General features: G+C 42.7%; 1 long non-coding RNA gene across 1 annotated transcript; it reads right to left on the bottom strand.

Moving 5' to 3' along the window:
- Window positions 1–37,170: 37,170 nt before the first annotated feature.
- LOC148044225 (uncharacterized) lies at window positions 37,171–54,765 on the bottom strand. The gene is made up of 3 exons (XR_015697664.1): window positions 54,146–54,765; window positions 49,725–49,867; window positions 37,171–37,355 (listed from the first exon to the last, which is right to left on the bottom strand). It is a non-coding gene; the product is annotated as an uncharacterized LOC148044225 (long non-coding RNA).
- Between the last annotated feature and the right edge of the window lie 17,324 nt (window positions 54,766–72,089).

Below are 72,089 nucleotides of genomic sequence, written 5' to 3'. Positions count from 1 at the left end.
ACATACGCAGCGTGTGTCTGGCACGCGTGTGAAGCGAACCGTCAGCAAGGCCAGCAGCAACCGTCCCCTGAGGTGGGTCCTGAAACCTCCTACGGTCCAGCAGAGACTGAGCTGCCAGCCTCTGCAGGAGAAGAATCATAGCGTTGGAAGAGACCTTGGAGGTCTTCTAGTCCAACCTCCTGCCCAAGGCAGGATCCCAGGCGCCATCCCAGAGAAACGGCCCTTCGATCCCATTTGGGCACAGCCACTGGGCCATTGAGCAGGAATCAGGAGTCTAGCAGAACCCCCAAATAGTGGAGCACCTCTGAGCAGGAGAGTCTAAATTTACTGGGAGTGAACGATGGCATTTCTCTGCAATCATCAGGCACACAGGCCCAAAGCTCTCTGTCCTGGAAAGATTCCATCACACCCTTCTCTTCCCCTCTCTCCAGATTCTGACCGCCTCAGGCATCCCAGGCCAGTTTCCCTACCAATCTCCTATTTAATCCCTATCTCGGACTGAGCTGCATAGCTGCTCCTCCGGGGCTTTCTGAATCGGCAAGGCTGCCATGTAATAAACAATAAGGGCATAGCCTTTGTGGGAGACGGGAGGTTCGTGAATGGGAAAAATAAGTAAACCCATCAGATTGTACTATTGGTCAGGACCGAGGCTGAAGCAGGAAACACATGGCGAAACCCTTAAGAAAAATCTGGTTCGGAAATGAAAGAACAAAGTGACAATTATTGTCAAGGGGCTGCCATGAAGAGCTGCATGGCAAAGAGATTAATTATTATTAATGACTGAGTGTCAGAACGAGAGGAAGATAAAGTAAGGTCACTATTTGTCCTTGGCCCCTCCAGTTCATCATTCTAATGAATGGCTACAGTAGGCCAGGAGCTTAGAAGCTGCTCCTTAAATTCCCAGATGATGCGAAAATCAGGCCCTTCTCAGGCCACTCATAGGTTTTAAAGGAATTCAGGGGTTTGAAGAGCCCGAAGATGCCTTTTTTCCCCAAGAGGCAGGTGGACTTTCTTTTTCTTTGAAGACGTTTCGTTTCTCATCCAAGAAGCTTCTTCAGTTCTGAAATGAAGAAGCTTCTTGGATGAGAAGCCAAACGTCTCCAAGGGAAAGCAATGAAAAAGCCCCCTTGGGACCACCAGGACCTGAATGGCTGAGAATCTCCATGGAGGGTTTGAAGAGCATTATGGGGGGGGGGGAAGGGGGAGCATTTCAACAGTTGGACTCACTGAGCAGAAGACAATAAACTGGAACATTTTGAAGCAAAGGAGCGAATTAGAGAGCGAAGCTGACGAGGAATGGAAGAAATAGGTTTTCCATATTTTCAATTTTCTATTGAGAACAAAGCGGGGTTTGTTGCATGAGAATTTATGCCACAATGAATTTGCTGGTCTTGTATCTGCTGTAGGACTCTGCCAACTCTGGTGGATTCTGGCATGTTTAGTCTGATTCAGCCAATCCTGATTTTTAGCCAAGTGTCACAGAGCTTTGCATGCGCCAAGTGTTGTATTTCACCTTTAAACGATACGCACGGTGTCACTTTCCATCATGGAGTGGATTAAATTTGATTGATTTATACTTAGTGGATGGCCCTTATATTATTAAAAAAAAATATAAAAAAATCTGTCATATTAAAACTTACTGTTTCTTGGCTCTTGTTAGAATGGCTCTAAGGGCCTCTTCTGGGATTCAAGGGTAAACAACACAGCAATTCTAGTGCCTGATTTAGCACTAAAAGTTTTGCAAATTCATCTCTAGCGTTCCTATCGCTGTTCCTGGAGTCTAGAGAAAAGAAGAATTAAGGGTGACATGATAACAGATTCCAATATTTGAGAGTCTGCCACAGAGAAGAGAGGGTCAACCTACGTATTCTCCAAAGCACCGGATGGGAGGACAAGAAGTAACGGATGGAAACAGATCAAGGAGAGAAGCAACTCGGAATTAAGGAGAAACTTCCTAACAGTCAGGATAATTAACCAGTGGAACAGAAGTTGCCATTCAGAAATCGTGAGGGCTCCATCACTGGAGGCTTTTAAGTAGAGACCGGAAAGGCACTTGTCTGAAATGGTGTAGTTTCTCCTGCTTGAGCAGATGGGTGGACTAGAAGACCTCTAAGGACCCTTCCAGCACTATTCTATTCTAATTCTAAAGTGCTCATCCAAATCGCTGTGAGTGTTGACCTGCCTACACCACGAACCAGAGGACACAGAGACAGAATGCTGGATTGCTTGCAAGGTTGGTCTACTCAGCATAATGAACTTCGTGGGAGTAGAGCGTTACACTCAGATATTCCAGATTCAGTCATTAATTTTGACCCACACCAGATGTGTTCAAACGAAGGCCAGAAGGTTTGTCGGCTGTCTGTCTTCACCTGAGCACAATTAAAGGTTGAAATAATTTTTCACAGTAATCTGACGTGGTTCTGATTTTGACGTTTGAATGATCCTGACAATATTTTGCTAATAATGCTGGACAGCGTTGACCTGCATGCCGGATTAGAGAGGCCTCGCAGATACCTGGAGTTGCTGATTCTTTCTGATTCTTCGCTGCACTTATTACCCTGCTGGGCGACCTTCGCGTAGTGAAAATTGACATGCATATTTTGCAAAATTCTCCCATTGTTAGCAAGGTCCTGTCTCAGAACTATAGAAGCAGTCTCCAAATTAAGTTTTTAGTTTCAGAAACGAACAGGAGGTGGAAAGTTGTTTTCAACCGGCGAAGGGCTGGAGAAAGGCATTAGTTGACTTTTGAACATAAGTAAAAGGAATCGGGGCTTTGATTCTCAGTCATAATCGCCATCCTGAGGTTTTTATTTCTCCCCTCCCCCCCGCTGGGATCAGCTTAAATGTAACAGATCTCCAAGCTAAGCAGATGCGAGCAAACTAACAGGACACCTCTCGTCTGTCGGTTAGCCGGGGAATTTGAAAACAAAAATACCTGGGGGATAAACCACAAAATGCGTGAAGGGATGTCACAGCGTGATTTATGTGCTCGATCAAATGGAGGCATTTGTGGGCCGAATGAGCCTGGGCCATTTCTTTGTATTGTCCAGATCTTAATTCCTTCGTCTTCTATAGGCTTAATCTGAAGAAGCCTTTTAGCCTATCTGACTAAACATTGTCTTTCTGCCGTTGTCCCTTGAGCTATGGATATTTTGAATACTTGAATGCCAATTCTCTTGTTCTGCTTAATGACCGCAATGAGCTTAAGTAAAATCTCTAAATTATTGAAACATCCATGAATTTAGCAAAGTTCAGGGACTGGCAGCTCTTCGCTATCTTCGTCACATGGAGGTGTCATTGGTGCACACCCTGCATGCTTAGGAAACAGAGGGGAGCTTTTGCAAAGCCTTGCAAGGACACAACTTTTAGAGAGAGATGTCCCATTCATGCTAACTCTAGTAGCCGCCGCCTCTTTCAAATGTCTTGCAGTCTTATCAGAAAGCCCCATTGCCTTCTGTATGGAGACCCCTCATATATTTTTGTCTCTGTTAAACACATTGGTAATTTTTAAAAAATGTAGCATAACCCTTTTGACCAGAAACTGGGAATATAAAAGGGAAAAAAAGTATGTCTGTGCTTAAAAAAAATCACTCTGCTTCCAACTCTACCAAATGTACTTCTTGGCGTCCATCCAGATTTCTAGCTTATTGTTGGAAGTAGCAATGCTTGTAGCAATATATATATATATATATATATATATATATATATATATATATATATATATATATATATATATATATATATATATATATATATATATATATATATATATATATACACACACACACACACATATGTGTGTGTGTGTGTGTGTGTTTTATTTGTGCTGATAAATAAATAAAGGGAGACTAGTATAGATCTATTTCAAGCTATTTAGCTCTCATCAGCTAGCCATACCCTTGCTGGGATTCGAACCTGTGCTGTATTGCATCTTAGGCAAACGTCTTAGCCATCAAGCCACAGGTCTCCTCCTTATCAGCAGATGGATATATAATAAAAGCTATTAATTAACAAGTGCTGTAGTAGCGAAGGCCAATTCTGTGTCTACGTGTGGTCCTTTCTATGTGATTGACAAGAAGGGACTGTATGAAACAGAGGCAAGTTGCCTTCTCTTCAAATCCCTTCAACTTTCAAGGATTTGGAAAAACTCCTTCAAGAATCACAGGAAAGACTCAGAGACGCCAATAAAAAAAGTAGACGGACAGATTCCCACCCTTTGCCCAGCAGGCCTGGGCGACCGAGGTCTCTGCCCTGAGCCTCTATAAAAAGCCCCCGTGGAGGGAGGCAAGATGGGCCAGGCCTGGCTGGGAATGTCTGCCGTCTCTCTTCCTCTTTAGTCTCAACGTGAGCCTTTTCGTTTTTAGCCTTAAGCCGCTTTGTAATTGCACTGCATTTCCCCTGATTTTTTTTTCTTCCCAGCGGGTGAAGCTCTGCTCCTCTTAGTCTCTTAATTAATGCAAGTGGAGCAAACCTTGATTGCAGTTGGAGTGTTTCTATCTTTAAGGTCTCCGGGCTGCACTTATTGGAAGGGGAAGGCCCAGGAATTAAGTTTGGCTTCTGGGGTGGGATTATCTAGACCATGATGTGGAAGGGGGTTGCTTCTTCTGGAAAGTTTTCAGTCCGGCTTATAATTCTGGGCACTTGGATGGTCAACACACACATTTGTCCAGTGTGGTCCCCTCTCTGTGTGCATCTTTCTTGGGAAAACTCCTTGTTTGTTCAGCAGACAATCTGTCAAAATCCCCAAATATTAGAGTCCTGTTTAAAAGCAACAAGAACAAGAGTATTTCTCCAAGGGAACAAATGCCATCTATTAGATGGACTCAAGGAAAAAGAACTCCTGGCTTCTCTGATAACCGATCCATAAAAAGGCTAATAAAATTCAAGGGTTCATCATCATAAAGACAAGTCAGGTGAAGTGATGGTAGCAATATGAGAGTGATTGGACTTAAGTGCGGAATAGTAGAGGAAACCATCTGTTTGTTAGTGAAAGATTCGATGGGATCATTCTGTCTTGTAATCTAACCTTACTTTGGTTAACTTCATGTGCTGTGTATCTCCCTGTGATAAAAGAAGGATGAATCCTGACATTGGGCCTTGGAGTTTGTCATCATTTCCCCAAAGATTAGTATTGCAAGTCACAGCCATCATCTAGCAGCCTAGAAAATGCAACTTTCTGTCATTTTTGAGCAATCACGGAGGGTGGGAATAATGTCAGGGGCTGGTAAAGAGCAAAGATTGCTCAACTTTTGTAAAAAGGAAAAGACACCTAACCACAGACTGGTCAGTTTGCCATCAATACTGAGCAAAAGAACAACAGATTATTAAACACTTGGACTGTAAACATTTGGGGGAGAAAATGTGTCGTTCGGCTGCCGCCAGCTTGAATTTATCAAGAACAAGTCATGCCAAACCAACCTGATCTCCTTTTTGGACAGAGCAGACAATCGGTCTCTGTGTGAGTGTGTGTGCGTATGAGCGTATGGTTTATTTTTAAAGGCTGGAGGATCATGGGACAGGGAACAGGGTAGTGGCAGGGTATTTACACAGACTGGTAGAGCTACACATGCTTAAAAATGACTTGGAGGAAGTACTTTAGACCTCACACCACTGCAAGTACACAACCTCTCTGGTATTCATTAGAGGAGCCCCACTTTCTTCAGATTTCTGGGCAAGTTGAAAAAAAGGACAGCTGTTTCAGGGTTTCAGAACATGAAAGTTAATGTTCGGGAGCCTTAAAAAAGTTGTGTTTGTTTTAATAAAGAGCAGAGGGGCGCTGTGTGCATGTGAGGTCTCGGGGGGTCTTCCAAGGATCTCTTTCTGGATTTGGCAGAGCTATGCTGATTGTCAGGATTTTTCTGGAGTTTCTGATCTGGGGGAAAAAAAACCCATTGGAGTCTTAAGGAATTAAGGACAAAGGTAGGTTAATGAGTCAACTCATGAAAGCAGCCACATCTTTTTTCATGTTCACCCAACTCCTTCAGATCAGAGGTGATATTCATCCAGTTCTGACAGGTTCTGGAGAACTGGTAGTGGAAATTTTGAGAGTGGGGGGGGGGAAATGGGGATTTTGCAGTATCCTTTCCCTGCCACGCCCACAAATCCACTCCCACAGAACCGCTAGTTAAAAAAAAAATTGAATCTCACCACTGTTTCAGAGAGATCCTTATTAAAAGAGATGGTACATTTATGTTCCTACAGTCATTTTTGGAGTTTAGAAAATATCAGTGTGTTGAATCTTGGTGGCCACAAGTGAAATCACGGGGTACGTACCCTGGTTGTTAAACCTTGACATGCCCTTTTGACTCGCATTGGGGGATGTGATCTGTCCCCGGGATGGCCGCTCACGTGAGACAAATCTTTGGGAAAGAGATCAACGAGGCTGATCTGACTTGGCCTGTTACAATTAGTCACAGCTGGCAAGCAGAGACGATGAGCATGCTGTTCTTCAACATTTCTATTAGGTAGGACTCAGATCCGACATTAGTTACGGTTATAAAAGACATTCAGAGGCTCCCTTGGAATCCCATTATCTGCCAGATCCAAGGAAGGTAGGAAAACAAGACGCGATTGTGCCTGAACAACCATGGAAGATATAGAGAGACAAAGAAAGCCCAGCTGAAGTCTCCACAGAAGAGGGTTCAACATTCCTCCTCAACATTTGTTAGTGCACTAAATCAGATTTCTTCCCCAGGAAAGCATGTATAATTACTGTTTGGTCTGCAATTACACAACCGGTTCGTATCATGGGCAGAGTGTAACCTGATCTCTCATAATGAAGCCATCAGGCATCCCTTAAACATGGGCCACGAATCATACTTGCCCCTGGGACTGAGAGTTGCTGAAACACCTCTCAGAAGAAGAAGGTAGTTGTGGGAATGAGGCATTTCGTTTTACTCCACATAGACCATCTACTGTTCGCTTCACCATCTAAGACTTGCAGAAACTTAATAATTCAAGTCCTAACCAAGATCGATTAAGGTGGCCTCTAAGAGTTAAGGTAGTTCTAACCAGGGTGATTTATTTGTAAATTTGGAGTATTCAATCCAATCCAATGATAAATCCAATATTTTGAGATATCAAGGAAGTCCCTCCTAAACTCGCTTGATATATTTGACAGAAGTATTTTTTTTTACTTGATTCTGTAATAATTTTGAAGCTTTCAAAACTCCCATCTATTTGCAGCCTCCTTCTGATGCTTCTGATGCCTCTATCAGGTCTTCCCTGTTTCCTCCAAGGGTTCTTCAGAGGGGGACTGACCTGGTGTCACCCAGATAGCTTTGTGCCCTAGACAGGACTAGAACTCACCATCTCCTGGTTTCTAGGACAGAGCCTTTTAACCGCTACGTCTAGCTGCCTCTTGGCACGAGATACTCAAAACAAATTTGTCAGGGTGACCATGGATGAAGGTGGGAAATACAGAAGAAGAAACCCAGCCAGTTAGCAGTTTGTGGGCAGGAAACAGGTAGGGAACCCAAAGGAGGAAGCGTCTCCATCACCATCCAGCCATAGAGAGAGCATATAATCCCTTGAAAATAAATCCAGAGCCTATGTGTTTGTGCAGCCTTGAGTGTGCTGTGTTCAAATCTGAAACCTCTAGCTGGAGCCATACGAAAACTCAAGTTAATTTTGAGCCCCCATCAGAGGAAGTAATTGAAACATTTGTGAAGTCTATGTCCACAAAGTACTGCAGAAACACAACAAGGAGTTGCAAGAATCGCTCAAAATCAGCTTCTCAGCTATGTTTATGCCTGTAAGGATCTGTCTTTTGTCTCAGATGCGCACGTGCAGTCTGAGTCTTTGTGGCATGAAGGGAATGCAATTTTAGGAAATGTGAGCTTATTGGGAACTTCTTGTGGTCAGAGGCTGGAGAATAGGCTGAACTATTTGTTCCTCCTGATACTGGCAAAGGAAATAAATAATAGTGATGCCATGGAGCCTTGAAAGCAAGAAACAAATAATTTACACAGAGATTCAATCATGCTGGCAAGCTTCAATAAAAAAAAATCTGTCATAGAATGATTTCTTGAAATAGTGTCTGCAGGATGGTACAAAAGTGTCAATGAATTAATTTTGTTTAATAAATTCACCAAAGAAAGAAATAAAATTCATATCGGGGGAAGAACGTGATGTAGTAGACCACTACATATAACTTGGCCATCGGATCTCAAAGGAAGGTGATACAACAAAGGGAATTGAATGGCATATTAAGCGTGGTTGGGAGATAGTTGACAAGCGGTGTAATTTTTAAGAATAACCTCCCTCCCGCTATGCCCTATGCAGGGAAACGCTTCCGATCCGAGGGTGCTACCTGCTCTAAGAGATGCTGGTGAAACACGGACCCCAACCTCACAATCGATTCAAAAGCTACGAGGCTCCCAAAGAGCCACGGAAAGGGACAAGAGAGGAAGATTTGCACGTGGATCCGAGAACAAATAGGAATATACGATGCCATCAAGAATTGAGATGGGAATGGGCTGGTTGCGTAACAAGAAGGGCTGAGGGCAGGTGGACCAAGGCAGTCACAGAATGGATCCCACTCGATCAAAAGCGTCCACGGAAGAGATCTGAAACAAGATGGATCGACCACATCAGCAAGCCTTAGCCAAAGAAAGATCAGGACCGTCTTGGCTGGAGACAGGCGGACGTGGGCAGACGAGGGAAAGAACGATGAAATGACTTCTCAGAAATTGTCATTTTATTGCTCTTCTCCTTGTTCTGGGTGTAAATAATCAGGCTTTTCCTCTGTTCTCCTCTGGCACACAAAGCCTGCCTTTTTCCTACTCTTTCCCAACATTTCATAGGAGAGAGGCCAGGCCGTCTCCAATGCCGCTGCTTCCACCTTATATTGCAATCTATTTTTCATGAGCCCAATAAAACCGAGTTTGGCTTGCAGAATTAAAGGGACAGCGACATTTATTCTCCCAGAGAGCCATCGGTTTCTGCGTTCCTTCCCCGGGAGACGAGTCTACAAAGGGAGATTAATCTGAGGGCCGTGAATGAAACGAGCATTTTAACACTCTGGAGACTCAGAGGGAAGGCAGGGGGTCTCCAGAAACTTCACAGCGAAGCAGGTTTCCTGCAGCCCTTCGGAAGGGGCCCTCAGCTTGGAAAAGGCTAAAATGGCCTCGGATAAAACGCCTTTCATTATTTTATACAGGGCATTATTCACAAAGAACGAACTAATTGGACTTTGCCACTCCATCTGTGGGTGCCTGTTTCAGCAGAGGTTTTTCAGAAAAAAAACACTCCCGTGAGGGACGGAGAGGAGAAATAAATGTTTGCTTTGATCCAGAAGAAACATAAATGGCCGTTCTTGGCCCTCAACAAGTCCTCGCTCCACAGCCCTTTTATCCCTTGTCCCTCTTTATTCTTTCTTTCTTTCAATTACTTATCCTTCCAATTTGTTATTTATATGGAACCTGTGAACCACCTTAAGGACTTCAGATTTGATGCAGTGCCTCCTGCCCATTCCAGAGATGTATCGGGATGGGTAAGGCTTCGGAGACAGGATCTCATGTGGTGTGCAAAAGCACACCAGTGTATGAACAAAAGCCCTTCTCCCCGAGGCCGCCCTCCGCTTCCAGCTGCTTAGAACAACAGCTATGCCTTCGGTGCGCATGGATCAAATAGCGCACTCTGCAAATGAATGCGTTTTCCAGGCAAAGAGTGCAGTCAGTGGTGACCACATGAGCTGTGTGATCGAACCGATATCCAAACATTTATTTGCTGAGAGAAACAAAACCCCTAACAAAGGACTGACATCAGCGCAGTGGGAGAAAAACCGCACGTCAATGAAGGGGAAATCAAGAGGGCTCGGATGAAGTCAGGGGTTGTCCTTGTTTCCTGAACATCCCGGTTCAGAAGACCCGTCTTTCTGCAGAGCAGCTCACGACATCACCGGCATATGGTTGTGTGCTTGTGTGCATGGATTTGTTCCAAGAACAGATTGTAATCTTATTCGGCACTATCAGCAACAGGAAAAGGAAATTACCCCAGCAGGCTGCTAGGGATCCCTTTCTAAGGACAAAAGGCAAATAATTGATATTTCAGAAACAGTTGAGAAAAGCTGCCTAACACGTGCCGGCTTTGAATTTCACGTGGAAGTTTATGCCTGGAACAAGCCGGGTCTCACACAGCAGACATAGATGGGGAGGCATTCCTCGCTTTCTTAGCACCAATAGACAATCGAAATAAAAATGGAAAGTTGTGTAGCTCTGTATAAGACATCGTGGCATTCAGTGACTTTGTACAGTGACTGTACAAGACATCGTGGCATGCAGTTCATATACATCATATAAAAGCCAATAAACATTGAAATCTTGAGCTACAGAATAAGTTGCCCATCTTGTTTAATATATAAATTACCCACCCTATTCGATCTGATGTTGATAAAGATGGAAAACCCCATCAATTCCAATGATCACAATCCAGGTAGACTAGTGGACACTATCTGTGATTTGCAGACATAACAAGTAAAGATAGCCAGTCCACAATTCTGGGGAAGTTGAAGTCCACCCATCTTAAGATGGCCAGGATGGAGAAATACTGCTGTGGAACATAACAATGGTGGAAGGTGTTGGTTCCACCACTTGTGGGGGCTTAGACAAAAGGGAGTCTCTGAAGAAGAAGCATTGATGAAGTCCTTTCTCGTACCTGTGGTCCAGACCTTGAATGCTTTGCCATTGAGAACATCTGACCATCTCAGAGCAAATGAAGAAGAGCCAAAATAGCCAGAGTTAGTAATTACAATGCCCCAAATCCTGATGCTCCTTAATAAGTCTTGCCTTCATAATGCAGAAGCCAAAGACTTAGGGTCACTCCAGGTGGTCAGAGAGCAAAGCTGGACAAAGCTACCCTTCACTCCTGAATTCCAGCAGGGCAGAGAGGCACAAGGGTAGACAAAGGTTAGCATGAAACTCTCCTGGAAAGCAATTTTGCCCAATTTATTTCTCTTGGGAAAGTTTCAGGCTCAACTTTTTCTGAGCCCAGCTAAGTGGGTGACTTTATTGAATTACGGCACTGCCAGAATGGCCTGGTTTTCCTCATTCCCTGTTCCTTACCCCCCCAAAGGCAACTTCCCTAGGACTGCACAGCAATTACTCTGCTATAATATGATTACCTGTTAGCCCAAGAAGAGTTGGATGGTTTAATTTAAGTGGGAAACGCCGCATAAGGCTACTTATCCGCATCACCTTTTGTTAACACAGCGTAGAGATGAAGGACTTGGCTTTGTCAGGAGACATAACCAAGGGGGAGGCTGGCAGGAGTGAAGAGTCCTTTTCAGAAAGCTTCTTCAATGGAAAAGAGGCTCATTCAGTTGAAAAGCACCGAGCGGCTCTTCTCAACCTGAGCCAAAATGGTGGGAATCGCTGGGACTTTACTATGTTTTAAAACCAGCCTGCCATCTTCAAAGATCTGATTTGAAGGAGAAGAACATGAGATGCTGTGACTCTCTGCGTTTGTGATTATTGCCTGAACTAGAGCATACAAAACCTTTGCCAGACCTATCCTTGAATACGGCACACCTGCCTGGAACCCCCACAGCATTTCGGACATCAAAACCTTAGAGAGGGTCCAGAGGTATTTCACAAGAAGAGGACTCAACTCCTCTGCTCCTAATAAAATCCCTTCTACCACCAGGCTTGAAATTTTAGGCCTGGGTAACCTTGAACTACGCTGTCTACATTCCGACCTGAGCTTAGTGCACAAGATTATCTGCCACAATGTCCTCCCTGTTAATGACTATTTTGACTTCAACCGTAATAACACAAAGGCTATCCATAGATACACTGAATGTGATCTGTTCTAATCTTGATTGCAGGAAAAGAAATCTCAGCAATAGAGTATTAAGAGCCAAGGTGGCGCAGTGGTTAAATGCAGCACTGCAGGCTACTGCTAGATCAGCAGGTCAGCGGTTCAAATCTCACCGTCTCAGGGTTGACTCAGCCTTCCATCCTTCCGAGGTGGGTAAAATGAGGACCCAGATTGTTGGGGGCAATATGCTGACTCTCTGTAAACCGCTTAGAGAGGCCTGAAAGGCCTATGAAGCGGTATATAAGTCTACTGCTATTGCTATTGCTATTGCTATTGCTATTAAATGTGGGGAACATCCTATTCGATCCTGTTGTTCCTCTAACCCCCCCTACCTTTTACCTTAAGCAGCCTACCGTGGACCTTACGGGTTTCCTAAGAGGTCCGTAAAGGGGGCGTGCATAAGCGCACCAGTGTGCCTACCGTCTCTGTCCTACTGTCCCCATTTATATGTCCTCTTTTTATGTGTTCATGGCTAAGTTTTGCTTATTTATATCCATTGGTTTGTGCCATTTTTCATGTGTTTTCCTACTTGTTTCCCTGTACTTCTTGACAAATAAATAAAGAAACATTGATTGATGTGAGATTGATGAGCTATGAGATTGATGTTACCCCTAAGTATACTTTGAGGGAGTTTCTGTATTCTATCTCTTTTAAAATGAGAGGACTGCAGATGGAGCTGGTGCTGGTCAAATCACTGGTTTGATTGTGTGGTTGATTGTGTTGGGATCAGAGTGCCGGATTAGCCCAACTTCGTCCTGTTAGGTTCCTGTGGAGGAATAGGAAGAAAAGGGAAGTCGGGGAGCACTAAGTCTCCCTCGTCTTTAAAGGAAGCCAGATGAGTTTTTGAGTTCACAAAATTACTGACATCTTCACTTATGTCAAGAATACCCAGGTAAGGCCCTTCGCTTGTGGCCACATGACTCCAGACATATGTTATTCCCATCCATAACATTCTCCGCAACAGCCTGTCAAATTGTAAGAGCAACGGCAGGCTATTAAACATGAATGCAACATCTGTTAATCATTTATTAACCTTTGAAAAACCATGGAACCTCCGTATCAAGTGTGTCCATATTTATAAATCAATGCTTGGATTTTCCTGATTAGACAGATAATAACCATTGGAAAAAAATGAAAAAATAAAAGTGATTTATTCACCACAAAAAGAAGAGTGAAACTAAGCCAAGGAAAATGCTATGTCCAGTGGTTACCCTGGAAGTCCTTCCCCAAGGAATCGATATGTCTGAGGATGGCGAGTGAGACCTCGCCGAATTGATGTCGCCAAGACAATCCCAATCTTACATGGGAAAAGACCCAAATATACACACAAGTTGATTTCATGCATGACTCATAAAGCACAATTGCAACAATGAAAATCATTTAAATTTGCCTGGGAGTAAGCTTTATTAAATCAAATTTAAATTGTGATTTAAAACTTAATAAACTTATTTAGCACTGTATTATTAATAAAAATGAAATGTTGTTAGATCTCATAGCAACGTTTGTTATACTGTAATTCCTTTTACATTGATAGGTAAGATCACCCCAAGACATTTATATCTAATGGTATAAAGCCTGTTTGGTGTGGTGGTTAAGGCATCAGGCTAGAAACCAGGAGACTGGGAATTCTAGTCCTGTCTTAGGCACGAAGCCAGCTAGGTGACCTTGGGCCAGTCCCTTTTTCTCAGCCCTAAGAAGGAAGCAATAGCAAATCACTTTTGAAAAATCTTGCCAAGAAAATTACAGAGACATATCTAGGCAGTCGCTAAGAATTGGATATGATTGAAGAGGGAAAAAAAGTCCAATGAAGGTCAGAACTTCTATCAAGAGGCAACTGGACAGATCTGTACACTGGGGAAACAAAACAACCACTTCACAAACACATGGCACAACATAGGAGAACAAACCCATCAGGACTAGATTCAGCCGTCCATCTGCATTTACAAGACAAAAGCCACGCTGTTGAAGACAGCAAAGCCCACGTTTTGGACCGAGAGGACCACTGGTTTGAAAGAGGGGTCAAAGAGGCCATCTAGGTCCAAACTGAGCAGCCCTCCCTCAACAGGGGGGGGGATATGACATCATCTATCTCCAGTTTCAGCAGATCCAGAAGATTCCAAGTCCATTTGCACTACTCAGGTGATCCTGACGAGACACATAAACCTCCAGGTGGTCTCAATGACTCTAAAAAGAATGCAAATGGATGGATGGATGGATGGATGGATGGATGGATGGATGGATGGATGGATGGATGGATGGATGGATAAATACAGAATAACATAGCAGGAAGGGAGCTTCGAAATCTTCTAGTCCAACTCTCTGCTCAAGCAGGAAGCCCGATGCTGTTTCAAACAAATGGTTGTTGAACCTCTTCTTAAAACCCCCCCAAAGCCTCTGGAGGCATTGGGTGCCTTTGTTCAGGGGTCAGGACTATTGGCCCTGTTCACATTCATCGCTCTTTCTGCAGTGAACTTCTGCATGTTCTGCATATTAAATGCCTTGAAATCAGAATGTTGAACAAAGAAGCAGAAGTAAAGCAACACTTGGAAATTCTAGACAACATACACAGAAGATTATTCCTTGTTTCAATTTCATATAGATGAGTCATAAATCAGGATAAGGTGCTTAGACAAAAATCTCATTACAAATGCAGTATATTTATGTAACACATGTGGAAATGTAAGCATACAACTATTTTATCAGAAAGAACCTGGGGGGAAAGAAGACTTGGTTTCCAGACACAAAAGAGTGTGAAATGGTTCTGTGATCATTGCTGACACATTTCTTTAACTCAGAAGGTTTTCATAATTTCCCAGGAAAAGTATCATGAGTTTCACCGGATGAATGAAATGCAAGACAATGATGCACTTCATGATTGGAACCAGGCTTGAAAACTTGGGCTAAGATTTGCAAGAGCAGGACAAGGGGACACTATCTCTGCTACAGAAGCAAGGGCCGTTATCTCCTGTCAACAGATCCTAGATGTCAGGTTGTGGTCAGTTCATGGTTAGAAACTCCCCCTCTGGAAAGGAAACTCCAGAAATCCTCATCACACAGCCCAACATCTGCGGTACATAAAAATAGATGGTAAGAAGAGCAACTTGACCTTTCATTGCGTCCCCTGGGACGCAACCGGGCTTCTACCCCACCAGGATGCCAACACCTGAGGCTATGAGGTTGTCCACTCCCCAAGAATGAGGCCCCAGGGACACCCACCATCCACAGAGGACAGTCAGAGGTAAAAGCACGGTGGGCAATCCAGATGTTTTATATCGCAATTCCCCAATTTTTGTCAACTGTTGAAGACAGAAAAGTATTGATGTCCAAATTGTTTGAAGGCTAGCAAGCAACCCGACTCTTGGCTCAAAAGCAAAATTAAAACTTTTGCTCTCCATGCATTTTAAAATATTTGTATAAGAGTGCTATATTTTCAAGATCTATATGTTTCTGCATAAAGTGCCCACAATTATTTTATTTTATTTTATTGCACTTATATGCCGCCCTATTCCCAGGGGACTCAGGGCGGCTAACAAATCAAGGGGAGGGAATACAGACGAGAGGAAAAAAAAACAAATAAGCAACTACAATAAGAATTTTAAAACAATCAACAGCCACACAATTCGAGCAGGGATGGGAACTCGTCAGCCCCAGGCCTGTCAGAACAGCCAGGTTTTAAGGGCTTTGTGGAAAGCCTGGAGGCTGGTGAGGGTCCGAATCTCCATGGGGAGCTCGTTCCAGAGGGCCGGAGCAGCCACAGAGAAGGCCCTCCTCTGGGTGGTAGATAATCGGCATTGGCCAGCGGATGGAATTCGGAGGAGGCCTAATCTGTGGGATCTAATCGGTCTGTTGGAGGTAATTGGCAGCAGGCGGTCTCTCAAGTACCCAGGTCCAATACCATGAAGGGCTTTATAAGTGATGACTAGCGCCTTGAAGCGTATCCGGAGACCAATAGGCAGCCAGTGCAGCTCGCGGAGGATAGGTGTTATGTGGGTGAACCGAGGCGCACCAACGATCGCTCGCGCAGCTGCATTCTGGACCAGCTGAAGTCTCCGAATGTTCTTCAGGGGCTGCCCCATGTAGAGCGCATTGCAGTAGTCCAGTCTTGAGGTCACAAGGGCATATTGATCCCTGTGTTTATTTAATATACTGAAAGTGACGGTGCCTTTTCAAAAGTATTTCATAAATACAAGCTCTATGTATCTCGTTCATCTAGGAGGGGAGAAACCATTAAGTATTTGTTTTTAAATTATGGAAATTGAGATTCCTTTAACACACTTACACAGTTCGATCTTGTAGATCAGGGTGGCTCACACACACACAATGATTACGGAAATGTTTTCCTCCCCTTCCCTCTCCTTAAATGTTAATGAGGATGTTTTACGACCATAAAATGCATCTGCTGAATCTACAGAACAAATGTGGAAGAAATTAGAAAGAGAATGTACAGCAATGTACACACTGCGGGGAAACGGGTGGTTAAACTGAAGAATGTTGTCAGAAACTAGTGTAAAAATTTACAGAGTCTGGTTTGTAAGATTCCTTCGAAAATAGTTTGATCATATAGCTTTTCATTTATTTTGTAAACTGTTTCCTATTTAAATAGTTCAGGTGTGTCTGCTCTTGAAGTGGATCTTAAAAGCAAAAATTCATTGAGGTGGATTGCATAGGAGTAGAAAATCACAAGGTTTTCCCCAGAGAAAAGATAACGTTTGTTATTTTAAATATGACCCCAATAAACTTTAATTGGTACTGTATATTGAATTGGTTTTGGGTTAAGTAAACTTTAGCTGGACTGAAATTCTGTACTAATTTAATTTGCCTTCTAAACTTACCTGTTTGAGACCCCATGATGTAAGCGTCTGTCGGTTTTGTATGGGTGTGTATCACTTCGTATCAGTTCTCTCATCTAAAATGTATATACGGGCTTTGAAATAGTTGCAGCATCTGTAGTCCTGAAAGCCACAGATACACTTATTTGGAAAACTGAAATTCCCCCCTCAGCCCCCCCCCCCAGCCCCCCATATGGTTAACATACTGGCTGCTGCTATTTCCATTTGACTTCCCTGGGACAGCAAAAGAGAAGGAAAAAGACGGTTCTCCATGCGGAGCAGCTGTCTTCTCCAGCATTTCGTTCTACATTTCAACATCATCATTTAATGCAGTGTTTGTCAACCTTGTCAACTTGAAGATGTCTGGACTTCAACTCCCAGAATTCCCCAGCCAGCATTCGCTGGCTGGGGAATTCTGGGAGTTGAAGTCCAGACATCTTCAAGTTGACAAGGTTGACAAACACTGATTTAATGGATATTAACTAAAGTAGCTAATCGCCTAGTTGTGGAGTGAAATTCTCCCCTACGTTCCCCCAAAATATATTTTCCCACCAAAAAGAGGGGTGATATTTGATGCACCACCAGCGAAATACCTTCACCCAGGGTGATAAAGCCAGCTCTCCAGTGGACTATGAGATGGGCCATCTTCTTGGTTTCAAGCTGCGGAGCATCTGCGCACTATGGAGCTTAGATGTCTTCAAGGATGCGCAATGTTAAGTTCCAATCCATCGTTTTTCATTGTGAAAAGCTTGGCTGTTTTTGGGGTGATAATAATTTTTAAAAGACCAACCACATGGCGCACTCTGCCGTACATCAAAAACATTTTGGAAGCTGCAGAACGCAGCTTCCGTGCTCTGCAAGTGGGCACCGCAACCACCCAGAGGCTGCCATATGAAGACAAATTATGCATGGCCTAATGGTCGCTTGGAGGAGGGAGATACTTCCAATGTAATCTACCGGATCCGCTGCATGGATTCTCCCTGTGACCATGTAGGGAAAACAGGGAGGAAGCTAACCCCACCAGATTGCAGGAACACAAGCCTGTGGCCAGACAAGGAGACCCAAACTCATTGGTGGCCTCACACTGCATAACCGTAGGGTATTTTTAAGTCCCATTGACCTTTCCTTCGGTCTTATGCTGTGGTTTTTCCTCTTTTGTTTTTGTAGTCCTGCATTGCACAAGATGGAGTTCTTAGATGCAGAGGAACTTCCTTATTTCAGAGTGACGCACATTCAATTTCGCAGCTGCTAAAATGGTTGGATGAGGCACCCTATAAAGACCATGCACAGAAGATCCCAAAGCACATAGTCCAGTAGAGAGAAGTTCCCTGAAGATGGACTTTAGCACCAGTCCAAAAAATTCCGAAGACAAAACTTTTGGTGCCAGTGACTGATTGAGGCTGGATCCTGCAATGTTATTCTGGGACACCGAGATTTCCCTTTATTTGTGGGGGGCAAAAAATGGCTCATTTTCCATGCCTTGGTAAAGTCCAAATCAGAAAGCAAATTCAGGTCAGTTACCTGGTCACCGGCTGCCTGGTTAGAGTTGAAAGTGAAAAAAAGCCATTCTGGAAGAAGACAAAGGCCTTGGCTACAACATTATTTGCCAGGAAATTACATGGGAATGTCCACAAAGCCACCAGAAGTTGGAGGAAACTTTGCTTTTTAAAAACTAATTGAAACACGTAGATTAATGTTGCTCAACCTTAGAAAGTTTAATGTTTATGGATTTCAACTCCCAGAATTCCCCAGCCAGCCTGCTGGCTGGGGAATTCTGGGAGCTGAAGTCCAAAACCCTCAAGTTGCCAAGGTTGAACAATACTGACATACTGCGGATGAATAATTCCCCCAGCAAAACATTTTATTCCAATGTAACATCTGTTGATGTTAAGTTGAAGTAAAGTAGAAGCACCCCTCTCATCCTGGCCTTTCACGGTGGCCAACGCAAACAGAAAGCTATAATCCCAGAGTTTCCCTTCTGGTCATCTGAAGCCTCCATCTTTGTCTCCTCTCTTGTGATATACGAGGGGCTGATTAATGGCAGCCTGTCAGGACTCCACAAGCGGCAGCCAAAATAAAAACCACAAGTGCAGCTTTGGACGGAGTCCTGATTAGAAGACGGTTCAACGTCACCAAGGAATCGTCCCAAACGATGCAGATTATCACAAAAGGTCCTTGCTTAAAAAGAGAGAAATCCATATTTATGCAATGCTAAAAGCATTATCAAGGCAAAACCCCCAGCTTGTCTTCTGGCCAGGGGAGGTTTAGGAGAAGGAACAGAGGAGAGAGAAGGTTTGGAAAGGAAATATTATTAATCCCTTTTTTATATTTAGGACGACTGTTGAAGTCCTCTCTCTCCTTTGCTGTCTTTCTTTGACAAATGAAATGGAAATTTTATGGAAACTTCTATAAACATGAGAGAAACTCAGAGAAGATCCACCCTCACTCACTTGTGGCTGGCATGTGCTACAAAAGAGTCAAAAAGGGCACCAATGTTTCTTTATAAAATTAGTTCTTTTAGCTGAGGCCAGAAGTTCTTCATTGCTCTCCCTTGATTTGTGTACCAATCCTGTGCAAATTTAATTTAGACCCACTGAAAAATATCTCACTTTTACTCAAATCAGATGTAGGGGGCCAGCCTTGATTGCCATTCAGCTGAGGGAAACAAAGCCGGATCTGTGGATATTGAAAAGGATCATTCAAGGAGACAACATGGCAGCAAAATCCTGCAAAAACATTATTTCGACGTCATGCCAAGTGCCAACATCCTGTGTGGGCAAGACCTTCCGAAGCCCTTTTAACTGCCTGCGTCTTCCTTGCTCGCCCACTGAGCTGAAGGAACTTTCCCAGGTACAGGTAGCATTGAAAATGAACCGGGCCTCCATAAATCATTCTTGGAGTGGGCATATTCAGTCGTCAGTGGAGCATGTGAAGACAGCTGCTTGCATGGAGAATTAAGACTGAAAACCACTTTAGGGTGGAGGAAAATATGGGAGGATGTGGGGAAAAATATTGTTTTTTAGGAGGAACCCTGTTACGTTCTAGAACGGGGGTCTCCAACCTTGGCAACTTTAAGGTTTGTGGACTTCAATTTCCAGAATTCCTCAGCCAGCTTAAGGTTGGAGACCCCTGTTCTAGAACGTAAATGATCTTTTGGCATATCCAGATTGGTCAAGAACATCCCCGTGTAGGGTCATTTCCACGCATGAGCCTGGTAGCAGGTTCCGTGCGAGGGAAGACTGTCTTGGCGTTTAGATTTTCCTGACAAACAGCCATCTAAGTTGGAGAACAGTTATGGCTTTATTTAAAAATATTAATGCTGCATCTTGGCTTACTTCCCCTGTGTGTTTTTTTTTCTGTTATAGTATCTGAGCAAGATTTTCCATGCATGATCTCATATGAGTTTCAAAACAACTGGAAATATCCGTCTGATTTGCAAACATTCCAGCACTAATGAAGAGCTACCCAAGAAATTAAGATGATGGATGTACCCGAATTCCAAACATACGAAAAAAGTTCTGGGATCTCACATCTCCTGCTGTGTAAACCAGATGATGCGTGAGAAAACAAACAAGCACGCACCCATTTGCGGGTGAGTATCTCCGTAGGGCTTCCTTTGTTTTAAAAAGAGGGGAAGAGATATAGCAGCCCCCCCATAAATGCATAGGATCTGTCATGTGTCTCATTCTCAGGAATGAATATTTTGCTATGCTGATCTCAGGCCAAATACGTAGATTTGAAGAGGAGTCGCGCAACAGATCTGCACTGAAATGTGTACATTGGGGAAAATGGCTTGCAACAGTGTGTATGCATCACTCTGTGTTCAGAATCGATTCATCACAAGGAATGCGAATAAAAATGTGCGGGAATTTTCACCCGGTCATTTTCCCAAGAAAAATCAAGGTGGTAGATGAATGAGACAGAGTAAACTTTAAACGAAGCTTTTGAAATTCACCCCCAAGGTTGTGGGTGGGGAGATTGGGAACATAATTTCTCCAGAAAGGCTTTGTTTTCTGAGGCAGGATTCGCTCTTAGCAGCCATCATAATATCACTATCATTATTTTGTGGAAAAGAAAGGGCTCCTAATGAGAAGAGCAGCAGTTCATGCATGATAGGACTGAATTAAAGCCTTGGAAGCCAGGAAGAATTCAGTCTGCCGGAAAGATGAGAATAATGAAAAATAGGACAGTCACACACAGTTCTTGGCCATCTGGTGCCTAAACGAGGGCCGGCACATCACACATCACAGCCATGGGAATTCCTCCAACCTTCTCTTCTCCTTGGAAAGAATTCCCTGGGCAAATTCCCTTTGATCAAACAGGGGAAGAACCGGGAGTGGAGAAAAGGGGGGAAAAACAAACCAACCCCCCAAAACCTTCCTTAGACCAGGGCTAGTTGTAAAAGTTGTAAAAAGACACTTAGGCAGATTGTATTCGGGCCTAGTTTGGAGCTCCTGGCCCTAAAATAAACACACAGCAGAAATAATCATTCTTAACTCATAAGAATGGAAACTTTTCTTTTCAAACATCTTTATTCATAAGAATGGAAACTTACACCTGGATGAACCTTTTCTTAGGAATTAATCGATCGTATGGGTTTGTTAATAAATGTAAGTCAGTTCCAGGATATTTTTGGGTAACCAGGACAACTTACGGCAATATCTGTGGCTTAGTCCCTAATTCAAGTTCCTCGGCTCCCTCCTATGCAGCCACGGCGGTAGCTTTCCAGGTGCCAGCGCCACTCCCATCGCCGCCTGGATGAAATGGGTGATGGAGTCCTGTGTGACCCTTGGTTGCCCCTACGCCTTGGCTCAAGGATTCTGCGGAACGGAAGTGTGCCCACTCGCCCTCTACGGATCGGAGTGCTGGACAGCCAAGGCAAAGCACAAGGAGGCCACACCTGTGATGGAAATGCGAATGGTCCAAGGTGCCGTGGACTATCGCGATTCGGCCACATCCAATGTCAACTGGAAGCCACACCAGTCATAGAGAAAAACCTGGGAAGGAGGACTTAGAAGGCACAGAGACATACCGTCGGTGGCAAGGACAGTCACACTGTGGACCCTGATGGCTGGCGACCCCAGGACGGACCCAAGAAAAGGTGGATGGGTCGCATCAAAGAGGACATGATAGGTGTTTTTGCCAACAATCAAACCTTGCCCGAGTGCAGGGATAACGCTGGGAAGAAGAAGATTTATGGCTTAGTCCCTAAAATTGGCCTCTCTTGCAGGTATTGAAGTCCCGCCCCTTCACCAAAATGGCCATGCGTAGCCTTTAGGAGGCTTTCAGGGAGCTTCTGGCGGCTGGGGAGGGCAGAAATGAGTGAAAAATGAGGCTTTTTTGCTCAATTTTGCTCCCCCCCCAGCCCCCAGGAGTACTCTATAAGCCTCCTAAAGGCTCTGCATGGCCATTTTGGTGAAGGGGCGGGACTTTTTTTTTTTGACAAAAATGGACCCTTTTTTGCTCATTTTGCCCACCCCCGGACCACTCTGCAAGCCCCCTAAAGGCTATTCATGACTTTTTCCGGAAAAAAATGGGCCCGTTTTGGAGGTCTGCAGAGTGCAAAAACTTTAAAAAAAAATTTGCTTCTTCAAAACCTTGGTGCGTCTTATATTCCGGTGCGTCTTATACTCCGAAAAATACGGTATATTGTCTTAATAATATATCTGAAAGAACCTGAGTAACAGGTTCCATAAGATGGAACGAAGCATCATATATAATTTTCCAGCCAGATTTTCACTTTAGATAACAAACTGTTAACACGGAGGCAGTTTCTGATGTCAAACTTTAGACTTATTTGGTGCTTGAGAAACCCTGATCTCTTCCCTTATTTCATCCCTCTCCAGCCATTGTGCTTTCCCACCACAGAAGGTTTTCTCGGATCTGACCCTACATTGGTCTGCCTTCCACGGCATCCTCGTCAGACAGAAATTTTCCATGACTAAAGCTGAGGAGGAGCCAGGTGCCGGTTTAAATTAAATCACATCAATTTTATAAGAACTGTAATAAAAGTTTTAAATCTAAATTATGATTTTTTTTCTTATGACAGTGAATAAACTCTTGCGTCGTAATTGCTTCAATCACTCAGAATAAAGAGGTTTTGTGCCAGTGAAGTATTAGATTCCTTCCTGTAGTATCAGAATAAAGTAGTGCCTGGTATCACTTTATTATCCTGCAAGATTTTGGTTTTGTAACCAGAACAATAATGGAATTAAGGAGAAACCACTACATCGTTACAGTCCATGTTGACTAGTAACACAACAGGAATGTTTGCCTGAAGACATTTTACAGGGTTGATAACATAAAAAAGGCGACAGACACACTAACTGGGAGCTTGTCAGGTTTAATGGAGCAAGTGCCTAAATGGGGCTGATTTGTTTAATGGCGTTTAACACTAACTTTAACACTTCTGATTTGACCATGAAAACAATCAGCTTTCCGATGGCCTGCTCACCGTTAACACAGAAAGTGTGTGTTTGTTTTCTTTCCTTTGCGAATGCAATTCTCATGACTCAGAGTGTGTGTGCCTGGAATTAATAGCACCGACAGCTATTTAATTTAAATCTCTTCCATTCCAGTTGTCTGTTTTTAATGTTACACTTACTAGCAGGTTTCATCATTATTAGTTTTATATGAACTTGGAAACTGGACCCAGGGTTTTAGGGTTTTGCGTGTGAATGGAACGAGGGCTAAAAGGCAATAAAGCAACCCAACCCTTGGTTGATGATGATGATGATGATGATGATGATGATGATGATAGGGTGGTTTCCAGGGCCTGGGCAGTCTGGAACACCACAGCCTTCTCACTGACGTAAACCGATTGCAATTTCCATCTATATTTGGCACTTTTAGCCTAAGGATAAGATGGACGCACAGGTTGCTACTTCTGACATCGGGAAATAAGGAAAACACTTAAAAACGATGCTATCGTCCCAAATTTTTTAATGGGATCAAGATTCCCTTTTCAGTCTAGAGAGAAAACAGTTGGGAATTTCTTGCTTGTTCAAACAAACCTTGTGGCTTCAGGCCAAAATAATAAGTATGAACATTATGTATTTTTCCACATATGTATTTTTCCACAAGCTGTTTCATTTTAATTATTATTGTTTACAAATGCAGTCCGAAAGCTGCTGTCTGGAGCAGAGGCTCTGCAGAAGAAGACAGCTGCTTAAACATCTTAATTTCGGCTATTTTCCCCAGGAACACATGTTTTTACTTCAAGCAAAGAAATCTGCACTACAGGTAGTCCTTGACTTACAATCATGCATTTAGTGACCATGCAAAGCTCCAACAACATTGGAAAAAGGGATGTATGACTGCTCCAGTCGCAACAGCCCCATGGTCGTTTCATCAAAATCCAGGGGTCTGGCAACTAGCACACACTTACCGTGGTTGCAGAGTCTAGGTGATCGTGTCCCGACAAATGCGCGCACAACAAAAGCGCGCCGACGAAACCGTGGTGCGAAAACCGCAACGTCATCAATGCGCTGACAATAGCACGCCGACAACAGCGTGCCGACAGAAGCGCAATTTAAGTTAAGGTAAGGGTTAGGTTCAGGGTTAGGTTCAGGGTTAGGTTTAGAGCGCGCTTCTGTTGGTGTGCTGTTGTCAGTGCGCTTCTGCGCTCATTCAGCGGCGCGGTTTAGAACTCGTGGTTTTCTCGCCACGGTTTCATCGGGCGCGCTTTTGTCGGTGAACCTAGGTGATCATCATTTGCAAACTTCTCAGCTGGCTTCCAACCACAAGATCTGTGGGGGAAGATGGATTCTCTGAATAGCCCTTAATTCACATAAAATCTCCACTGATTTGCTCTACAACAGCAGCAAAAGAGAAAGAGAGACTCATGGAAGAACGGCCTTGTTCAGCAACATAAATTCTGATCCCAATTGCGGTTTAAGATGAGGGTTACCTGTGTGGGTTTCAAAGAATGGATCCATGACATCCATCTAGTGAAGTTGACTATGGCATCCCAAACTCACATACTGTTCTTTAAAGTCTCTTCAGCTTTTTCCCTTTAGAGGGGACCCCTGCCCTCTAACAGGCCTACTTTAAAGCACGTAAAACAGTTAGAAATATGTGAATTGGGCAGAGGTAATTCATCCGAACCAACTCCAGCCATTTTGCCTTCATGGATATAATTTTAATTAAAAGAGATGATAATATTAGGAAGAAATGTTCTGAATTCAATCAAAGGAGCAGAGTTCATTGGACAGTGAATGCTTTTTAAAGTTTTGGCTTTCATGAGTTCTCTTGCAAAGTTTTGGCTTTTTCTGATTCTTTTGCACGGACCAGTGAGAGCAGAGTACATGAAATGAAGCAAGAGAAACGATATTCAGAGCATGAAGTAAGAATTATTAAAAGGTAACGCAGAAATTGATTCTTGGCCATTCAAATAAAATTATTTGTAGATCAAGATCAACTTATGTAACTTTTTATAGAGTCACATTTCTGTTGAAAATGTGAGCAACCTGGAGGGGCATTTTACCACGTCTGGTGGATGAGCAGAAAAGCCAAAAAACGTTGGACCCAAACACCCTGGACTAATTGAGATGATTTTAAAGACTAATACATAATTGAAACCAGAGGCTTTTCTTTGGGAACTAACGGATAGGCAGCTGGGAAAAACACTTGGAATTTTGTTTTTATACAGACAACTGAAGCAAGATTATTATTCTTATTATATGCTCCAAAGTGGGAAGGTTCTTCCCTCTCCACAATGGAGGGATAGTTGGTGAAGATGACAGAATTTGCAGAGCTGGCTGAATTAGCTCCTTGACTGAAGAGAAGGCACCGTCTACATTTATGGATGACTGGAAACCTTTTATGAACTTTTTGCATGACACAAAAAATGTTCTTATGACTTGTGGTTCTGATGATTGGGAAAAAAAGTAGAGAATAGAAAAAAGAGAGCTTTTAAAAAAAATAACCATTGTAATCATACTTGTATTTGCTGCAAAAGGAAGTTGAAAGCTTCTTCTATTTCTTTCTGCCCTTTTGTCTCTGTGTTTCTTTATTCTGAATTAGTTCTTGTTAGTTTTGATCCTTAAAACTTTTAATAAAATTTATACATAAGAATAACATCCACTTAAATAATCTCTGTGTGGCTGAGTGGCTGAAGGCTGTTTAATTAAACAATCGATCACCTAAAGGCCAGGCTGTTACTCAGCTCCCACTGCGGGGGAGGGAGGGAGGGAGGGGGGGTTGAAGCCATTCTGACAGTTACCCACCTTCTTCCCTTCCCTCTGCACAGAATTTGCCTTTCCTGGCTAGGATAGAATTCATGCAACCTTGACAAAATTAACAAGAATGACAATGTGCCAGCAATAAATATTTATGGGCAACATAATATAAATATTTATCAGACAGAGCAAAAATCAATGAGACACAAAGCGGTGCAGAATAGCTGGGATAAAAGTCAGCTTTAGATGAGTTTTTGCTTAATTGGGAGGCAGCAGTAGAATCAACGCTGCTACTGTGTATCTGCCCGGCCTTCCTGGATTTTTTTCCCCTGCTGCATTTCCAAGAGAAACACAATGTTGAATCTAGTAACAAGCGTTGCCAAACTACAGTTTTCCAAGAGTTCTAACAAACTGGAGTCCCCAACATCTGGGGGCAGCACTGCAGTTCATTGCGTTTAGTGACAGCTGATTTCAGAGGGCAAAAATGAGGTCACTATAAGAATTGTATTTAATTTAAGTTTATTTATATGTCGCCCTTTTCCCTGGGGGGTCTCAGGGCGGCTTACAACTTAAAATTGCTGAACTTCCCTGGCCCCCTGGAGGGTTTTCTGGTAGTGGCCATTCCATGAGACCAGGAAGTATTCCTAGTCAGTTTTACACAACTAAAAACTTAGTGGCTACAAAACAATTTATATCATCTATGATCTGGCAGAAATGTATAGTCTGTCATTGCTTCCAACAATGACTTCTGAGATCAGAAATGACACTATGTTCAGGTTCTCTTGTATCCTTCCTTCCTTCCTTCCTTCCTTCCTTCCTTCCTTCCTTCCTTCCTTCCTTCCTTCCTTCTTTCCTTCCTTCCTTCCTTCCTCCCTCCCTCCCTCCCTCCCTCCCTCCCTCCCTTCATTTTAGAAACCCCTACTGGTTGTGGCATCTGCCCCAACATTAGTCCCTATAAAGTATATAGGTGTTAATATAAGCTATAAGGCATTAATTTCTATAAGGTATCTTGAAGTATGCAACTATACAATATGATACAATAACAGAGTTGGAGGTCTTCTAGTCTAACCCCTTGCCTAGGCAGGAAACTCTATACCGTTTCAGACAGATGGCTATCCAACATCTTCTTAAAAACTTCCAGTGTTGGGGCATTCGCAACTTCTGGAGGCAACTTCTGTTCCACTGATTTAACTGTTCTCACTATCAGGAAATTTCTCCTCGGTTCTAAGTTGCTTCTCTCCTTGATTAGTTTCCACCCATTGCTTCTTCTCCTGCCCTCAGGTGCTTTGGAGAATAGTTTGACTCCCTCTTATTTGTGGCAACCCCTGAGATATTGGAAGACTGCTATCGTGTCTCCCCTGGTCCTTCTTTCTTTTAAACTAGACATACCCAGTTCCTGCAACCGTTCTTCATATGTTTTAGCCTCCAGTCCCCTAATCCTCTTTCTTGCTCTTCTCTGCATGTTTCAAACCATCCTTCTTTTCATCCTCTGAATCTAAATATAGACAAAGAGAAAGGAACAAAGTTTGTACCATAATCAGGAAAAAAATGAAATGGAAAGGAAAAATATTAAGTATTTCTCCGTTTCTTGCCAAACTTCATAGCAAGCCGTCTTTATAAATATTCTGCCACTTTCTTCCCCTTCCCCTTTAGATTGTTTCTTGGCAACAATTTCGAAAGCTGTTTGTCATTGTCTCTTTCTGGAAAAACTTGACTTCTCTGCTTAAGTGAAGATCAGAGTCAACGTTGCTCCCCTCCTGCTCCAGCGTCCTTGTCCTGTCCTTAAGGCTGGTCTATTGGCTCTCCTTTGTTTTGAATTTAAAATGTCCCAATGGAAAAGCGTATTTGTAGCCCAGAGTCGAATGCTGGAGTTCTGGGGTTCATGAACTTGGTTTGCTTGCACTGTCATAAGTGCTTGACTTAGCTAAATGAGATAGTTGCTAAATGAGGACTATCTATACGCCTGTGATATTAATAATATAATGCAATCTCACAATGAATAATTATGGAAATAACCAGGAAACCCCATAGGTTCCAAATGTTAAAAGATCCTGTGGATCTTTTAACACCCAGTGATATGTATGTGCAGATTCAGATCAATGAATCCTCTTGATTTCAGTCCAGAATGGATGATAGAAGTCGAAGCCACGTAAGTTTCTGTTTTACGCCCTGAGTTACGTCTCCAAGAAGTCAAGGCTTGGCCACAGGTCCAGTCGGTCTCCTCCCGTCTGACGACAGCAGATTAGGAATTCTAGATCAGGAATGTTGAGAACCGGAGTCCCCCCTGAGACCCCCCCCAGGCCTGGGAAGGGCTCCTTAGACGTCTATGGAGATTCTCAGTCATCCCCAGCCATGGCTGCCCCAAACACTGAACTGGGGAAGCTTTTGGGATGAGAAGCGAAAGGTCTTTGACGAAAAAGAAAGAAAACCCAGCGGCCTTTTGGGAAAAGCGCCTTAGAAGGAAGAGAGGCCTCGGGTTAGAATTCCCAGGGCTCTCTTGGAAGAAGAAATGGACGTAAACGGGTCTGGTCCTCTGAAGGGCGACACTATCCAGGATGATGTCGTTTCACGGGGCAGAGTAAACAATCCCTGGGAGGCCACCCGTCAGTCTGTAAACACAGAGGAACATTTATAGATGAGACCCCAAAGGCCATCAGATGTGGGATACATTACACACAGCAGCTGCCAAGCTCTCTGCCTTTCCCTGCTTCCACGGGGTCTTTTCTGTGAGTGACACTTGATGCAACGCACACAGGGAGAACCTGGAAGAGGACTTGCCCGGGGGTGGGGGGGGGGATCCCAGCTCCAATCGAGGGGAACAAGGGCAGCCCCACCATCCCATCCACACTCCGGCTCTTTTGTAGCTGCCCAGGCTCTGCAGGGAAAGCGGATCTTTTTACAAACAGAACTCTGCACCCGCCTGTTCTGCTTTGATCATAACTAACCATCCAAATGCATATCGGCTGAGAGAAAGCATGCCACCCCCACCCACCCCCACCCCCACCCCCACCCCCACCCCTCCTGCCATGCGCACCGTCAGTTTAATGACACCATTGCACTCTGCTTGCCAGGACTCACAAGGGAGAGAGAGAATGAGAGGGAGAATGGGAGAGGGAGAGGGAGAGGGAGAGAGAGAGAGAGGGAGGAAGAATGAGAGAGAGAGAATGAGAGGGAGAATGGGAGAGGGAGATAGAATGAGAGAGAACAAGAGAGAAAGCGAGAGAGAACTATAGATAGAGAAAAGAGAGAGAGAGAGAACAAGAAAGAGAGAATGGGAGAAAGAGATAGAAGAAGAGTGAAAGAGAGAGAGAGAACAAGAGAGGGAGAGAGGTTTCCCACCTGTGCAGGCAAAAGCAAGATCATTTTAAGGAATCCTGCCAATGCCCTCCCTCATACAAAGGATTGTTTTCCTAAGGCTGATTGCAGACAAGCAATTATATTAGCTTTTAAAAAAAAAATACTGTGCAGCATTTTTGTGCCCCAGCTTAATAAAAAAAAAGGGTGTCCCTTTGTGTCTTTTCTTTTGTTCTTCCCCCCCCTCCTCTAAGTTTTGGCTAGACTTAAAATTAGCAGAAGCTGCTGTGAAAAGGCTTTCAGGAGAAGCCCCTTTTCAAGCTCAGCCACTCTCTGAAAGTTTGGGAGGTGACAGGTGGGCTTAAGGGCTTGGAGGGGATTTCAGGAGGAAAAGGGGCTGCAGGCCTCTCTCCTTGCAGGTGAAGCTTCTGGGGGGGTTTAAAGGTTCAGAGCAAATGTTGAAAACCCCGATTGAGTTTCTGCTGAAGTCACATTGCATCACATCGCACAAAATGTACAAAACCAACCGTCCTGATTGGCTACAACTCTCTCTATTGCACCTACACAAAGCTTTATTGTCACTTGGATTAAAACAAAGTCATCCCCTTGATCATAAAGGTATTTGAATAGTATCTCTAAGTTCCTGTCCAATAAAATTCAGGGAAACCTGTTCCAAAGGCTGATGTGGGCTCCCTAAAGAACAGGCCCCAGCTACCTCCTGTCTAACCTGATAGAAATAGCCACCGAGGGGAAGCTTTGCATCTCTGTCCTTTCCTATCAGCTTCTGCTAATTTTAAGTCTAGCCATAACTTAAATAAAAGGAAAAGAAACCTGAATTCTATCCATGCATGTATCGGCCGGGAAGTTGCGCATAACTGTGACCAGATGGCCGAGAAAGTTCATCAGATTTTATAATCAGATAAAAATGATGACAAAAGCAGAAGTAAAGAAGAGGCGTTCCTTTAAACGAAAGTTGAAGAGCAGAAAGATGACCAATCAGTCTGACACCCCCCCTCCGAGGAGGCCTTTGCATCATGTGACCAGTTGAGCACACAGTGAACTCCCCGTGGAGATTCGAACCCTCACCACCCTCCAGACCTTCCGCATAGCCCTTAAAACCTGGCTGTCCCGACAGGCCTGGGGCTAAAGACCTTCACCGTACCCGAATTGTATGAATGTTGTGCTTTTTAATGATGTATTGTCCTATATGTAACTCGGTTTGTCTCCCCCTCCCCTTGAACTGTGAGCCGCCCTGAGTCCCCTTGGGTAAAAGGGCGGCATACAAATATAAATAAATAAATAAATAAAATAAATAAATAAACTGACCACCTAGCCCCAAAAGACCATCTAATAGCAGAGGATAACTGGAAGGAGGAGACGCTTCAACCAAAGTTCCCCTGGTGAGGTTACCTAACTGGTGGCGAAACATTTGGACGCCAATCAGCTGTCTTGGAGAACAAACCACCATCACCACCTGCCACCCGAGCTCCAAACATTTTCCATTGCCTCTAATAGAAAGAGCTCCAAGACAACTCGTTGATGGTCACCAGAAAAGTTTCTCTTTTTTTTAGAAATAGAGGAAGCTGTGCTTTCCTGCCTCAGAGGAGAACCCACCACCCGCCTCCCGGCTTCTGGATGGGAATCCCCACTAACCCAAGTTTGCTGACAATTTCCCCAGATATTACAGCGCAGTGGTCCTTCCCTTTGACAGTTTTAGGATGTGTGGATTTCAACTCCCCCGAGTCCCCAGCCGGTCGTTCTTTATTATTTCAAACAAAAAAAAAAAGTACATTGAAATCCCCTCTTCCTAACTTTTACAATGTTGCTCTATAATCCAAATATACGTTTTAAAAAGTCTGTGTTATAGGAAACTGCATAGTGCATCTTACAAAAAAATTGATTGCTTTCGGACCTCTTTATCTTGAATCAATCACTATTACATTCTTATTGAGCTGAGTAAGGTTTACAGAAATCCCATGAAGGGGATTAAGATTTACACGAAGTGGGTTATAGATTAAAAAAAAGGCTTCAAAAATGATTTGGAAATGATATTTCAGAATGTTTGGGAGGGCAGGACTTTTTCACAAATACACAATGCTAGGAATATATACAGTTGTAGGAGCTTTTGAAAGCAGCTCTGGCTATTTTGAGTCTGGAAAAAAGATATGGTTGCTTTAAAAGGAGTTGAATTGTTACAACAACTGCATCTGTAAAGCAACTTCTTAAAGCAGCTGCATCTGTTTCTATGCTCATGAAAACAATGAGAGAGAGAGAGAGAATTTATCTCATAAATTATGGACCCTTTTCAAAGCATGAACAGCTGTACAAAAACCTGCATTCTAAGGCCTTGTATCTGAATGATTGAATTCTTTCAGATGTGTACATTTGGACGGCCTGTGAGTTTGGGAGTATATCTTTCTAGGACAAGCCCTGAGCCGTATTTACTTAGCCTTACATTTTACTGAGTTCAGAGGGATTGCCTTGCAGTAGGTATGGATTGGCTTAATTCAGTTGCCAGCCAAACGCCCTGTGAAGCCTTGCAACCCAACACCCTCCTGTCTCGTTTGCAACAAACCTTCCCATTACGGAATTACATTTTTTTCAAGGCTTCTCGTATTCCACAAAATCTGCCCCATTTCGCCTTGAATGTCGCCCCCCCCTCCTGCCCGCCATCTACCTTTAAACCATAATAGTCCCCTCTCCCTCAGCCTCCACCGCCTCTAAACCCTTCCTGGCAAATGTTGAAAGGCATCTTCTAAGATTTCAGTTTGTGATAGGTCAAAAAATGTACGTCTTGCTAGGATTACAAAGAGAGTTAATGGTTTTAAAAGCCCAGCGGTGAAAAGATTGGCAAGGGGAGAGGCTGAGCAGCTACTACATGGGTGGATCAGGGAAGGAGACCAACGGGTCAACCCTCCTGCTCTTCCCCAACACAGCCGATCAGCCGTTTGCACAGTGACACCCCTTGCCACCCCCTCTCAGCCAAGCCCCCTAATTACACCCACCACCCAACTGGATCTTCAGGTGCTACGGGAGGGGCACCCGGCCAGCCCTGGGCTACAAGGCAGGAATCCAATCCGGGGCGACAGTTTGCAAACAAGGAACTGCAGGTGGAAGCAGGGAGGGAGGCGGTTGGCAGGTTTGTTCTGCCTTCTAAGACGATTCCCTCCGAACAATGGCTTCGCTTAGAAACCCCCCTCAAGCCAGGAACTCACCCTGGGTTTTCTGAAGGCTCAAAGAACATGAAAAATGAGGGGGAAATCCCCACTTTGGGGCAAAAGTTGCATCCTTCTCTTTCTCCATCTTAAGTACGTTTACCCACATGATATGGCTGTAGTGTATTATACAATTGTATCACAGCGGCCAGTTATTTCGCTGGATTTGGCATTGGTTACTAGTCGGGCCCCACCCAGGGGCCTAGGACGTCGTAACGTATTTTCGTAATATGCGTGCAGATCCAAGCAGTGCGGCTTTTTGCATTTGACTGATGGTGATTTTGTCAATTTTTAACTGTTTTAAATGTAATTCCAGTGCTTTTGGAATATTATTATTATTATTATTATTATTATTATTATTATTATTATTATTATTATTATCATCCTTCACATCTTTTCTACTATCTTCTCTTATTGGTATCGTTATTATGAGCATTATTACTCTGTTGCTTTGCTTGTACAGCAGAGACAAATTTAGCAATAGCAATAGCAATAGCAGTTAGACTTATATACCGCTTCATAGGGCTTTCAGCCCTCTCTAAGCGGTTTACAGAGTCAGCATATTGCCCCCAACAACAATCCGGGTCCTCATTTCACCCACCTCGGAAGGATGGAAGGCTGAGTCAACCTTGAGCCAGTGAGATTTGAACAGCCGAACTGCAGAACTGCAGTCAGCTGAAGTAGCCTGCAGTGCTGCATTTAACCACTGCGCCACCTCGACTCTTCTAGATTTCTTGTGTGTCTAATCACACTTGGCCAAATAAAGCTCTTCTCTTCCCTTCTTCCCTTCCCTTCCCTTCGGTTCCATCCTATTCCATTCCATTTCACATCCAAAGGGAACAAAGTTAATATACTTAAGGGGGCACGGAAGTTCTAGGGGTTTAGTATTAGGAATTGCTTTGAAAGAGGAGGAGGAGGAGGAGCAGAAGAAAGGAAAACTAAGTCACATAATCCTAATTTAACTCAAACATTACCTACGTTTCTATGCAAGCAACGTCTCTTTATCTGCTTGCTGGGAAGGCTTATGATTCCCAAGGCTTTTGCTAGGCCTTGTTCCAAATACAAACATGCATGGGCTGTAAAAATAGCAAGAGTGATTTGTATTTTTGTTTGGTTGTGCAGATTTTGGACTGAGTTCAGTATAGCTAATATATTATTTCCTAAACAGAAACATTCTTCTGCCATAAGACACAAACACAGCCTTCTCTTTCAAAGGAGAGATGTTCATATTTCTATATTACATTCAGAGGATGCAAAATCCAGATGATCACTCTGGAGCAAAGAAATACTCAAAATGCTCATTTGAGTGGTTATTGGGAAGGGTGGCTCGACTTTACAGACCAATCCCCCCCCCCAAAATATGTTGAAAATCATGGCCTCAGATTAGAAAGGGAGTATAGTTATACCTAAAAATATAATATAATATAATATTGTTTGGTTTGGGTTTAAACTACTGTTTCTACTCAGTTACGGTTTGTAAACCATGGTTTATAGTTTTGCCTGTTTAGGATACGAATCCATTAGCTGGGTTCATACATCATGATAAGCCATTTACAGTTTATTTGACTTTGACATAATATCTTGTGTGAAGACAGCACTCTGGTTGATAAATCTTTCCTTACTGCCTTAGCATTATATGTGGCCCTAGCCAATGGCGTAGCACAATGGATGGTGTCGAACTACATTAAATGAACAAACAAACATAAAAATCTGGCATAGGCTGTAAACCACGAGTAGACAAGTAATGAATTAGAGAAATTCATTCATTAATATCTATAACATGAGCAGATTTAGGACTTGTCCAAAATATGCTTTTTTTCTAAGATTTGAAAGTACAAGATTTATCCCCTTTTTATTGTGTGACAGTCCAATTAATTGATTATGGGCCATCAGCTTGGTGCCAACAATGAGACCACAGAGATAGATTTCCTCCATAGACAGATGTCCCCAACTGGCATTTCAGGCCTTCCAATGGTCTGCTCTGCCCTCTAAATCAGTCCATCCACCCTGCAGTTGGCCATCCTCTTCTCCTGCCCTTCCATCCACCTGTCACCACTTCAGTATCTTCCTTATCAGTCCTAAAACTGGTTGTTTCACCCGGGATCATTAGTTTGGTCTTTTCATTTTCATTTTATCTTTCGTTTTAGTGCAAAAGGTGCTTTTTCAAAAAGCAACGGGACTTCGTTTTTTTCCTTAAAGCTGTTTTGCTTTTCATCCGAGAAGCTTCTTCAGTTGAAGACATTTTTTGAGGTGAGAAGCAAAACATCTTCAAGGAAAACACCAAGAAAGTTCAGTTGCCTCCGGATCATGGTTAACGACAACCATGATCCGGAGGAATGAGAATCTCCCGAGACATTCATTTTAGTCCATTTATTGCAGATCCTTCACATTTTTGGCAGAACCCATTCAGCATATAAGATCAATTTTAAAAAAGGGAAGAGGACTTTCCATAGAACTGGAAAAAATGAGTTTGCGTGTTAACCCCTGGGAGATCCGTCCATCCTACACTCTGTGGGTTGAAACATGGCAAATAAACGGTTCCCAGCTCCTGGTTCAAATGATGCAACCTTTCCATGGTGAAGTTTTCTTATTTCCCTCCCTTGCTTGCTATCAAAGCAAAGACTTTACTCAAGAGCAAGTGGATCTGGAGTCTGAAGGGAGAGAATTGAACTTCCTTTTTATCAATGTCGGTTCCTGTATGGTAGATAATTATGACTATAGTTACAATGATAGACCACTACAGGCAACTTAAATTTAATTTAATATGCAGAAAATGAAATTTGCTCCTCCACATGGCTGAATGAAGTTTCCAGCAAGGTGAATAATGTCCTGAGTTTTGGGGATGATAGACCAGTTGAAGTAGGGGCAGTAAAACTATCAAGTTAACTGCCATCTTCATTCTTTTGATCTGCTTCTGATTTTTCCCCCATTTTCCCATTTGGCTCTTTGCAAGACCCCCCTCCAGTTCTTCTGTTGTTTGTGACCCCTCCCCGTGTCCTGACGCTGTTGGGCGGCATAACCCAGTTGAGATGGGTGGCCAACAAAACAAATCTAATAACTATTTTAATAATAACCAAATCCTTCCATTTGTAAATCAATAACGACAACATCAGGTTGAGTGTGATAAAGCTCAACTAACTGTCACTTTTCCAAACCTTAATCCCCACCCAATAGTATCTATAGTGTAAAGACAGTAATCATCAAAACTTTAAGCAAAAATTTTAAAGAGATTTACAAGTGTTAAGAGTTACTTATATGTGTGCCAGCCTTCCTGTGGCCTATAAATCTTTCCGTTTGCATAATCATGCCTAGGGTTTTACAGAAAAGGTGAAGGTTTTTTTCCACATCGGACAGCTATGAACATGTATGTTTTATTACTATCTGCTTCTGGTTAGAATATTATAGATCATTTTCTGTGCCATGGCTTTAAATTTTACCTCTCAGATAAAGGTCAGAATAATTTTCTGCAATGCGTTCCTTGCTTCTCGTGGCAGGAACATATAAAACTTCTCTCTCTTTCTGTAACAGGAAATCCTATTAGAAAAATACAAGATTAAAATATGCCTTTGTTCTGTTATCAGGTAGGGAACCTTTCCCAGTTCAGAGCAAGCCATCCCTGGGCCCTTCTTCCTTCTGAATGGCATCATTAGGCATGGATTCATTGAACCGCCACTGGTTTTCCTCCAAACAAGTCATATCAAATCACAGCCAGTCAACATTATGCCATCATCAGTAGTCTAGTTTTGAGGAGGGAGACAAAACTGGTTTGTACAGCTTCAAGAAAACAGTTTTCAAACTTGGGAAAAACCTTTTAAGCAAGCCAGAGCTTTCTCCGAGTCTTCGGTAGGTCTACTTTTTCTGCATGTTAAAATGGAGATTTTTTGTTTGTTTGTCTTCTTTAAAGTCCAAACCCTTTAAAAGGGCGAGTTTAAGTTTTACTTTCCAGTTTTGGTTGGGCAGCGATCTGGAATTCTGCGACCCCTCTTGTTCCCAATATGCATTTTTAAAAATCGTACTTGATTATTTATCTGAGATTATTGTATATGAGATCTTATAAGAATCTATATTGTTCATAATGACAGAGTAGATATGTTCTCCCTATGTAATGAGGGGCAGTTAGAAGGGTGGGCTGAAAATTTCCATCCTATTTGTGATTGTTAATGGCATAAATGGGATATAGTCATTTGTGACAGAATCAAAGGTCTTCAAATGTCTCATTTAATTTAATTTAATAATTGTCAGATTTCTAGACTCTCTAACTCTGGATACGCCCTCTTCCCATAGAATGGGTGTTCAGGATTCATTCAATCCACCACTGGACCAAAGCTCTCTCCTACATTGCTACAGGGCACCTAAATAGGTTTTTTTTTAATTCTTTAATCCATAAATATTTGTAAACTTGACTTGGTACCAAGAAAAGGCCAAGTGAGAAAAGTTGCTTAAGTCTTCTTCTTCTTCTTCTTCTTCTTCTTCTTCTTCTTCTTCTTCTTCTTCTTCTTCTTCTTCTTCTTCTTCTTCTTCTTCTTCTTCTTCTTCTTCTTCTTCCTCTCTCTCTCTCCTTCTCTCTCTCTCTCCTTCTCTCTCTCTCTCTCTCTCTCTCTCTCTCTCTCTCTCACACACACACACACACACACACACACACACACAGGGTTTATCATCCATCCTGTTTACAAATAATTGTTATTCTCTGTCCATTCTTCAGCCTCAGTGACAAGAGAACATAAATAATTTAGCCACTCTGGAGCTAGACTCCCCCCCCCCCTGCAGTTACTATAAACACGCTGCTTAACTTTAGCTTAATAAAAGTTATTTTTATTGATATGATTACTTATAGATAATGTTTCCTCAAGCAAATATGCCAAAGAAGAGTTGGATCCAGATGTTGAGTTGAGAAAGGGTTTAATGCCAGCTGTTCTCCTGGGTGTGATGGATGATCATTGTCACAGTTTGTGGAGGGAGGAACAGACATCTCCACTTGACTTTCTATGCCTTCTTTTTCAGCACAATTTTTCCAGCCCATTCTGAGATAAAAAATGCCTAGCTATATCGATATAGATCACACAAACACACATAAAGAGGCATAAATATATATATGTATGTATAGATAAAAATGTATATATATAAAGACATTATATATACATATATGTGTATATATAAAGAAGACATACATGCACACATAGCCACATAGATATAAATAGCATAATATCTGTTTCAAAGGTCACAGGTTTTTTTAAACAAAAATACCAACAAATGTATGTTTCTTTTCCCTTAACCTACAGAGTATTGTATGTGGGAACTACATCTCAACATTAAGCAAATGTGGCAGCTAAATGGAAAATGTGTTCTGGTTTATAACAACATGCATATCAAATTAATTTCTCCTCCATTTTTAACAAACGTAGATGCCAAATGCAGGCTGAAAGAGGACTTTCAGATGATCATGTGGTGGGGATGCCCAGGTTAGACTCGCATTGAGGAATCCTGTCTGGCTGCCCCCACTGGTCACCCCTCGCCCCCATAATGCCCTGTCTGTGAGCAGCCCCGTGGAACTATTTTTCTTCAATATGTGCATTTGGAAAAACCAGATGGGACATACTACACTGAACTTGTGCCTGTCAGGGCCAGCCAATTTTTGATTCTGGCCATTCCACCACAATTGTCCATATGTTCTTCAGACATCTGCTTTAAACTTTCTAATGGGCATAAACCAATTTCCTGGTTTATCCGTGCCCTTGCAGCTCGACTGCAGTTGCCATGGCCAATTCTGTTCCTTCAGAAATTATGTCAAGCTTGGAGAACTACATCGCTTCACAGGCAACACGATGCTTTCCTGTTCCAGAACTTCCGTCCCTCAAACTATACTTGAACCACATGGCTCTTGATGAGTGATAAGCAGAGAGAAAACAGTCCTGTCCACATGGTTCCTATATTCAGAGGCCACTGACAATGGGAAATTCTTAAAGTATAACCCTAGCAAGGCCGTCATTTCTGAAATAATCAAGCTGAGGAATGCACAGGACTCAGCTTGTAACTACACTATCAATACTATCATTCCCAACGTTGTGGAACCACTAGACTCATGTTTTTCCCCTTTAGCAACTTTAAGATTTGTGAACTTCAACTCCCAGAATTCCCCTGATGCTATTCTGGAAGTTCAGATCCAGACATCTTAGAGTTACTAAGGTTGAGAAACACATTGGCTCTTGGTGCGACGTTGAGAGGTTTTACCTTGGATAGTTCCAGTTTGGCCTTCAAATCCCAACTCTATTGGACATCCCAGTTAGAATTTACCACAGAAGTCTATAATTGCTGGCTCAAATGTAGGATAGCAAAGTCAGACTCTAAATCACGGGGGAGATTATGGCCGTGTAAAGATGTAGGCAAGACATGCGTGAACAAGCCAAGTTGGCCGTCTCCAGGGCACAATCGAAGTTCACCTAGTTTTACATCTGAATTGCACTTAAGAACAGACCACTTTTACACAACATACATAAAGCAGATTAGAACTTCAACCATGCTGCTTGTAGCTGACATTTTCTTGTTGTTGCCTTTTACTATGATGTCCTAGCAAAGAGGCCCCGTAGGCCCATGCAAGTCTCTTCTAGGGCTCCCTGCCCCACGTAGGGATAACTGATGGTGTCATCAATTCAGAAAGCAGTAATTCTCAGTCACAATTGGAGCAGGAAGGATGCTTTTCAGGTGACACTTTTACATCCTGAACTGGTTTTTTTCTTTTCTGAAGGCCTTCTAACCTGTGGTAAGCAAAGCCTGAGCACGTAGATGATTTTTCCTGTCTAGAAGATAAATGTGTTGCGGGAGATTCATTAATTAAAAAATAAAAATTGGAATACAAATGTTCTACAAGCTGGGAAGCTCTGTGACAATTACATTACTGTGTTGATTCAAGGTAAAGATATACTCCTGGAGCTGGCTAGGATAAGAGATGAAAGAAACAACAGAATAAAAAGCAGTTGCCAGCCAATAGAAAAACAATATATTTCATTTATGAATAAAAACCCTATTTTCCAGATTGAAGGCAAAATAAATCATGTATCCTTGGGTACCTATCTGGATACAAAACACTGTATATCATAACTCTGTCATGAGTAATTGCATAGCTATTTGTAAAGCAGCAGCTCCTGGAATTGAACCAGAGAATGGTTTTGTTTTTCCAAATGTTCCTCTAAAACCTCCTGAGCTCCACCATCAAAATGAATAACTAAGATTTGATCTGACTTCATATTTTGCAATGGCTGCATTGCAACACTTGTGCCTCTCACCCATGGCCAAATGTCCGGGTTCAAATTATCCTACTTTGGATACCTTAAGTAAAGACCCAGCTCTCTGGAGAAAGTCCTCAGGCTGGGAAAGGTAGAAGGAAAGAGAAGAAGAGGATTTCCCGTCCCAACGTACTCCAACATACCTCATCTTCTCCACCTGTCAACCATAAATGCCAAAAGGTAGCTTTTAAAATACCAATGATCAGTGCAACATTGAAGGCTAAAGTCTAATCTTCTAGTTCCAGTTCTAATTTTAGTTCCATTCTAGCTCTAGATCTAGTTTCAATCCAGTTGCAGTTCCAACATCAAAGGCTAAAGTCTCTAATCTAGTTCTAGATAAAGCAGAACAGATCAGAACTTAAAAGATCAGAACAGAACAGAACATAATAGAACAGAACTGAATAGAATGACAGAGTTAGAAGGGACCTTGGGGGGTCTTCTAGTCCAACCCCTAACTCAGGCAGAAATCCCTATATCATATCAAACAAATGGTAGTCCAATCTATTCTTAAAAACCTCAAGTGTTGGAGCATTCACAACTTCTAGTTCTGGTTCTGGATGATTCTATTTCTAGTTCCAGTTCTGGTTCCAGATTCTTCTCTTCTGTTCTGTTTCTACTTAGATCTAACCCTTCTTAGCTTCTTTGTTAAGGATCAGTGGAGCAAGGAAAGCTAACCCAAGGGAAAAGAAAATCATTTAGCAAAAACTCCTTATGCTTACAAAATGTTCTATGTATTTACAACCTTTAGATAATTCCATTCCTTTCTGTGAAATCACGTCTTGAAAAGAAACGACATTGCTTAAAGACGTCTGCTGTATTAGATTTTTTATGTAATGTTTTTTAAAAAAAGTGAAAATGTGGGATATGTGAAAATTTACTTTAGGAGCAACGTTTCTTCAAAAGGCTTCATTTTAAGCAACGGCTGGATATGACAGCAGATTTGACAACTGCAAATTAACCAGCTACATATCCAGTTCTGAAGCTCCAATGAGGACAAAGACAGAGAAAATGATGAGTTTGTAAGAGGTTACTAAAGGGTGACTGCTACCTCCAAGAGAAGATTTAGACGCAGGCTCTTAAAAGTAAGGAATCCAGCTATGCAAGTTCTCTAAATGATGGGAAAATTGAATGGGTTAAGGCCGGGTGCTCCACCGGAACAGTCAAAGCTTTCATGAGCCAAGTTTTTACTTACAAATAATTCGGGGGGGGGGGGTAATCATGCGCATGAGAACATCTCCTTTTTACCATGGTCAATAAATAGATCATGCAAGTCCCCTCAAATCAAATTATGGAAAAATGGACCATAATGATTAGTTGTTTGTTGTGGGTTTAAGAGTATTATACATTCACTGCAGGTTTAACCTTGCAAGAAAAGAATAATTCAGCGTCTCCCGCAGATCGTTCTGCTCCCATAGCTGTTGCTGGGTGTGTGCCAGAGAAGAATATTTTTTTGGAAGTGCATTTGCACACTTCTGCTCCAGGCTGTGGAATTAATCCTCTGAAGAGGTCAAAATAGATGCTCATAAAGAGCATGAGTTGGGTCCATGAGCTCATCCTGGTTTGGCATTGGGCCATTTGGGGTTGTATGACGAGTATGGTCCAAAAAAGGTGAGATGGCCACCAGGATTATACGACTGAAGGTCCACAGACCACAAAAGGACATTCAGAGCTGACATCTTGGCTATTTTGACCAGGTTCTGCTCATCCCTCCTTTATGTCAAAGTAAGGCCAACCTTTTATGCCAGTTGGGGATCAGAATAGCCGCGTGACTACAGTACGTGTGGGAAGGGCATCCAAAGCAGGTAGGGGAAGATTTCACAAAGTAGATTCTTTATTCTGAAAACTGTAATCGTCGAACATTTGGAAAGGTCATAACTATTGTTATTTAAATGACGTAAATTATTTTGATTAGGGAACTTGGAAGAGTATTAAAAAACAAACGTTCAGAGCCAAGGTCATTAGCCACCTGTTATGAATTATTTGCAGATTTGTTTTTGAGATTTAGAGACCACAGAGGGAACTCTCTATAAATCCTCCAGAGCTTCATCCTGAGTGCCCTATGGCGCCCAGATTTTCCCAATTTAAAATATTGCAGTTTTCTGCCCAGGCTGCCTCCTGCTCTCTTGCTTTACGACTGAGGTATTGGGAGAGCCAAGGTGGCGCAGTGGTTAGGGTGCAGTACTGCAGGCCACTTCAGCTGACTGTTATCTGCAGTTCGGCTGTTCAAATCTCACCGGCTCAGGGTTGACTCAGCCTTCCATCCTTCTGAGGTGGGTGAAATGAGGACCCAGACTGTGGGGGCGATATGCTGACTCTGTAAACCACTTAGAGAGGGCTGAAAGCCCTATGAAGCGGTATATAAGTCTAACTGCTATTGCTATTGCTAGTTGGGCAAAAACATCAAAATGGTCTTTATGATCAGAATCCGGCCTCTTGTTTGACATGAATTGTGATTCCCTTCAGAAGATGGTGGGGGGTAACTTTGGCTTTCTTTTAGCCCCTTCCTTCGTCGTTACAGTTATCTCTCTGTCATCCCAGCTCTTCTTCAGTCTATCCAGCTCACCGGAAAATGAAATTTTCTCCTGCAGAATTGCCTAAAATGCTTAACATAAAAGATTCAGAGCCGCGACATAATAACGGCCCTCAGCTCTACAAGTTTAATGAAGCCAAATCACCTCGAAAGTGGCTAAAAATGCACTTTCGTTTCGGCTGAGCTAAATCCTGCCAAAGTGTTAACTGACAGAAGAATTGTCGGCTGGCCTTTTTCCCCTTTCAAAATTAAGCTAAACACTAAAAATAGGCCTTCCTTGTGATTTATTAATTCTAGAGATTAATGATTTAAGGTAGTTATTTAAAAAAACCCTCCCCTCATGCATATGCATGCTGCGATTAGAAAAACTGCTGCTGCTGCCGCAGACAGTCGGGCCTTGTTCTTCCCCCGGCTACTTTTATGGCTGCTGTTATTTAGACAAGGGGAGCAAATCCATCTCTCCCTCATTCCGGGTGATGAATGCGAAATGCGCCTGACAGCAATCAGGGGTCCCATTTCTCTTCCCTCCTTTGCAACTTGCTTGAGCCGCGGACAGCAGGTCACTCACCACAGGCCAGCAGAGGAGGGCCAGGGCTGGAGGAGTAAATCTTTGCCAACCATCCTGGCTCCTTCCTCTTTGTTGATGTTGGTATTGGAGCCCGTCAGGATACTATATCAGTGTTTCTCAACCTTGGCCACTTGAAGATGTCTGGACTTCAACTCCCAGAATTCCCCAGCCAGCATTCACATATAAACAATTCAGTGTCTAGGACAGTGTTTCTCAACCTTGGCCACTTGAAGATGTCTGGACTTCAACTCCCAGAATTCCCCAGCCAGCGAATGCTGGCTGGGGAATTCTGGGAGTTGAAGTCCAGACATCTTCAAGTGGCCAAGGTTGAGAAACACTGTACTATATCATGCTTGTATGACCACACAACTGGGACGTTCACGGCCATTTGGAATTTTTCACAGGACTTCAGACCAGCAGTGATCAGAAGTCAGGTTTCAATCACCAGCCCTCCCCGCACAACAGCTTCAGCCTGGAGAAGCAGCCGGCTTCTTCCACAGGTATGGCACACACCTGAGTCAACCATCATCATGCGTTAAGAGAACTCACCGAGAAAGGAGATGTTCGATTCTTTAAGTTCATTTTATGAGCTTCCCCGGTCCTTATACAAGTGTTCCATCCGATGCAAAGGTTTCAGGGAGATGATTCCCTGATTTTATATTGATAAAACCAAGCCATGGAACAAGGCTTTGGACCTCAAGCCTTCAGCAGCTCAATCGCTGCTCCCACACTGGCCATTCCCAAGAACTGGCCTTAGAGGGGACGTTGCAATACCGTCTGAAAAGAAACCAGAGATGACTTTGCAGGGAAAGCCCCACAGCATCCCTTCCTACTTTTTCTGGCCTTGTTTTCCAGGAAGAAAAGGACAAAAGAAGTTCAATAGCAAATCCATAAAATACATAAACAAAGAGGTAAATGCTATACCCAGCCTAATTAAAGAGCTACATGAGCATGTGTTAATCCTTCAATTTCCCTAAACTACTGCCGAGGGGTTACCAAAACAGCACCTTTGAGTACCAAAAGGTTAACCAGATTAAATGAAAGCCAAAATAAAATGGGTATTTTTAAGTTGCCCAAATGGTTGGAACATGGTGACATTTGCAAAATCTCCTGCAAGAATCTTGCAAAATGTTAGGGGTTTGATGACATCACATACGTGTCTGGTAGAAGGAGGAGGAGGAGGAGGAGGAGGAGGAGGAGGAGGAGGAGGAGAAGAAGAAGAAGAAGAAGAGGAAGAAGAAGAATTGCATTTTGAGGTCTCTTAACTCTAAAATGAACTCTGGGTGGCTTGTAATAATAAGAAAAAATGCATGATTTAAGGAAATGTGCCCTTCAAATAAACGCAGCCAAGCAGCATTCAAAATAATAATGAGGATAATTGTGCTGTACTCTAAAAAAACTGCAGAGATGATTAAGGGACTGTAGGCTGAAATATATAAAGGACAGTTGCTGGAATTGGGTATGTCTCGTTTATTGAAAAGAAGGACTAGGGGTGACCTGATAGCAGTCTTCTAATATCTCAAGGATTGCCACCAAGAAGAGGAGGTCAACCTCTTCTCTGAAGAATCTGAAGGCAAGAGGAGAAACAATAGATGGAAACTAATTAAGGAGAGAACCCACCTAGAACTAATGAGAAATTTCCTGAGAGTTAGAACAATTAATCAGTGGAACAACCTGTCTCCAGACGTTGTGGGTGTTTTATTATTGTATCATTGGACAAGATAACCAGTTGGGCTCAGGGTCTGAAGTGGCTGCCAGCCCTATCAAGGAATCCTTAAACATGTTACCACTCCTGACAAATTCCACTCCAGCCCATAATGCTTCAATGATGACAGTTCTGACTTCCATGCCTGAGTAAGAATCAGTCTTACTGAGTGATGTTTGCAGGCACAGACTTTATCAGAATCATTCACCTGGAAGAAAATGTTGATTCTGGAACCGCTGAATAAGAGCTAATCCACTCACCCTGTATGCCTGGACTTGTAAATTTGTTTAAGGATCTCCCGTGTATACAAAGCAACGGCATTTCAGTGAAAAAGAAAGGTCATGAGAAGCCAAGAATCCTTCATGTCATTTCAGTTTTTGGATACTTTTTCACCTGGAAGACCTCCAGATGTTTGCTTGAGAGTCAATTATTTCATTAGCAGCAATAAAGTAATTTATTATTTTATCATTTCTAGATTTGCCCTTTAGCTGAAAACTCCTCAGGTGTTTCGTGTGATAGACAGATAATAATAACAGAATAACACAGTTGGAAGGACCTTGGGGATCTTCTAGGCCAATCCCAATCAGGAGACGCTATGCTACTCCAGACAAATGGCTGTTCAGTCTCTTTTGATGGAGCTCCACCACTGCTGAAGGCAAGTCATTCCACTGATTGATAGTTCTCAATGTCAAGAAATTTCTCCTTAGTTCTAAGTTGCTTCCCTCCTTGATTAGTTCCATTGCTTCTTGTCCTGCCTTCAGGTGCTGTGGAGAATAGGTTGACTCCCTCTTCTTTTTGGCAGCCCCTCAAATATATCTATATATTCTATATCTATATACAGTACATGATCTATATCTATATCACCTTTGTCTGTCTGTCCGTCCATCTGTCTGTTTGCCTGTCCATCCACCCACCCACCCACCCACCCACCCACCCATCCATCCATCCATCCATCCATCCATCCATTCAACCATCCATCCATCCATCCATCCATCCATCCATCCATCCATCCATCCATCCATCCATCCATCCATCCATCCATCCAATATATTTATCTATTTAAAAAGAGCTTCAACTATATTAACCTTCTGTAATTCATAAAGTCCAAAGGGTTGACCTGCTAAGTTGATTGACGTGATAGCCATACCTTCAGCTAAGGTGGGATTTACACAGAAGGTTCGCTGTCTCCTATTATTTAAGAAGAAATCCTCTTTGGGGTTATTAGCAAAGAGACCTTCCAGCACCGGTTCTAATGGGAAACATGGAGATTAAGCCTTAGAAGGTTGTCCTTAAGAGCCACGTAAACCGAAGAAGGTGCTCAAAGAGACAGGCCTACATAACAATGTTCACAACCATCCTGGATGATCAACAGCATCAAAGAAACTCCTTGCAGAAGGAACTCTCTGTCTTGTGTAAAGGGATCAAAGTAACAAGAAAGAAGAGTCTTCCTTAATTTAATTTAATTTATAAAATTTATAGGCCGCCCAATCCCGAAGGACTCTGGGCGGCTTACAACAAAGAGAAAAAAAAAAGATTTAATGGTTTAAAATCGCAGCACCACATACATTCATTCTAATTGGGGCTGGACCTCAACAGTGAGGTCAACAGCCCCAGGCCTGCCGGAACAGCCAGGTTTTAACAGCTTTCCTGAAGGCCATGAGAGTGGGAAAGGTCCGGATCTCTGGGGGTAGCTCATTCCAAAGAGTCGGAGCAGCCACAGAGAAGGCCCTCCTCCGGGGCCCCGCCAGCCAACACTGTCTGGCTGACAGCATCTGAAGGAGGCCCACCCTGTGGGATCTTACCTACCAATCTACCTATTCTTCCACGTTGCTGAGAGTTCAGGTCAGTTTTAGAGGTTACCTCACTTTCTCAATGTGTACATTTGCATCAATGAAGTACCAAGGCGGATGGAAGGATGTGATTGCTATTTTGATGTAAATCATAATCCAATTTGTTAAAATAAATCTTTAGATTGCTTTTCTAAGAACTTTCCTTTATGGCTCACCCAGAAAGCAAATCAAATGCAGTTTTTCCTCCCATTCTTGTATATACTGTCTTGGTTTTCAACAATACACAACCTCATTGTTTAAGTGACCTGATTTATGGATCTAAAGACTGGTTTTAATATAATGTGTTCCTGGAAAAAAAAGGCCAGTATCTGCTTGCAGTTAGTCTTTCGTATTCATCTACATATTGAAAATTAAGAGAAAGTATCATCTGGAATAAGTCAAATTTGAGGCTGGATAAATGGCAGCCAATCTTTCTGTTGATAAGTATTTTCTATGTGTTTATGAAATATTTTGGGGGAAGAAAAATCTTACATAGGAAACACATGTGAAACTTTGAACACACAAGAGGAAGAGAAGAAATGAGCCCATTCTACAAGCATCTAGTTCAGCTCCTTTGCTAGGCCAAATATAGGAAGGATCCCCAGGAGCCTCCACGCTTCCCCTACTTCAGGTGGAAAGTTGCACGCCCCCCCCACCCCCACCCCTTGACATGGGAAAAATGATTGTATCCAGGAAATCTTTGGTCACAGCTTTTCTTCCAGAACCCTCAAGCCAGCATCCTCCACCAGCAGAACTGCAAAACACCAGCGGAACTGCAAAAATCTGTGCTATTCGGAACATCTTATATTTTAAGAAGGTACTTGGTTGATACCTAGGATGCTGGCAGCAAACCGTATCAACCATGAGCACCAGTCACTGGTATTTGTAATGCATTTTTGAATGTTCAGTTGGCTGAGCCAATGGCCAACTAATTAAATGCAAAGAAAATGAAGCCTACAAATACTTAGGCATTCTGCAGTTGGATAACATCAAGCATGGAGAAATAAAAACTATTGTCAGGCGAGAGTACACCAACAGAGTTAGGAAAATTTTGAAATCTAAATTGAATGGTGGAAATACAATCAAGGCCATAAATACCTGGGCAATACCAGTTATAAGATACACAGCTGGCATAGTTAACTGGACACAAGCTGATTTGGACCTTTTGGACCGAAAAACCAGGAAACTAATGACAATGCACTACAGTTTACATCCACGTGGTGATACTGATAGACTATATCTGCCCCGAAAATCAGGTGGCAGAGGATTATTACAAGTGAAGCAAACAGTTGAAGAAGAAAAACATGCACTGGCTGATTATTTAAAAGAAAGTCAAGAACATCTATTAATCGAAGTAAAGAACAAAAATCTACTGAAGGCCCAACAGACAAAACAAGAATACAGAAAAGATGTGATAAAATCAAGAATGGAGAGTTGGCAGAACAAAGCACTGCATGGTCAATTTCTGGAAAAAATAAAAGATAAAGTGGACAGGGAACAAACTTGGTTATGGTTAACAACAGGTACATTAAAGAAAGAAATAGAGTCACTAATCCTGGCTGCGGAAGAACAAGCTATCCACACAAATGCCATTAAGGCCAAAATTGAAAAATCCTCTGATGATGCCAAATGCAGACTTTCAGTAGCACAAATGATCCATTGGAATTTGTGCAAAAATTATAATATTAAAACAGCAACAAACTGGTGGGAACATCAGCCTGAAAAAGTCACCGAATATCAGATGGTCAAGATCTTGTGGGATTTCCATATACAAACGGACAAAATACTGGTGCATAATACAACAGACATCACACTGGTTGAGAAAAATAAGGTCACAATCATATACATCACAATACCAGGTGATAGCAGGGTCACCGAGAAGGAACATGAAAAAATCGCAAAATACCAGGACTTAAAAATCGAAATTCAATAACTATGACACAAACCAGCAGTGGTAATTCCAGTGGTGATTGGCCCACTGGGTGCTATTCCAAAAGCAGTGGAATTACATTTAAGATAGTTAAAAATTGACAAAATCACCATCAGTCAAATGCAAAAAGCCGCACTGCTTGGATCCGCACGCATATTACGAAAATACGTTACGACGTCCTAGGCCCCTGGGTGGGGCCCGACTAGTAACCAATGCCAAATCCGGCAAAACAACTGGCCGCTGTGATACAATTGTATAATAATAATAATAATCAGCCAATATTAAGAACTCTGCTGCACTGGGTCACATGCTGCTGGAGAAGGGCAATCCAGTGCATAATTTCATTTTCAGCATTGACCAAACATTGTCCTTGGGAAGACGTCAAACCCTCCCAGGTCCTCCTCAGAGGGAGATTGGCTTTGCCCGAATGCTTCCTGGAACCAGAGGCGGACAGCTCCTCCCTTTTCCCTTTGCGGATTTAACCTGTTTAATGGGGAGCGTCAACCTTCTATTGATAGGCAGCTGAATAGAAGCTGGTGTTTTGTGGGCCCTTTGCAGCTCATTAGTTCTACTCATCGGCTAGATATAAAAGGGCTTTTCACAGCTCACTGTGTTCATTTCATCTCCTGCTGAAAGGTAGCATTGAGTCAACTTGCCACGATGACTCCATAATGAATCCCTGAAAGGCTCTGGAAGTAGTGATTCTGCCTTGCTTCACTAAGTTGACTGATTGGTTGTGACCCCAGGAATAAAGCGGGAATCCACAGCAGCTATGACAATCTTATGAACCTTAAGTAATAAAGGAAGCCTGACGTTAGCTGGATTTTAATGCTTTCAATGTTAGGAACTTCCATTCTGGGACCCAGATTTCCCGCTTTCCCCTATTCAGGTCCTACAAAGGGATTTTTCCCCAACCCAAAGCTCAGGGCCCAATTAGCAAGTCCTGGAAAATAGGACTGTTCAGGGCTTTGGATTCCATTCCAAAAAGTGATTTGGGACTGTGAATGTAGCATCTGCCGGGAGCTATTTAAAGCAGCTGCATCATTCCATCATTCCTTTTCACAGCTTGGAAAAACATGGGTGCTTTAGGTCTGAGAGAAGCTTTCAGTCTTTCTGAAGGACCGTCTGGAATTAAGTCTGAAAGATTGGAGAACTCTTTTTGTTCTAAGGCTCATTAACCTAAATCCAGAGGTTACTTTTTCAATCATTATGCCACAAATAGCCTTCCTCTTTTAGATCTAGGGTTGTAAATTTATTTTATTTTTTTAAAATAGCAGTAGACTTATATACCGCTTCATAGGGCTTTCAGGCCTCTCTAAGCGGTTTACAGAGAGTCAGCATATTGCCCCCAACAATCCGGGTCCTCATTTCACCCACCTCGGAAGGATGGAAGGCTGAGTCAACCCTGAGCCGGTGAGATTTGAACCGCTGACCTGCTGATCTAGCAGTAGCCTGCAGTGCTGCATTTAACCACTGCGCCACCTTGGCTCTAAAAAAAATCAGCTCTACCTACATAAATTTAAATGGGCTCCCAGAAAGATCACAAACCTTGTTGGAAACACAACTCTGGATTCAAAATCATACAAGCTGGACTTGCGTGGACTGGAGCTACTGCTGTGTTGGATACCGACGACCTGCTGAAAGTTCACCTCATGAACAAAAGCCACACTGAGGAGCAAACGATTCAGCAACTGAAAATGTGAACCAGATAACAGATATGTAGAAAGTCGCATACAAAGCCTGCTTGTATGCAGTAAAAGTTCCAGAAGAGAGAGAGAGAGAGAGAAGTGACTCAGGCAGGCGTCTCTGCCATTCGCTGGAGTTTCAGAAAGAGGAGGAGGAGGAGGAGGAGGTGCAGTGGAGCAAAATCAGACTTGCAATATTCTGTTATTATAACTGATCTGAATAAATGCAGCTTCGGCCGTCCTGTGGAGTTTTGTTCCTGGTCTGGTCTTCCTCGTGGGCCTTGGGCGTTAGTGACCAAGCTCTCCTGGAGCGCTTGAGGGAGGGAGGAGTGTAAGGGAGGCGCCCCCTGGTGGCCATGTTCTTCCTGTGCTTCCCGTGGTGCCCATTCTTTCTCTGGCACCTCAGAACATGGCAGTGGGAGGACTCTGCTTGGCCTTGGGAGGGGCCCTCCCCAGAGTCCCAAAGCCTCTCCCATGCCAATTCATACCAACCAGAATAGAGCTGGAAGGGACCTTGGAGGTCTTCTAGTCCAACCCCATGCACAATCAGGAGAACCTATTCCGTTTTCTGATAGGTGGTTGTCCAGTCTTTGGACAGCCTTTTGTCCCGGGTGGTATAAGGGCTCCTGCCTTGAGCAAAGGGTGGACTAGAAGACCTCCAAGGTCTCCTCCAGCCCTAGGTTCTATACCCAAGAGTCTCTAGCCGAAGCTTATATTCAGTGTAGGGAGTTTTCACTGCTCCTCATCCAGTTTCTCACCGACTTTGGGAGAATCCGAATGTTTCCTTGTATAAGAGACTCGATGATGTAATATTGCTCATTCTGACTCCAGAGAACTTTCCTCCTGTTAGTGTGGTTCTAACCCTTAACGACAACCTTGTATAATCTTGAAGGAATGTTTCCAGTCTTCGACCTTTCACCTTGACGTGATTTCTCCCAGATATAATCTCCACCAGCTTTACTAGCCTGAAATAAAGGACAGGGCCATCTGAATAAAATAAAACCTTGCCATTAAATTGCATTTTCGTAGCTTAAGGTATAATGTAATGATGTTTCCCATCCTTGCCAACAGCTGCTTTCAGTTGGACTTGGAGTTCGGGAAACTCTGGTGTGTCCGATACAAAGTAATAAAATGCAGGTTGTGTTACTTCCTCCTTCTGTGTCGTATGCCATGAGTACAAACCCAAACATTTTATAAGACAATGGATGGCCACTAGGGAATCTCGCTACATGTTCACCTTAATCACTGCGTGCAGTAATGGATAAACGAAGCACAGATGAGAGTCTTCAAAAAGTCTCTAGGTGTGCAATTAAAAAAGATGTATAAAATAGTAACATCGAACATAAAGAGAAGAATTCTCCTCTCCAGTAAACACTAGAAAAAGTATTGAAGTGGGATGGGAACTGTCTATGTCTTATGTGTGACAACCTTGCTTTAACAAAGAATTTTAGAGTTTCAAGGGACCACGAATGTCTTCTAGTCCAACCCCCTGCTTAGCCAGGAAGCCCCACACCACTTCAGGGAAATAGATATCCAACATCTTCTTTAAAACTTCCAGTGTTGGAGCATTCACAACTTCTGGAAGCAAGTTGTTCTACTGGTTAATTGTTCTGTGAGGAAATTTCTCCTTAGTTCTACGTTGCTTCTCTCCACTTGTTGCTTTTTGTTCTACCCTCAGGTGCTTTGGAGAGTAGTTTGACTCCCTCTTCTTTGTGGCAACCCCTGAGATATTGGAAGGTTGCTATCATGTCTCCCCTCGTCCTTCTTTTCATTAGACTAGACATACCCAGTTCCTGCAACGGTTCTTTATATATGTTTTAGCCTCCAGTCCCCTGATCATCTTTGTTGCTCTTCTCTGCACCCTTTCTAGAGTCTCCACATCTTTTCTACATCGTGGCGATCAAAACTGGATGCAGTATTCCAAGTGTGGACTTATTACCAAGGCATTATAAAATGGTATTAACCCTTCACGTCATCTTGATTCTCTCCCTCTGTTGATGCAGCCTAGAACTGTGTTGGCTTTTTTGGCAGCTGCTGCACACAGCTGGCTCCTATTTAAATGCTTGTCCACTAGGACTCCAAGATCCCCCTCACAGTTACTACTATTGAATGAGATACCACAGATACCTACCTGTGCATTTTGTGTTTTCTTGCCTAAATGTAGAACCTGACTTTTTTCAAAAATCAAAACGCCAGCAGCAACTTCATGTGGAGATGGCAAAGCTTTAGAAGATATCAATGTGGTGAATTTTGGCCTCTTTTCAGAGGAATTCAATTGTATCAAGGTTGTGGCTTGCTGGCATCAATTAATGATTACCAAATAGCCATGACAGCAGTGCCATCCAAGATGGCAGCCAGAATGCCAATAACCACTGATTGCCACCCCGGTCATAATATTTATGGCATAATCTTTCAATTTCAGTTTTCAGATCTTTATACTTTATTATTATAGTTATTATTTTGTTGTTATCAGGTTAAATGTTATTATGGTCGTTGCAGTACCTCTACCAATTTTCTTTCTAAGAGAAGGGTTAGAAAGCTACGCAAAGCTTCAGGTTGGAATTTTGATCCAAGGTTGATTTGATTGAATCTCTACATCGTATCAACTTTCCAAAGCTAATCAGGTGCCCTTCATTGCATGCTGACCAATCAGAAAAGATTTGCCTGGGAAGCTGTTTTGCATGCTGATTTGGAAAATAGAATTGAATTGAATCATATTTATTTTGCAACATGATCTGACTAATTTCTGAATGAAACAGCTGATTGGAAATATATCAGAAATGACAAACTTAAATCATTAAACAAATCCAATCTGTTCCTTTCTGTTTCCAACTGTAGGTCTAATTTGCTTAAGCAAAAACCAGCCTTTGAAGAATTTGGTGACATTTAGACGAGTATCCAAACATTACTTCCCATCTTATTCTCACACAAAGAGTCAGAGGCTCAAGGAGAACCTGATAATAAATAGAATAGAATAGAATAGAACCATCCTTTGCCAAGTCCTTCCTTCCTTCCTTTGCAATGACTTCTCTCCTCCTTCTCCACAAAAACCCATCCCTCCCTCCCTCCTAAGTCACCCTGAAGAACAAGGGAGCATGGATGCTTCTGAATGGCTTTCTAGATCAAATAACTCAATGAAAACCTTTCTCCGTCTGAAGGGCCTCCCATCCCATCAGACAATGCCATGACGTGGATCAGCAGCTTTTCTGACTCTCCATCTTTACACCTGTCCTAATCAATGGGAAGGCCAAACTTTAAGGGCTGCCTGGGGATCCCGGAAAGGAAGACTCTGAGGAATTCCCCCTGGATGGTGGGTTCTGAAGATGTCATTAAGTTGTTTAGGGTGTCAAGAGCAAGAAAACACTTGAGAATTATGGCAACACTTGTGCTGTTTCCAAACATTCATACAAAATGGGAAGGAGAGAGGAGAGAGAGAGAGAGAGAGAGAGAGAGAGAGAGAGAGAGAGAGAGAGAGAGAGAGAGAGAGAGAGAGAGAGAGAGAGAGAGAGAGAGAGAGAGAGAGAGAGAGAGAGAGAGAGAGAGGGAGATGCCCAACCGATTTTCCAGAGAGATTTGGGCTGGAATCCCAGAATAATTTAACTCCATATTCTTGCTTCCATTCTTCTTCTGTAACTCCCCAAAGGCTGTTGTTCAACACACAAAGAGAGACTTCATCTTGTTCTTCCAGCTGGTTTGCCTCACTTTCTGATGGGTATAAATTAATGTATGGCAATGAGCTCAAATTGATGAGCCATCAACTGACAAAGGATGATTAACTTAAAAAATAATGATGAGCTAGCAGCTACATTAAAATATCTGTACATGCGTCTGCATCACTCAAGAAAAAATCATGGCATTTTTATCTGGGTTCTTCTCCCGGAGATGCTGCTAACGAAACTTGACAGGGGTAACGTTCTCTACTGGAATATATTGGATTCCTCTAAGCTGTCAGTCCTGAGAAAAATTTATTTCTCTAAAGTACAGAGAGAGGCTTTTGATTCTGGATCTCACCAAACACCCCATCAGGTTCTCTAGTGCAGTGTTTCTCAACCTTGGCAACTTGAAGATGTCCGGACTGCAACTCCCAGAATTCCCCAGCCAGCATTCGCTGGCTGGGGTATTCTGGGAGTTGAAGTCCGGACATCTTCAAGTTGCCAAGGTTGAGAAACACTGCTCTAGTGCATCCTAGAATTAGAGACGAGGAAGCAGGAAGTAACTTCAGAGATCATCAAGTCCACCCCTGGCAGCCAGTTCAGGAACCGCTTATTGCCCAGTTTCCCTCACCTTCTGAGGAGGAGGCTGTTCTGCTGTTGAGCATCTTTTTCCTGAGGCCCCGTTGTGCCCCTCCTGCTTCTGGAACAATTCTGCCCAGTCCTCAGAAGAACACGAAGGAGATATTTGAAGACGTCCCCGCGAGCTTCACTTCTCAGACTAAATACACCCAGTGCCTGTAACAGTTCTTCAAAGGTTTTCATTTCTCTGTTCTGGTTGCTGTCCTTTGGGTCTATTCAATTCCAACTCCTGTAGGTTGTTCCTAAATACTTATTTGCTCATATAAAATGACAATATTATGAAAGAGAAAGAGGTCATTGAACTTCATTGATTAATGGGGATGGCCTCAAATGAAACAGGTTCTTATAACGAAGCTCCCAATCCTGTTAGTGGAGGAGGAAGAAGTGTTGGGATCATGAGGTCTTCAATACACTTTTAGCCCTCAATCCATATCATTCTGTCTGGCTGCTGATGCCACCATCTCCCCACCCCCCATTTTTATTTATTTTTTATTCCCTTACATACCATTGTAAGTATACATTCCCATAATTGTTCTTCTTCTTTACATTTGTCATTCTTATACATTTGTTATTCCATTTAATAAGTTATAATATACAGTTTGGGTTGCTTCATTTACCATCCCTGTTGGAACACCACTTTATTTTCCCTTTCTTTCTCCCTCCCTCCCTTCTCTACTTTCTTCCTTCCTCCTCTCCTTCCCCTTCCTTCTTCCCTTACCTCTCCTTTGCTCCTGCTCTTCCTCTTTCCCTTCCTACCCTCTCTCCTTCCTCTTTTCTCCCTTCCATCCTCCTTTCCTTTCCCTTTCCTTTCTCCCTCCCTCCCTTCTCTACTTTCTTCTTTCCTCTCCTCCTTCCCCTTCCTTCTTACCTTTCTCCTACTCCTACTCTTTCTCTTCCCCTTCCTACCACCTCTCCTTCTCTTTCTCTCCCTCCATCCTCCTCCCCTTACCTTCTTCTTCTTTCCCCCGCCTTCCTCTCATTCTCTCCTCTTCTCTCCCTTTCTTTTTCTGTTGTTTTAGGTGTCTCTTTCAAATCTCAGTTTATGTTTTCCTTGGGATGGTATTTCCGCAAACCCAAATATAATTTGGTATCATTTCTTATTCCCTTACCTTGGCTAATCTGATGCCGTCATCTTGTCTTGAGTGTTTTCTGAGTTTTGTTCCATAGCTGAGCTGATTTTTCTGCTTTGTTTCACAAGGTTTAATTCAGAAACTCCAGCCATCTCTTCCATCCTTTTTCTGCTGTGTTCTCATGAGGACATAAGGGAAAGATTAGCATCGGCACTTCAACTGTTATTCTTCTACCAGAGCTCACACGGAGAGTGGCTCTGCTCAGATATTATTCCTTAGAGACATTCGCTGCCCCCCCCCCACTTCTTTTTCTTATGCTGCCATTGACTTTCATTGGAGTAACTTTGGAGTAGTAGCGCTTAGGCTGTTTCTGAAGCTTTTGATTTGGCCTGAAGAGATTCTGTGGGGCTCTGCTCATTCCTAATATAAAGGAACACTAGATAGAATATGATTTATTTGGCAAGTTTTTTTACTTTTAATGGAACATTTTTTCCCCCTTTTGGGTGCCTACATTACATTAAACAGCCCTTCCTGCACATTCCATTATCATACTTGGGGTTGGACTACAGAGCGTAGCTGGGGGGCGGAAAAGGCATTCAAGAAGTGGCTTCATTGGGTGAACTGCCTCTTCTTTGCTTCAGGAAAGCAGCTGTCCTCTCCAAGGGGTGGATCTCTTTCTCCAAACCGAGTCTCTCTGCGTAGGCCTATTTTCCACCCCTTCAGATCCAGATGAGAGTCGGGCTGAGACTTAATAGAATTGTCCATATCTGCCAAGAATCTGGTCTCTGTGGTATAGAGAGCGTTTGAGTCTAATCAAAATCTGGATGGGATTTGGTCCAAATCCTGAGATTCCCAAGCTGCTGGACCTGCCTTACACCTCTGAGCAATTTCATTATCCATCTTTCACACAAAATATATAGACACAGAGCAAAAGGCAAATATTGCCACTGAAATTCTGTATATCCCAAATCAATAATTGGAAGGGTAACAAAAAGTAAAATCCCTTTAAAAGCCGCATTATCTGCTTCTTCTTGCTTATAAAATACTAAGGCCAGTAAAATTATGGTTGATTGACAAATAATGTCTAGGAGGGCCTTTTCCTGAGCAAACAAAACTTATTCTATGGTGGAGCCAAATTGTCATACGAATTGTGGAATGTTGAACTAAGGCATTCTAGTTATTGTCTTATATTCAGATTTTTTCAATATCTGTTTTGGATTTTTGTTGCTGTGATTTTCAACATGTGTTTATAATATTCCCCCCCCCCCCCAATGATCAGAACGGAATGCCTATATTTAATTTACAATGGTTTTAATCCCTGTAAATTATGTTGTCTTTTCTTTGTGGCTGTTTTATTTGCACCAAGTGCTTGAAGCAACTTCCAAGAATATCAAAGACATTTACAAGAATAAAGTGATTCAATAATAACTTCTGAAGTTAACATGTATTTTTATTACAATCATTTATTTATGAAAATAGCTCTACTCCACCTATTGATTCAGTAGAGTCTCTAGGGCAACAAACATCATCACTGTGGATCAACAATAGGATGAGTAACAATGGCTGAAAACAAAAGAGGAAAAGACACAGCCTCAAAATCCAAATGAAACGAAACCATCAAAGCATTCATGAAATCAAGAGCAGCAGAAGAGAGGATCCACTTCTCAGTCTGGACAAACTATACTCTTGGAACCAATAAATATTTTGGTTCGCTCTTCGTTTCCCAGACCTCTTTTCTGAAAGGCTGTTCGTAGAAAGCATGAAAATCTTACAGTCCAACTCCCTGCTCACTTTAGGAATCTACATTACAGGTGTGATTTGGACGAGAGCTTGTGGGCCATCTGGTCCCAGTTCATGTTTAGTGCAGGAATCCATTACATTAATCCCTCCAAAATAGATGGCCATCCATTAAACATTTCCAGCAAGGGAAAGCCTTCTGCTGCCCTGCCAGACCCTTCCCTCATTTAACTATTCTTGTTATCAGTACAACTCTAGAGGTAACAACATTCAATAATTATCACCCATGCACTTGGCTGGATATAAACTGGCATAAACCTTACATGCAACATGATAAAATTTCACTATGGTCCAGGCCTCTCTTGAACCCTGGCCAACTGACAGCCTCTTTCTTCCTTCATCTTGAGCGTAAGGCTCTAAGCTTTCTCATTCTGTAAGAGGATTGGAGCAGAAGGCCTGGCATTTCTCCTTCAGATGAGCTCAGGCTGTGATGAAGCAATGGAGTTAGCAGTGCCCAGCTATGGCTAGAGAGCTGGCACAAGAACAGTTTTTCCCGAATGTCACCACTCTGCTAAAGAACTAATTCCCTCACCACTGTCAAAGTATTCACTAAGTCTGCATTGCTATTACTATTAGTCTTCTCATTGTTCCTATCACCCATCTCCTCCCACTTATGGCTGCAGGACTGTAACTTTGTTGCTTGTATCCTTACGATTTATATTGATATTGATTGTTTCCTGATTGCTTATTTCTACCCTATGACTATCATTAACTGTTGTACCTGATGATTCTTGACGAATGTATCTTGACTTTTTATGGGCACTGAGTGCATCTGCACCAAAGACCAATTCCTTGTGTGTCCCATCACACTTGGCCAATAAAGAATTCTACCTTCTAGCCTATTCTTTGACTTCCTACAAGGGAAGATTGGGAGATTGGAAGGGTAGGCTATAAAGATGAAACTGCAGTTAGCCCACTCCATGATTCTGGAGATGCAATGTTATTGCACCAAGGGCCAAATTTGACTCAAAAAGGTGCATTGGAGGAAAGCAGGCATTGGACTTGAGAAAGACAAACATTTTCTCCAGAAGAAGCAGCCAAGCTCACCCTGAAATGTTGTTGCAATTGCGTTGTGTTTCTTTCCTCTCTTGAAATAACTCCTCCGGGATATTTGAGAAGCCAACTTTAAACGCAGGGACTTCCCATCCAGTTTCTTCAAGCCATTCATTAAAAGGCCGAAACCCCCAAAGTCTCCAGAGCAGATTCACAGCCAAGTATGAGGCACATCCTGTTAAATATTCATACCCTGTCAATCAAAATTGGCTATAGATCTTTATATGTGCTAAGCGGGGGCTAATTCAGTGCAGTCTTTGACGACGAAACTTTTGATGGCAAAGAAAATAGAGGATGCCAACTAACTTTGAGAAAGCTCGCCCTGAATTGGCTGAGCATAACCTCTGTAGAAAGAAGGGCAATCTGGTCTCAGGACCTTCATTTGATTAAGACCCCATATTAATGTGTTTTTTGTCCTGCATCAACTTCTCAGCCCAGGGCCAGGCAGCCGGCAGTCTTGGGCCTGGCTTCAAAAGTCCTTTGCAGTGGATTAAATTGCATTTTTTCAGAGCTAGCCTGTCTGAAATGGAAACAAAACAGGTGACAATAGACGGCAGCCAAGGAGCAGACAGAAACATTTCTATCCCTAGTGGCTGACCATGTTTTGCAACTCAGAGAAGAAGGCTGTAATATTTCTAAGAGGAAAAAAAAGCTTCCTATCACTGTCTTGGCAAGGGGACTTTGCAAAGGGAGGAAGACAAAAGGAAGTGGTCAGAAAAGAGGAGGGAGGGAGGGAGGGAGGAATTCCCATTCATTTCAGCTTGGTTTCTGCTCCCAGCAAAATTTGACCATACTCCCATTGGGGTAAAAGGTGACCCCCCCAATTCTCCCCACTGGCAAGTGGGACCAAAGAAGAGGAGGAGGAGAGGAGGAGGAGGAGGAGGAGGAGAGGAGGAGGAAGGCACTCCTGCTGCAACTGAACCTCGGCATGGCCAGCAATTTCCTGGCTTCACCTGAGGAACAAATAAGAGTTGCAGCTCATGTGCAAATTTTATTTTATTTTATTTATTTATTTGTCAAGACGTACAGGTATTAGTATAGGCATGGGCCTTTTCGCATGAGATTGGTACAAATAGATGGCTATAAGCAAGTGCAACATGGCCATGAACTCATAAAATGAGTACCTATCAATGGGGACAGTAGGACAGGGATGGTGCCACCTCACACCTGGTCTCCCGGAAGAACTCCGCAGTTTCACAGAGGGAGACACCCCCCCCCCCCTGTCTAGAATCCCTCCAGCTGAGCTGAATTCCCACTGTGACTCTGTGGACAGGCCCAGGCACAACATGGAGAAGCAGCCCTGTCCTTTTCCTTTCCACTTCTCAGATTAATTGATCTCCTTGAGATTTCCTGGTCTTTCTCCTCTGAGTAGTAAGGAGATTCTCTCCCTCCCCCCCCCCAAGAATCAGTCAAGACATTTGGGAAAGATGGAAACTTTCAGAAGGGGATGGAAAGTACGTTCTTCAGTCTAGACTCATTTCCCCCCCCCAGATTAAAGATGTTTTGGAATATAGGAACTTGACATTCTAAAGGAAGCCTGCTTATAGACATAACCTGTTTCAAAATAAATATTAATTAGAGGTTGTTGGGTTGTTGTTGCTGTTTTGGAAGGTCCTGATAACAAGGTCTTGCTGGCTCAGGAATATTAAGTCTGTGTTATTTTATTTGGGAAAATCTTAGGACCCTCCAGACATTAGGGGAAAAAAATCAGATGATTGGCAATCCTGGTTTGCAGATAGAGCTGCCTTTATGGAGGGCAAAATCCTTGTAGCTCCAAGAAAAACTCATAAGGAAACATTATCGAAGCACTTTCCAGATTGTGAGAGGAAAGATGAATGTGAATCCCCAGCTCCTCCTTTTACTTCCATTTAATCAGAAGCAAATTTAGCCTACCTAATTACTAACTTGAAATTTAATAAATGAAAATTAATGCAGATTTGCTTTCTGACAAAATAAAAAATGGCTTTTAATGGAGAAATAACCCAAGCTAGTCCCTTTTTAGCGTACCAAGGCTGTATTTTAATTTCCTAACACCTGAAATACTTATCTGAGAGAGGTAAAATTAAGTCATACAATTAATGCCTCAATTTTTCAATAGACTCGAATAACTTGAGGCTTTTTAATTAAATGTTAAAGAACAGTTTATTACATTGGGTAGAGGAGGGCTTTGAAGCTTTAAAATATAGATGCTTTTCTAAGTAGTTATAATATTCCTTTTCCCCCCCAGCATTAAGGTGTTGGTTTTGGCTTGTTTATATTTAGCTCTCAACTCTTGTTAACAAATTACTTTTGCTCAAATTAAATGAGTCTTTAAAACTGAGAATTTGTGCAATGGATGTACAGAAATTCCATATAGCACATAATAAAACTTTTCATACTGCAATATTTACAGTTGCGTCAGAATTTTCATTAAAAACCTCTCTCCCTCAGTACTTTATGGCTCAACTAGGAAACTTTATTCTGGAGGCTTGCCTATATATATATGTGTGTGTGTGTGTGTGTGTGTGTGTGTGTGTTTTAATACCTCAGGCTCTTACTTTGCAGCTGGAGAACTTTAAAAACAAATTATAATATCCAAGTAGTGCTTCAGCATTTGCAAAGTTGATTAAAATTTACCATACTGAAACCATCACATTAAAAAAAGGGGCTTGGCACAATGAATGTGTCTTCTCTGAGAAAGCAAGCTTGGATCATAATGTTCCTGAAAGTCCTGGGTCAGATGAGAGAACGCAGACCTATCGCCAAGTGGTTGTGTGAAGGTGACACGGCAGGAGCTGACCTTGATCAAACAGTGCTGGATGCAGGGACAGAAGGCTTCCCCAGAGCTCTGAGCTTTCTGCTAGCAGTATATCACTTTCGTCTTGATTGACTTTTTGGGCACAACAGCCAGACAGGTACGCTGATTAAGTGCAGGGAATAAGTTGCTGGCATTTCACCTATGATTCCAAGCACCCAGAGTCTAACTTTCAGCAGACGCTGCCCAGAGTTAAATGCCACAGTGTGCCACTCTTACTGGACCGATATCTGGAGCAAGGTCGTCCTTCAGAGAGGATGATTGCAGAGGTAGAAGCTGGATCTCTGCCTTATAGAGGACAGGTTAGGGCATAGAATCATAGAGTTGGAGGTCTTCTAGCTCAAACAGGAGACCTTATACCATTTCAGACAAGTGGCTGCCCAGTCTCATCTTGAAAACCTCCGGTGTTGGAGCACCCACAATTTCGGAAGGCAACTTCTGTTCCACTGGTTGATTGTCCTCCCTGTTAGGAAGTTTCTCCTCAGTTCTAGGTTGCTTCTCTCCTTGAGGAGTTTCATCCATCGTTCCTTGCCTTGTCTTTTGGTGGTTTGGAAAACAGTTTGACCCCTTCTTCTTTGGTGGCAGCCCCTCAAGTATTGGAACACTGCAGTCATGTCTCTCTTAGTTCTTCTTTTCCTTAGACTAGACACATCCCCAGTTCCTGCAACCGTTCTTCAGATGTTTTAGCCTCCAGCCCCATAATCACCTTTGTTGCTCTTCTCTGCTCTCTTTCCAGAGTCTCAGCATCTTTTTCATACGTTGATCTGGTTTGTAGTCAAATTGTGCATTAGCAAGAGCAGACACCGGTCTCCAAACCAATCAAGAGGAATAATATTACTTCTAGGCTAGGTTTGTTTTCCAGATGCCCAGCTCCTTTTTTTTATTCATCCAAAAGGAATCAGACAAACAAAGAAAGCTCTCCGGTAAAAATCCCACTGCAAAAAACTACATGTTTCTTTCATTTGCTTAAAGTAAACTTGATGGTAACACGAATATCTGAGCATGACGTAGGGCTGGTGATATGCTCCATGTGAACGTCCTCTGCTGATATCTGAAAGACTGTTTCAAATTTATTGGGTTTTTAAAATCTGGAAATTTAACATGCACATGTTTGACCTCAACCTCGGCCCGTTTCCAGGATCGTTGGCCAATTTGTCCAATTTTACAAGTTTTATTGTGCAACCCTGGCAGAGGACAAAGCTCTTAACTCTTGTTTGGTTTTGCTTAGGGGGGGGGGCGGGATGGAGGCAGGATCCGTAAAAGGCCCACGAGGACCGTGTGAGTCAGAGAGCGAACCGTTCACTCCACGATAAACAAATGACAGCATCCCTTTGACCTCCAAGAATATCTCCGTGTTTCTTTGAAGGTGTCTTTTACATTTGGCCTTATTTTTATGAATCCGATATTAAGAAATAACATTTCTCTAACCTGACCAAGAGCACAGCTCTGTTATTTTTGCTCTGCTCGCTGTTACTTAACCTCTCGGCAGCAGAGAGAAGTTGAATCTCCTCCCTGAAAATCTGCCAACAAATTTTACAAAAAGACAACGCAGTAAAATTATATTAATGGGCTCTTTGTGAATCTTCCTGGAAATACGAGCCCTCGGAGCAACATCCAAATTTTGGTCTTCATGTCTAACAATGACCAAGTGAGCCAGCTCAGATTCCAGGGATTTCGGGCACTGCTGATCCCCCCAAAGCCACGTCTGGGTGGAGGGGATGGACTCTGCCTAGCGCTGAAGTCAATCAAACCACATTAATGAGGCAGCTCAAAGGAAGACCTCCAAGGTCCCTTCCAACTCCGTCGCTCTGGGCCTTGCATAAGAGGAAGGAGTGGTGCGATTTAGAGGCAGGTTGTTGGGCATTTGTATCTCTTAGTCCTTATTGCTTCGCTTCATAAAAGCCCAGCGTGTGATATGGGAAGTGTGGGTTGGTGTATAGCTTTCCCGTGTTTGGCTAGCCGGGAGGGAAGAGGAATTGGGGTGATGAGATCTTCCAGGACTTCAGGGGCTGCCACAAAGAAGACCCAGGGGAGGGTCAGCCTACGTATTCCCCAAAGCCCCTGAAGGCAGGACAAGGAAGAACAGATGGAAACTAATCAAGGAGGGAAGCAACCTGGAATTAGGGAGAAACCTCCTAACAGTCCCTTGTCTGAAACGGCATAGGATTTCGTGCCTGAGCAGGGGGCTGGACTAGAAGACCTCCAAAATCCCTTCCAGCTCTATTCTATTCATGGGAATGGGCATCATAAAGTTAAGAAAATTGATTGATTGCTAACCTGCCTTTATTATTTTTATTAAAAAAAAATCAAAGTGGCGGACATATCCTTCCTCCCCTTACTTTCACCACAGCTACAAGAATCTGTGAGGTGAGTTGGGCTGAAAGAGAGAGAGACGAGAGAGGGGGGGAGGGAGGGAGGGAGGGAGGGAGGGAGGGAGAGAGAGAGAGAGAGAGAGAGAGAGAGAGAGAGAGAGAGAGAGAGAGAGGGAGAGAGAGAGAGAGAGAGAGAGAGAGAGACTGGTCCAAAATCACCAAGCCAGATTTCATGGCTAAGGCAGGACTTGAACTCACGGCCTCCAATTTTCTAGTCTGGTGCTTTAACCTCTAGCCCAACCTGTCTCCCCAATAAATACATGGCTGTGAATTCACGTTGCAAATAGGTATATTTGGACTCTTAAGTTGTTGATGCTTCAAATGGGTTTGGATCAACTTGAACCAACTTGAAGCGCAACACCCAATCAATTTAGCATTTTGCTGCGTGGAAACCGCCTGATCTGAGCTATTCGAACATTTGCTCAATTTCCTGAATCCGAGTGAGAGACTGAACTCAATCAGACCCAATCCATGCGTGTACAAGTCAACTCTTTTGTCTATAACAATATTTGAAAGCTTGCTTCCCTTGTCAAAATGGGTGGCTCCCCAAATAATTCCACATTTCCTCCAATTCCCTGTGCCTCCTCTCTGACCGCCTAGTTTTAAATCTCCTTCCTGCCTCCTTAAAAGCCAGGCAAAGGATGCCTTGCGATAGATGCAGCCACACCTTTAAAATCTTCTATATTGATATTGTAATCCAGCCCATCGCAGTGAAAGAAGATTTTCTTTCTCAGGCGGCTACAAAAGTCTAGCAGGTTTCAATGAAGCTGCTCTTTACAAGAGCTTGATTTGCTATTTCCTGCCTCTTTAATTAAATATTTACATATCATCAGGAAGGATCAAGGGCTGCTCAATACGGCAAAAGAGCCAATATCGCCTGGAGGCCACAAAGGGCAGAAGGGGCAGCATCATAAAGCCTATCGGAGATGAAAGAGGAGGACTATTCAGAGAAAAGATGTGAGAACTTACAAGCATTCGGATTGTCTTCTTCCACCAGCTCATCTAACCTTTCCAGACTTTTATTGGCTCATGCCAATGCCAATTTACCCATGTAGCAGGGCTTCTCGCCTTCTCCTTTTACCTACTATCTTGTCCCATTGGCATCTTATGATTTAACACTTGTTTGTAGCTTATGATTTATGATATATGACATATCACTTTGTCGTCAGTATGTATACTGAGAGTTTATGTACTAGAGACAAATTCCTTGTGGCTCCAATCACACTTGGCCAATAAATAATATTTTATTATTCTATTCTATTCTATTTTATTCTATTCTATTCTATTCCATTCCATTCCATTCCATTATTTCTGTTCTGTTCTATTCTATTCTATTCTATTCTATTCTATTCTATTCTATTCCATTCCATTCCATTCCATCCCATCCCATCCCATCCCATTCCATTCCATTCCATTCCATTCCATTCCATTCTTTCTATTCCATTCTTAGGGTGCCATTTTGTATGCTTCTATGGATGCTGATGGCATGGAAGCCCCATCAGGCCTCTGGATTCAGTCACACAAAATATGTTTACTGGAGGGACCCACAAATAGGCAGCTCATTAAATGCACCCAGCGTGCTCTTGCTTTAGTTTGATGGGATAATCACCACTTCGCTCCCCTCCCCCATTTTTGCAGAATTAAATTGAACCAGAAGCCTTAAAGGATATGTGGGGCTTAGCTGAGATCTTACAGTCAAGTTCAAACATAGTTTAACTGCGATTCCCCAATTGTAAATGCAAAGTAAATGCAATTTAAAAGCAGCTTAAACCAAGCATGAAGGACCAAGAAGTCAAAGTTGAGATTCCATCCATCTGGTTTCAATATGTATTTTCTCTAGTTGGACAAGTGACTTTGTTATTGGTTGCATTTTTACAATTCAGGTCGTATACTTTCTAAAACGAAAACCCTCTCCATTCAGAATTTGAGGTATTCCATTAAATATCAAAGAGGTAATTTTTTTAAATAGAAACAACAGCTACAAAGTTATTCTCTGCTTCTGCAAAAGTCAAAAAATATGTTCTCCCATCACAAATGGTGGCGGTGGTGGGAATAGTAGTTAGAGTAATAACACTAAATAAATGATTTCTTTCTTAATTCTGGTTACTTGTAAAAATGATGGAAGAGAGGAATAATTAGTTACGGAAAGTCACCACGCTTTATTACAATTGCTGCTACATTTGGTCCAGGAAGATTTTTTGTAAAAAAATCCACCCTGTTTTCAGCTGCCACAGTGATGGCAAACGGCCACGTCAACGAAGGTACAGAAAATCCACAAGGATCTGCAGAGCAACTGTTGCTCCACCCCATTGGGCAATGGTCTCCAATGGTTCCCTTCAGGTACAAACACCTTCAATTAACTCCCAAGAAAAAGAGAGAGAAAGAGAAAAAGCAATATATATATATATTTTAAAACACTTACAGTACATTGAGTTAGGAGGAAAAATGGTCTCCTTAGAGCCAGGTTGCATTCCAAATTAGTTACAGCCAGAAAAATCTTATTGGTCCTTTTTTCCTGCTTTTTTATGGTGTGGCAAGAAACTGAGGCTGCTAGACAAGCATTCCAGACAGATGCCAAACTTCAGGTTTAAGGGACAGTCATGCACAAACTCCCCTCCCGGGCCCTGGACTCTGGGAGGCCGTGACCACACTTGTTTCCCATTTAGGAGCTTACACTACATTGTGTAATTGTGTACGGAGGTAGTCTGGCTCGCAGATGTGTGGAGCCCCGGTGGAGCGCAGTAGATTCAAGGCAGATGGCTTGTAGCAAGGCACAAGTAAAAATGGCAGGGAGGCTGATGAGATTAGAAGAGCAGGCCTGCTGGTTTATCCCGGGGTCACCCTGGAATTCCTGGGAAAGTAGGACGGTTACCAATCCGGGTGGGGAGGAGAAGGCGATAAATAACCAGGGGATGATCATGTTGATCAGCTGAAGCAATCTGGGAATCCTCAGTGCAATCGTTATTGTCAATAAATCTTTTCCTTCCCTGGAATTTCCCTGCAAAGAGGCATCTGTTTTAAACTGTGCACCATCCATGTGGAATCTCCCAAAGGAACCACGGCTGAAATTGGGCCACTAATTGCTGGGGAGTGGCACCAGAACGTCCATTAAGTGGAGGTGTCTCCATGAGTGGACCTGTTTCACTGGGAAACTAAAAGATTCTGTCTGTGTGGCCTCACAATAAAGTCGATTTAGCTCATCTTGTTGTGGTCCCTGTCTAGTTCACCCAGGAGAGCTGACTTCGATCTTCCCAGCTTCTTTCTTTGACCATGAAGTGACTGTGGGAGCCTCCTTCTCTTGTCTAACCATCCCCTGGGCAACGTCCACGCCCTCCGTCACAAACACTGGCTGCCATATCCAGCCCTGTTTTACTATGACGTTACTCTAGAACATTGAGGGCCATTAAACACTGGGCTCTTGGCAAGTTATCCAGAGTAATGCTAAACAGGCATAATACAGGAAATGCCATCCTTGGGTTTTTTTTCCCATTGTCAATATAGTAACATTATCAAGGGTTTTTTAAAATTATTATTCCTGGTTGGCTAAAGTCCCTTAAGGAATTGGATAAGAATTTTGAAATTGAACAGCTGGAAATGCAAACTTCTTATTAAAGCCCTGGAAATAAAATCCCCCTCCCTTCCTCTTTGGTAAATGTGCTGCTTACTAAAAAAATATTGATGCAAATGAAATCCAGAGGGCAAGAAAGGTTGGGGGGTGGGGGAAGACCCCATTCGCAGGTTGTTTAGGGTCAGGTTAAAACTTCTCGACTGATTGCTCTGAAGTTCTTTCCATCCATGATTGGAGGTCTGAGGGTTTTGTCTCTCTTCTTCTTTGTATGGGGAATAGGGGTGGGGTAAGGGGTGGAATGCATGCCTTGAACCTTACAGGGGCATTCATGGTAATGTCTAAGATCTTTGGGCTAGTTTTCCCCTCTTGAGCCAAAGGTTGAAAGGCAAAACCAAAACTTAAGTCAACTCATAAGGCACTCAGTTCAATCTCCCACCTCCATGGGCCAGAAACTACAGCTCACTGACTTCACTTAAAGCTACCCTGTTCCCCGAAAATAAGCCCTTCCCCGGATAATAAGCCCAATTGGGCTTTTGAGCCCATGCGCTAAAATAAGCCCTCCCTGAAAATATTGCAACACAGCAGCAGCCATGAGGTGACCATGCTCACCGCCTCCTGCACCTTAAAAGGCAAGACAAGAAACAATGGATGGAAACTAATTAAAGAGAGAAGGAACCTGGAATTAAGGAGAAAGTTCCTAACACTGAGAACAATTTACCAGTGGAACAGAAATGGCCTCCAGAGGTTGTGGGTGCTTCATCCCTGGAGGTTTTTAAGAAGAGTTTGGACAGCCCCTTGTCTGGAATGGTAGAGGGTCTCCTGCTTGAGCAGGGGGCTGGACTAGAAGACCTCCAAGAACCCTTCCAGCTCTATTCTGATTTTACTCTAGCCCAAGTCCCACGGAAGTCAGCGGATACCCTTTGATAATCATCTCCATGATTGCATGAGGCTGTAAACCACAATTCTTTGATCGTTCCCCAAGCCAGAGATTTACAGCTTGGCTTGGAGGAGAGTTACAGAGTCTCCTTGATGACTTTTTCCACACCTTTCCTGGCATTCTTTCCATGACTTCCCTGTTATTTATGAGGCAGGTGACCAAGGGAGCCTCCTGTGCTGCAGGTGAGGGCACGCCAAGTCAAATTACCCAGTGACATTCTATTTGCAGAATTAATGAGCAAGGTCAGGCTAAGAATTTATTGGACTTCAGACCTGACAAATGGTCTCCGCCTTCCTCCTGCCCCGGGGGGGGGGGGGGGGAGATGGAACCTGGCCCCTCCCAGCTGTTTTCTCCCCTGCTGGAGACCCACACTTGAAACTTACATATTTGTGAGAAGGTTAGGTTGTTTGGACCTTCAGGTGGAAAAAATGTAGAGCCTGAAATAAGATTCTTATTTATTTACATTTGCCTCAATTCCTTTCTTCCTTTTCTGCATTTTGCTTACTGTTCTCCTCTTCTACTACTTATTAGATGAAGCAAGAGTGAACTTGAGCCAACATTTTGTACAAAAACACCCCTGTTTTGGGGTTAGCCTTTGTCTCGAATCTTGCGGTTCAAACGTTGTGCACAAAAATGGACATAATGGATTATTCTTATAGTTAATGGCAAAGGAAGAGATCTGTGAAATTCTTATAATCTAATATGTTATAATGAAGACTTTAATTTTTTAGAAGGGATTTCATTTAAATGGATGATGGGGGTCAATATTTTTAATCAGGTTATGCTGATTCGAGGGGATTGGATTTTTTAAATTTGCGGTTAATTTTAGGTTTTTAATTATTAAGCGCTTGAGTCAATCAATGTGGCAGTATAAATTTTTCATTAAAAATTAAAGGTAATAAAAATAATGGCAGATTAGATTATAAGAAGGGAGCCAGTTTGGTTATAGAGTTGAAGGCATCATGAGCCGAGGTGGCGCAGTGGTTAGGGTGCAGTACTGCAGGCCACTTCAGCTGACTGCAGTTCTGCAGTTCGGCTGTTCAAATCTCACCGGCTCAAGGTTGACTCAGCCTTCCATCCTTCCGAGGTGGGTGAAATGAGGACCCAGATTGTTGGGGGCGATATGCTGACCCTGTAAACCGCTTAGAGAGGGCTGAAAGCCCTAGGAAGCGCTATATAAGTCGAACTGCTATTGCCATTGCTATCACGCTAGAAACCAGGAGGCTGGGAGTTCTAGTCCTGCCTCGGGCACGAGGCCCGCTGGGTGCCCTTGGGCCAGTCCCCTTCTCTCAGCCCTAAGAAGCAAAGAGTGGGAAGCCACTTACGGGAAAACCTTGTGAAGAAAACTGCAGGGACCCTCCAGGCATTCGCCGGAAGTAAAAACAGCAACAAGAGCAATGGAGCCGAAGGGTGACTCCCTCAAGGGTTGCAAGAGCTCCCTTAACCTCTCAGGTTTTGGAATGCCATCCAGGTAGGGCACAGGGGAATGTGGTGAATGCATTTAGAACAGACACGGATCTCTTTAACTAACAGGCAGCATTTTATTTATTGTTGGAAAAAAGAGGGGAAAGACAAGAAAAACCCAGAGATCTTCAAATAAGCCTTAACTCTTTGCTTCTCACCTCACTGTAGTTCCTATTGTGGGCTTCTTGCCTGCGTTTTATTTTATTTTTTAAAAATCAGCTCAATCTTAAATCGAAAGACCAGCAGGGAAGATGAAAATCAGTTGTGTTTCAGTATCTAAGAAACCCACAACAATATTACGTGTCAGAAAAAGGAAGGCTCATAATTTAAATCTACTGTAAAACTCTGCATTGTATCTCATGATGCACAATATGTGTGTTGGAACTGAGGGTATCAGAGAGAGGAAGTGTGAGCGTTTCTGTCGGTACTTGCTGGAAGAGATTCTTATCATAGAACTTTTGGAATCATTTTGGAAACAGGTAGTTTAATAGTTCTGTAAATCATTAATTGTGCCGGCAAATCACTTCCACACAACTCCCAAAGGAACCCCAATGAATTATCCATAAAGCCACTAGGACTTAACTTACAATTGGCTCAATAACCTCTTTTAAACAAGTGAAATAAAAATAAATAAATCCACCTGAAAACCATCTTAGAAAATAAATCAGAAGGCTCTCCATCCTTCAGATAGGCAACCACAAACATGAAAGACAGCAGGGCCCACATGTGGGGGATACAACAGTGAAGCCACCACTGTGCAATCAAAGCTTGTCCCTATGTCACAAACCCACACCAAGGCAGGGTTTCAGTCATGAGTTAGGGCTGCCCTCTTGGTTTACCTAAGAGGATTGCGAAGGAAGAATTAAACCAATAAACCAAGCCATCATGGCCTTTGTCTATAGATTTGTAGAATATTCACTGCACCTGAGAAGCTTGCAAATAAGATCTACTGATGTAGGTCACCAACATAGCTCTTTCCCCCCTCCTTCTGCCTGTCAATTTATATTGATTATTTGATATTTAGCTGCAGATTAATACCTGCTCTGATCATCAATGTATAGTTTTCTGTGTATTCCTGCCTGGAATCATAAAAGACTAATGAACTGGGGGGCGGGTGGGTGGGTGAGGTTGGGACAAAGTCAATGAATCAAGTCACCCTCTTCAAGTCACCATCCAGGTGCTGGTGTTTTTCTTCCGTTCTGGACCTCTAGAGAGGTGAGGAGAAATTGGATTCAGGGGAAGCCCTGGGGGGGTTTCTCCCCAAATCTATTTGGAAGGGAAGGGTGCTGACGCCCTTCCCCCCATGTTTTTATGCTGGGGGGAAGCATGATGAGCACCAATACTCTGCTGTCTCAGCCCCAAGTTTTTAAGTGTTTTGCAAAATGAAAAACCTGCCCACATATGGACAAATATAGCTCAGAGCCCCTGATGGGAACAACATGCTTAACGGCCCCGGTTGATATATAAAATTACTACTTGGTTGGAAAACTTGTCAATGAAAAGTAATGTGTTTTGCAGCAACGCTGGAAGGAGAACAGAAGAGTTGTGCAAGATGAGAAAACATTTTCATTAATTTTTACTACTGTCCCTTCCTGGGATTACACCTGAGGGAATTACATCATGGAGTGCACGTTACACAATAAAACTTCCATAAAACTACCTCCTCACATTCACCAGCAGCTATTTTTTTTCAAAGTGTACTATGACTCGAGAGAGAGGGGGGGAAGGAGGGAGAGGGAGAAGGAGAGAGAGGGAGGGGAGGAGAAAGACAGGGGGAGGGGAGAGAGAGAGAGAGAAAGAAAGAGAGAGAGAGAAGGGGGGAGGAGAAAGTAGGGGGAGGAGAGAGAGAGAGAGAGAGAGAGAGAGAGAGAGAGAGAGAGAGAGAGAGAGAGAGAGAGAGAGAGAGAGAGAAAGAAACCTGGCAAAGTTCTTTTTCCATCCTTAAAAGAAAACCTGACTCGAATTACCTACAGACAGCTTCTTACCTCGGAAAGGGGGGTATTACAATTAAAATCTTTAGAGGTATTAAAAGAGGAGAAGGTAGTTCAAACATGGTTCCAGTATGGGCAATTACAGGCTAGGTGGAAAATAGATCAAAAAATTGGTTTTATTCAAGTTGAGGATAATTTGTTTAAACAAATAAGAGATCAAAGCTTAATGCATATAAAGAGGATATATAATGTATTGATACAGATGGATTCGGAAACAGAATTAGTTAAAGATTGTATGATAAAATGGGCTCAAAATATTGAGGAACCAATAATGTTGGATACATGGGAAAGAATCTGGGTAAGAAATGTGAAATTTACACAAGCTCAAAATCTGAGAGAAAATTTTTACAAGATGTTCTATAGATGGCATTTAGATCCTAAAAAGTTGGCTTCTATGTATCCGAATGTACAGCCTAAATGTTGGAGATGTGGTTCTCTCGATGCTACATATTATCATATATGGTGGACCTGCCAAAAGGTTAAAGCATTTTGGATAAAAATATGGTGGGTCATGCAAAATGTTTTTAAAAGAAGGATAAAGTTTAGTCCTCAGTTATTTTTACTAGGTATATGTACTGACTTTACAGTGGTAGAGACCAATTTGACTCTGCACCTGATAACTGCAGCAAGACTGTTGGTGGCGCAATATTGGAAGAAGGAAGACTTGCCTACAATTCAAGAATGGACATTGAAAGTAACAAATTTAGCTGAAATGGCTAAAATATCGGCATATCTCAAAGATCATTCAAATGAGAGATATAAACGAGACTGGAAAAAATGGATTGACTATATACAAAATAAATACGGGACTAAGAAATTCCAGTTAGCCTATGCTTAAGATCAGAAATGATTTAAATTGTTTAAAGTTAGTTCAGTAAGAAGAAGCTAAG

The sequence above is a fragment of the Thamnophis sirtalis genome, unplaced genomic scaffold (genome assembly GCF_051295495.1).
Source record: "Thamnophis sirtalis isolate CommonGarterSnake01/CBP01778 unplaced genomic scaffold, rThaSir2_p1.2 scaffold_9, whole genome shotgun sequence".
In the NCBI taxonomy this organism is placed as follows: Eukaryota; Metazoa; Chordata; class Lepidosauria; order Squamata; family Natricidae; genus Thamnophis; species Thamnophis sirtalis.
Note: the sequence above shows the minus strand (reverse complement) of the source record. Positions and strands in the feature narration are given on the sequence as shown.